The 72,089-nt window shown below is 49.7% G+C and overlaps 1 long non-coding RNA gene across 1 annotated transcript; it reads right to left on the bottom strand.

The window, feature by feature from the left end:
* Positions 1 to 36,803: 36,803 nt before the first annotated feature.
* Positions 36,804 to 49,426, bottom strand: LOC309623269. The gene is made up of 3 exons (XR_014241298.1): positions 49,255 to 49,426; positions 46,166 to 46,311; positions 36,804 to 36,909 (listed from the first exon to the last, which is right to left on the bottom strand). It is a non-coding gene; the product is annotated as an uncharacterized lncRNA (long non-coding RNA).
* Between the last annotated feature and the right edge of the window lie 22,663 nt (positions 49,427 to 72,089).

Consider the following 72,089-nt stretch of genomic DNA (forward strand, 5'->3'; position numbering starts at 1 on the left):
CCCTGTGCTTTCTAACAAGTCCAAAGAGACACAGGTTACCCAGTGGTTCCTTCCCTGAATCAACTCCTCGAAGCAGGGTGTTCTGCAAATAGCAAACTGCCTCAACCAAGGAATGCCTCTGCTAAGCCTCCGGTCCCGTGGCTCTTCAAAAGCCTGCAGTGTTACACGAGGAACTGGGCTTTAGTTGCAGTCGGAACGCAAGCCGACATTCTCCTGGAGGCAGGGTGACTTCAGACAGGGGGTCCCAGATGGAATGCAAAGCCGAGGGTTATTCTCAGTGCAGCTCAGACTAGGGCAATGAGTCACACTTGCACGGTATCTTGGACCTGCTACAAAGGGGATCGTCGACCTGTGGGAGTGTTGAGGAAATCAAGCTGTCCCAAGAAAGATTGCAGTCTGTTGCCCTACACTCGGCATACACAGAGTGCCTCCGAAGGGCTACGGGCCTGGATGTGGCTTAGCAGGCCCATGGGGGCCTGAGGGTACTCAGTGTTCTTGCAGCGAATAGGGTGCCCACACGGGGTTCCTAGATGTCCTGCAAAGCGTACTGACATTAAAACAATGCAGAGCAGCGACTACGGCCTCATGGAAAATGCTGCACGCCTCCGCTTCTGCATGGCAATTCAGAGCCTTACCTCGAGACAACTGCTCACACTGAGTGTTCCGTTAGCGCCACAGCATGGTAGGATGCTGACTTTCTCCTCGAGCAGAGTGACTTCAGGAACGAGGTCCTCGAAGAATCCTAAGCAGAGTGTGTTCTCATGGCAGCTCAGAAGGGGGCCGTGACGAACACTTCCATGACACGCCGCACTGGCTAGAAATGTGGTCCTGAGGCTGCTCCAGTCCTCTGGAAGTGTAGCTCTCCTTAAGGAACGTGCAGGGTTTTGCCCATCACTCGGCATACACAGAGGGCCTCCGAGGGACCGACCTTAGGGCCTCGATGTTGCTCAGCAGGCCCACAGGGGTCTGGAGGCACTCACTGATCTTGGAGGGAAAATGATGCACACCCGAGGGGCCTAGGAGTCCTGAAAAGGGTACTTCCTTTAAAATAAAGCAGAACAGGGGCTTCCCTGGTGGCGCACTGGTTGAGAATCTGTCTGCCAATGCAGGGTACACGGGTTCGAGCCCTGGTCTGGGAGGATCCCACAGGCCGCGGAGCAACTGGGCCCTTGAGCCACAACTACTGAGCCTGCGCCTCTGGAGCCTGTGCTCCGCAACAAGAGAGGCCGCCATAGTGAGCGGCCTACGCACCGTGATGAAGAGTGGCCCCACTTACCGCAACTGGAGAAAGCCCTAGCACAGAAACGTAGACCCAACATAGCAATCAATCAATCAATAAATCAATCTTAAAAAAACAATAAAAATTAAAAAATAAAGCAGAACAGCGACTAAGACCTCATGGTAAGAGCTGCATGCCTACCTTTCTGCGCGGCTACTCAGGGCCTTACCTCGAGGCCAGTACTCACCTTGAGTTTCCCTTTAGCTCTAGAGCGTGGCAGGATGAGCACCACCCCGGCCATCGAAGCACCCGGCTTACCTAGAGAAAACTCATTTTCTTCCCAGAACCATGCCTACAGTGGCTAGTGGCCTGTCAACAGCAGTCAATTTCAAGTAGCTTCAAGGCAGCATGAATGGAGCTTTCAAAATGGGAAAGCAAGGCTAGTTCCATCAGGCCCCATTTCTATGGGCACACGCAGCATACATCCCTGTGCTTTCTAACAAGTCCAAAGAGACACAGGTTACCCAGTGGTTCCTTCCCTGAATCAACTTCTCGAAGCAGGGTGTTCTGCAAATAGTGAACTTCCTCAACCAAGGAACGCGCCAGCTAAGCCTCCGGGCCCATGGCTCTTCAAAAGCCTGCACTGTTACCCGAGGAACTGGGCTTTAGTTTCAGTCGGAACGCAAGCCGACATTCTCCTGGAGGCAGGGTCACTTCAGGCAGGGGGTCCCAGATGGAATGCGAAGCCGAGGGTTATTCTCAGTGCAGCTCAGACTAGGGCAATGTGTCACACTTGCAAGGTATGTTGGACCTGCTACAAAGCGGTTCGTCGACCTGGGGGAGTGTTGAGGAAATCAAGCTGTCCCAAGAAAGAGTGCAGTCTGTTGCCCTACACTCGGCATACACAGAGTGCCTCCGAAGGGCTATGGGCCTGGATGTGTCTTAGGAGGCCCATGGGGGCCTGAGGGTACTCAGTGTTCTTGCAGGGAATAGGGTGCCCACACGGGGTTCCTAGATGTCCTGCAAAGCGTACTGACGTTAAAACAATGCAGAGGAGCGGCTACGGCCTCATGGAAAATGCTGCACGCCTCTGCTTCTGCATGGCACTTCAGGGCCTTACCTTGAGGCATGTGCTCTCGCTGAATGTCCCGTTAGCGACACAGCATGGTAGGATGCTGACTTTCTCCTCGAGCAGAATGACTTCAGGTACGAGGTCCTCGAATAATTCTAAGCGGGGTGTTTTCTCATGGCACCTCAGACGGGGGCCATGACGAACATTTCCATGGCATGTCGCACTGGCTAGATGTGTTGTCCTGAGGCTTTTCCAGTGCTCTGGAAATGTAGCTCCCTTTAAGAAACGTGCAGGGTGTTGCCCATCACTCGGCATACACAGAAGGCCTCCGACGGACCGACCTTTGGGCCTCGATGTGGCTCAGCATGCCCACAGGGGTCTGGAAGTACCCACTGATATTGGAAGGAAAATGATGCACACCCGAGGGGCCTAGGAGTCTTGAAAAGTGTACTTCTTTTAAAATAAAGCAGAACAGGGGCTTCTCTGGTGGCGCACTGGTTGAGAATCTGCCTGCCAATGCAGGGTACACGGGTTCCAGCCCTGGTCTTGGGAGGATCCCACAGGCCGCGGAGCAACTGGGCCCGTGAGCCACAACTACTGAGCCTGCGCCTCTGGAGCCTGTGCTCCGCAACAAGAGAGGCTGCAATAGCGAGAGGCCTACGCACGGCGATGAAGAGTGGCCCCCACTTACCGCAACTGGAGAGAGCCCTAGCACAGAAACGAAGACCCAACATAGCAATCAATCAATCAATCAATAAATCTTAAAAAAACAATAAAAATTTAAAAAAATAAACTAAAATAAAGCAGAACAGCGACTAGGACCTCATGGAAAGGTCTGCACAGCTACCTTTCTGCGCGGCTACTCAGGGACTAACCTCGAGGCCAGTACTCACGTTGAGTTTCCCTTTAGCTCTAGAGCGTGGCAGGATGAGCTCCACCCCGGCCATCGAAGCACCCGGCTTACCTAGAGAAAACTCATTTTCTTCCCACAGCCATGCCTACAGTGGCTAGTGGCCTGTCAACAGCAGTCAATTTCAAGTAGCTTCAAGGCAGCATGAATGGAGCTTTCAAAATGGGAAAGCAAGGCTAGTTCCATCAGGCCCCCATTTCCATGGGCACACGCAGCATACATCCCTGTGCTTTCTAACAAGTCCAAAGAGACACAGGTTACCCAGTGGTTCCTTCCCTGAATCAACTCCTCGAAGCAGGGTGTTCTGCAAATAGCAAACTGCCTCAACCAAGGAATGCCTCTGCTAAGCCTCCGGTCCCGTGGCTCTTCAAAAGCCTGCAGTGTTACACGAGGCACTGGGCTTTAGTTGCAGTCGGAACGCAAGCCGACATTCTCCTGGAGGCAGGGTGACTTCAGACAGGGGGTCCCAGATGGAATGCGAAGCCGAGGGTTATTCTCAGTGCAGCTCAGACTAGGGCCATGAGTCACACTTGCACGGTATCTTGGACCTGCTACAAAGGGGATCGTCGACCTGTGGGAGTGTTGAGGAAATCAAGCTGTCCCAAGAAAGAGTGCACTCTGTTGCCCTACACTCGGCATACACAGAGTGCCTCCGAAGGGCTACGGGCCTGGATGTGGCTTAGCAGGCCCATGGGGGCCTGAGGGTACTCAGTGTTCTTGCAGGGAATAGGGTGCCCACGTGAGGCTGCTAGATGTCCTGCAAAGCGTACTGACGTTAAAATAATGCAGAGCAATGGCTACGGCCTCATGGAAAATGCTGCACGCCTCCGCTTCTGCATGGCAATTCAGAGCCTTACCTCGAGACAACTGCTCACGCTGAGTGTCCCGTTAGCGCCACAGCATGGTAGGATGCTGACTTTCTCCTCGAGCAGAGTGACTTCAGGAACGAGGTCCTCGAAGAATCCTAAGCAGAGTGTGTTCTCATGGCAGCTCAGAAGGGGGCCGTGACGAACACTTCCATGACACGCCGCACTGGCTAGAAATGTGGTCCTGAGGCTGCTCCAGTCCTCTGGAAATGTAGCTCTCCTTAAGGAACGTGCAGGGTTTTGCCCATCACTCGGCATACACAGAGGGCCTCCGAGGGACCGACCTTAGGGCCTCGATGTTGCTCAGCAGGCCCACAGGGGTCTGGAGGCACTCACTGATCTTGGAGGGAAAATGATGCACACCCGAGGGGCCTAGGAGTCCTGAAAAGGGTACTTCCTTTAAAATAAAGCAGAACAGGGGCTTCCCTGGTGGCGCACTGGTTGAGAATCTGTCTGCCAATGCAGGGTACACGGGTTCGAGCCCTGGTCTGGGAGGATCCCACAGGCCGCGGAGCAACTGGGCCCGTGAGCCACAACTACTGAGCCTGCGCCTCTGGAGCCTGTGCTCCGCAACAAGAGAGGCCACCATAGTGAGAGGCCTACGCACCGTGATGAAGAGTGGCCCCACTTACCGCAACTGGAGAAAGCCCTAGCACAGAAACGTAGACCCAACATAGCAATCAATCAATCAATAAATCAATCTTAAAAAAACAATAAAAATTAAAAAATAAAGCAGAACAGCGACTAAGACCTCATGGTAAGAGCTGCATGCCTACCTTTCTGCGCGGCTACTCAGGGCCTTACCTCGAGGCCAGTACTCACCTTGAGTTTCCCTTTAGCTCTAGAGCGTGGCAGGATGAGCACCACCCCGGCCATCGAAGCACCCGGCTTACCTAGAGAAAACTCATTTTCTTCCCAGAGCCATGCCTACAGTGGCTAGTGGCCTGTCAACAGCAGTCAATTTCAAGTAGCTTCAAGGCAGCATGAATGGAGCTTTCAAAATGGGAAAGCAAGGCTAGTTCCATCAGGCCCCATTTCCATGGGCACACGCAGCATACATCCCTGTGCTTTCTAACAAGTCCAAAGAGACACAGGTTACCCAGTGGTTCCTTCCCTGAATCAACTTCTCGAAGCAGGGTGTTCTGCAAATAGTGGACTTCCTCAACCAAGGAACGCGCCAGCTAAGCCTCCGGGCCCATGGCTCTTCAAAAGCCTGCACTGTTACCCGAGGAACTGGGCTTTAGTTTCAGTCGGAACGCAAGCCGACATTCTCCTGGAGGCAGGGTCACTTCAGGCAGGGGGTCCCAGATGGAATGCGAAGCCGAGGGTTATTCTCAGTGCAGCTCAGACTAGGGCAATGAGTCACACTTGCAAGGTATGTTGGACCTGCTACAAAGCGGTTCGTCGACCTGGGGGAGTGTTGAGGAAATCAAGCTGTCCCAAGAAAGAGTGCAGTCTGTTGCCCTACACTCGGCATACACAGAGTGCCTCCGAAGGGCTACGGGCCTGGATGTGGCTTAGCAGGCCCATGGGGGCCTGAGGGTACTCAGTGTTCTTGCAGGGAATAGGGTGCCCACACGGGGTTCCTAGATGTCCTGCAAAGCGTACTGACGTTAAAACAATGCAGAGGAGCGGCTACGGCCTCATGGAAAATGCTGCACGCCTCTGCTTCTGCATGGCACTTCAGGGCCTTACCTTGAGGCACGTGCTCTCGCTGAATGTCCCGTTAGCGACACAGCATGGTAGGATGCTGACTTTCTCCTCGAGCAGAATGACTTCAGGTACGAGGTCCTCGAATAATTCTAAGCAGGGTGTTTTCTCATGGCACCTCAGACGGGGGCCATGACAAACATTTCCATGGCATGTCGCACTGGCTAGATGTGTTGTCCTGAGGCTTTTCCAGTGCTCTGGAAATATAGCTCCCTTTAAGAAACGTGCAGGGTGTTGCCCATCACTCGGCATACACTGAGGGCCTCCGAGGGACCGACCTTTGGGCCTCGATGTGGCTCAGCAGGCCCACAGGGGTCTGGAAGTACTCACTGATATTGGAAGGAAAATGATGCACACCCGAGGGGCCTAGGAGTCTTGAAAAGTGTACTTCTTTTAAAATAAAGCAGAACAGGGGCTTCTCTGGTGGCGCACTGGTTGAGAATCTGCCTGCCAACGCAGGGTACACGGGTTCGAGCCCTGGTCTTGGGAGGATCCCACAGGCCGCGGAGCAACTGGGCCCGTGAGCCACAACTACTGAGCCTGCGCCTCTGGAGCCTGTGCTCCACAACAAGAGAGGCTGCGATAGTGAGAGTCCTACGCACGGCGATGAAGAGTGGCCCACACTTACCGCAACTGGAGAGAGCGTTGGCACAGAAACGAAGACCCAACATAGCAATCAATCAATCAATCAATCAATAAACCTTAAAAAAACAATAAAAAATAAAAAAAATAAACTAAAATAAAGCAGAACATCGACTAAGACCTCATGGAAAGAGCTGCATGCCTACCTTTCTGCGTGGCTACTCAGGGACTTACCTCGAGGCCAGTACTCAGGTTGAGTTTCCTTTAGCTCTAGAGCGTGGCAGGATGAGCTCCACCCCGGCCATCGAAGCACCCGGCTTACCTAGAGAAAACTCATTTTCTTCCCAGAGCCATGCCTACAGTGGCTAGTGGCCTGTCAACAGCAGTCAATTTCAACTAGCTTCAAGGCAGCATGAATGGAGCTTTCAAAATGGGAAAGCAAGGCTAGTTCCATCAGGCCCCATTTCCACGGGCACACGCAGCATACATCCCTGTGCTTTCTAACAAGTCCAAAGAGACACAGGTTACCCAGTGGTTCCTTCCCTGAATCAACTCCTCGAAGCAGGGTGTTCTGCAAATAGCGAACTGCCTCAACCAAGGAACGCCCCAGCTACGACTCCGGGCCCGAGCCTCTTCAAAACCCTGCAGTGTTAAACGAGGAACTGGGGTTTACTTGCACTCGGAACGCAAGACGACATTCTCCTGGAGGCAGGGTGACTTCAGGCAGGGGGTCCCAGATGCAATGCGAAGCCGAGGGTTATGCTCAGTGCAGCTCAGACTAGGGCAATGAGTCACACTTGCACGGTATCTTGGACCTGCTACAAAGGGGATCGTCGACCTGTGGGAGTGTTGAGGAAATCAAGCTGTCCCAAGAAAGAGTGCACTCTGTTGCTCTATACTCGGCATACACAGAGTGCCTCCGAAGGGCTACGGGCCTGGATGTGGCTTAGCAGGCCCATGGGGGCCGGAGGGTACTCAGTGTTCTTGCAGAGAATAGGGTGCCCACGCGGGGCTCCAAGATGTCCTGGAAAGCGTACTGACGTTAAAATAATGCAGAGCAATGGCTACGGCCTCCTGGAAACTGCTGCACGCGTCCGCTTCCGTATGGCAATTCAGGGCCTTACCTCGAGACAACTGCTCACGCTGAGTGTCCCGTTAGCGACACAGCATGGTAGGATGCTGACTTTGTCCTCGAGAAGAGTGACTTCAGGTACGAGGTGCTCGAAGAATTCTAAGCAGAGTGTTTTATCATGGCAGCTCACACGGGGGCCATAACGAACACATCCATGGCACGTCGCGCTGGGTAGAAATGTGGTCCTGAGGCTGTTCCAGTGCTCTGAAAATGTAGCTCTCCTTAAGGAACGAGCAGTGTGTTGCCCATCACTTGGCATACACAGAGGGCCTCCGAGGGACTGACCTTTGGGCCTCGATGTTGCTCAGCAGGCCCACAGGGCTCTGGAGGTACTCACTGATCTTGGAAGGAAAATGATGCACACCCGAGGGGCCTAGGAGTCTTGAAAAGTGTACTTCCTTTAAAATAAAGCAGAACAGGGGCTTCCCTGGTGGCGCACTGGTTGAGAATCTGCCTGCCAATGCAGGGTACACGGGTTCCAGCCCTGGTCTTGGGAGTATCCCACAGGCCGCAGAGCAACTGGGCCCGTGAGCCACAACTACTGAGCCTGCGCCTCTGGAGCCTGTGCTCCGCAACAAGAGAGGCCGCAATAGCGAGAGGCCTACGCACGGCGATGAAGAGTGGCCCCCACTTACCGCAACTGGAGAGAGCCCTAGCACAGAAACGAAGACCCAACATAGCAATCAATCAATCAATCAATAAATCTTAAAAAAACAATAAAAATTTAAAAAAATAAACTAAAATAAAGCAGAACAGCGACTAGGACCTCATGGAAAGGTCTGCACAGCTACCTTTCTGCGCGGCTACTCAGGGACTTACCTCGAGGCCAGTACTCACGTTGAGTTTCCCTTTAGCTCTAGAGCGTGGCAGGATGAGCTCCACCCCGGCCATCGAAGCACCCGGCTTACCTAGAGAAAACTCATTTTCTTCCCACAGCCATGCCTACAGTGGCTAGTGGCCTGTCAAAAGCAGTCAATTTCAAGTAGCTTCAAGGCAGCATGAATGGAGCTTTCAAAATGGGAAAGCAAGGCTAGTTCCATCAGGCCCCCATTTCCATGGGCACATGCAGCATACATCCCTGTGCTTTCTAACAAGTCCAAAGAGACACAGGTTACCCAGTGGTTCCTTCCCTGAATCAACTCCTCGAAGCAGGGTGTTCTGCAAATAGCGAACTGCCTCAACCAAGGAATGCCTCTGCTAAGCCTCCGGTCCCGTGGCTCTTCAAAAGCCTGCAGTGTTACACGAGGAACTGGGCTTTAGTTGCAGTCGGAACGCAAGCCGACATTCTCCTGGAGGCAGGGTGACTTCAGACAGGGGGTCCCAGATGGAATGCGAAGCCGAGGGTTATTCTCAGTGCAGCTCAGACTAGGGCAATGAGTCACACTTGCACGGTATCTTGGACCTGCTACAAAGGGGATCGTCGACCTGTGGGAGTGTTGAGGAAATCAAGCTGTCCCAAGAAAGATTGCAGTCTGTTGCCCTACACTCGGCATACACAGAGTGCCTCCGAAGGGCTACGGGCCTGGATGTGGCTTAGCAGGCCCATGGGGGCCTGAGGGTACTCAGTGTTCTTGCAGCGAATAGGGTGCCCACGCGGGGTTCTAAGATGTCCTGCAAAGCGTACTGACATTAAAACAATGCAGAGCAGCGACTACGGCCTCATGGAAAATGCTGCACGCCTCCGCTTCTGCATGGCAATTCAGAGCCTTACCTCGAGACAACTGCTCACACTGAGTGTTCCGTTAGCGCCACAGCATGGTAGGATGCTGACTTTCTCCTCGAGCAGAGTGACTTCAGGAACGAGGTCCTCGAAGAATCCTAAGCAGAGTGTGTTCTCATGGCAGCTCAGAAGGGGGCCGTGACGAACACTTCCATGACACGTCGCATTGGCTAGAAATGTGGTCCTGAGGCTGCTCCAGTCCTCTGGAAATGTAGCTCTCCTTAAGGAACGTGCAGGGTTTTGCCCATCACTCGGCATACACAGAGGGCCTCCGAGGGACCGACCTTAGGGCCTCGATGTTGCTCAGCAGGCCCACAGGGGTCTGGAGGCACTCACTGATATTGGAGGGAAAATGATGCACACCCGAGGGGCCTAGGAGTCCAGAAAAGGGTACTTCCTTTAAAATAAAGCAGAACAGGGGCTTCCCTGGTGGCGCACTGGTTGAGAATCTGTCTGCCAATGCAGGGTACACGGGTTCGAGCCCTGGTCTGGGAGGATCCCACAGGCCGCGGAGCAACTGGGCCCTTGAGCCACAACTACTGAGCCTGCGCCTCTGGTGCCTGTGCTCCGCAACAAGAGAGACCGCCATAGTGAGAGGCCTACGCACCGTGATGAAGAGTGGCCCCACTTACCGCAACTGGAGAACGCCCTAGCACAGAAACGTAGACCCAACATAGCAATCAATCAATCAATAAATCAATCTTAAAAAAACAATAAAACTTAAAAAATAAAGCAGAACAGCGACTAAGACCTCATGGTAAGAGCTGCATGCCTACCTTTCTGCGCGGCTACTCAGGGCCTTACCTCGAGGCCAGTACTCACCTTGAGTTTCCCTTTAGCTCTAGAGCGTGGCAGGATGAGCACCACCCCGGCCATCGAAGCACCCGGCTTACCTAGAGAAAACTCATTTTCTTCCCAGAACCATGCCTACAGTGGCTAGTGGCCTGTCAACAGCAGTCAATTTCAAGTAGCTTCAAGGCAGCATGAATGGAGCTTTCAAAATGGGAAAGCAAGGCTAGTTCCATCAGGCCCCATTTCTATGGGCACACGCAGCATACATCCCTGTGCTTTCTAACAAGTCCAAAGAGACACAGGTTACCCAGTGGTTCCTTCCCTGAATCAACTTCTCGAAGCAGGGTGTTCTGCAAATAGTGAACTTCCTCAACCAAGGAACGCGCCAGCTAAGCCTCCGGGCCCATGGCTCTTCAAAAGCCTGCACTGTTACCCGAGGAACTGGGCTTTAGTTTCAGTCGGAACGCAAGCCGACATTCTCCTGGAGGCAGGGTCACTTCAGGCAGGGGGTCCCAGATGGAATGCGAAGCCGAGGGTTATTCTCAGTGCAGCTCAGACTAGGGCAATGTGTCACACTTGCAAGGTATGTTGGACCTGCTACAAAGCGGTTCGTCGACCTGGGGGAGTGTTGAGGAAATCAAGCTGTCCCAAGAAAGAGTGCAGTCTGTTGCCCTACACTCGGCATACACAGAGTGCCTCCGAAGGGCTATGGGCCTGGATGTGTCTTAGGAGGCCCATGGGGGCCTGAGGGTACTCAGTGTTCTTGCAGGGAATAGGGTGCCCACACGGGGTTCCTAGATGTCCTGCAAAGCGTACTGACGTTAAAACAATGCAGAGGAGCGGCTACGGCCTCATGGAAAATGCTGCACGCCTCTGCTTCTGCATGGCACTTCAGGGCCTTACCTTGAGGCATGTGCTCTCGCTGAATGTCCCGTTAGCGACACAGCATGGTAGGATGCTGACTTTCTCCTCGAGCAGAATGACTTCAGGTACGAGGTCCTCGAATAATTCTAAGCGGGGTGTTTTCTCATGGCACCTCAGACGGGGGCCATGACGAACATTTCCATGGCATGTCGCACTGGCTAGATGTGTTGTCCTGAGGCTTTTCCAGTGCTCTGGAAATGTAGCTCCCTTTAAGAAACGTGCAGGGTGTTGCCCATCACTCGGCATACACAGAAGGCCTCCGAGGGACCGACCTTTGGGCCTCGATGTGGCTCAGCATGCCCACAGGGGTCTGGAAGTACCCACTGATATTGGAAGGAAAATGATGCACACCCGAGGGGCCTAGGAGTCTTGAAAAGTGTACTTCTTTTAAAATAAAGCAGAACAGGGGCTTCTCTGGTGGCGCACTGGTTGAGAATCTGCCTGCCAATGCAGGGTACACGGGTTCCAGCCCTGGTCTTGGGAGGATCCCACAGGCCGCGGAGCAACTGGGCCCGTGAGCCACAACTACTGAGCCTGCGCCTCTGGAGCCTGTGCTCCGCAACAAGAGAGGCTGCAATAGCGAGAGGCCTACGCACGGCGATGAAGAGTGGCCCCCACTTACCGCAACTGGAGAGAGCCCTAGCACAGAAACAAAGACCCAACATAGCAATCAATCAATCAATCAATAAATCTTAAAAAAACAATAAAAATTTAAAAAAATAAAATAAAATAAAGCAGAACAGCGACTAGGACCTCATGGAAAGGTCTGCACAGCTACCTTTCTGCGCGGCTACTCAGGGACTAACCTCGAGGCCAGTACTCACGTTGAGTTTCCCTTTAGCTCTAGAGCGTGGCAGGATGAGCTCCACCCCGGCCATCGAAGCACCCGGCTTACCTAGAGAAAACTCATTTTCTTCCCACAGCCATGCCTACAGTGGCTAGTGGCCTGTCAACAGCAGTCAATTTCAAGTAGCTTCAAGGCAGCATGAATGGAGCTTTCAAAATGGGAAAGCAAGGCTAGTTCCATCAGGCCCCCATTTCCATGGGCACACGCAGCATACATCCCTGTGCTTTCTAACAAGTCCAAAGAGACACAGGTTACCCAGTGGTTCCTTCCCTGAATCAACTCCTCGAAGCAGGGTGTTCTGCAAATAGCAAACTGCCTCAACCAAGGAATGCCTCTGCTAAGCCTCCGGTCCCGTGGCTCTTCAAAAGCCTGCAGTGTTACACGAGGAACTGGGCTTTAGTTGCAGTCGGAACGCAAGCCGACATTCTCCTGGAGGCAGGGTGACTTCAGACAGGGGGTCCCAGATGGAATGCGAAGCCGAGGGTTATTCTCAGTGCAGCTCAGACTAGGGCAATGAGTCACACTTGCACGGTATCTTGGACCTGCTACAAAGGGGATCGTCGACCTGTGGGAGTGTTGAGGAAATCAAGCTGTCCCAAGAAAGATTGCAGTCTGTTGCCCTACACTCGGCATACACAGAGTGCCTCCGAAGGGCTACGGGCCTGGATGTGGCTTAGCAGGCCCATGGGGGCCGGAGGGTACTCAGTGTTCTTGCAGCGAATAGGGTGCCCACGCGGGGTTCTAAGATGTCCTGCAAAGCGTACTGACATTAAAACAATGCAGAGCAGCGACTACGGCCTCATGGAAAATGCTGCACGCCTCCGCTTCTGCATGGCAATTCAGAGCCTTACCTCGAGACAACTGCTCACACTGAGTGTTCCGTTAGCGCCACAGCATGGTAGGATGCTGACTTTCTCCTCGAGCAGAGTGACTTCAGGAACGAGGTCCTCGAAGAATCCTAAGCAGAGTGTGTTCTCATGGCAGCTCAGAAGGGGGCCGTGACGAACACTTCCATGACACGCCGCACTGGCTAGAAATGTGGTCCTGAGGCTGCTCCAGTCCTCTGGAAATGTAGCTCTCCTTAAGGAACGTGCAGGGTTTTGCCCATCACTCGGCATACACAGAGGGCCTCCGAGGGACCGACCTTAGGGCCTCGATGTTGCTCAGCAGGCCCACAGGGGTCTGGAGGCACTCACTGATCTTGGAGGGAAAATGATGCACACCCGAGGGGCCTAGGAGTCCTGAAAAGGGTACTTCCTTTAAAATAAAGCAGAACAGGGGCTTCCCTGGTGGCGCACTGGTTGAGAATCTGTCTGCCAATGCAGGGTACACGGGTTCGAGCCCTGGTCTGGGAGGATCCCACAGGCCGCGGAGCAACTGGGCCCGTGAGCCACAACTACTGAGCCTGCGCCTCTGGAGCCTGTGCTCCGCAACAAGAGAGGCCACCATAGTGAGAGGCCTACGCACCGTGATGAAGAGTGGCCCCACTTACCGCAACTGGAGAAAGCCCTAGCACAGAAACGTAGACCCAACATAGCAATCAATCAATCAATAAATCAATCTTAAAAAAACAATAAAAATTAAAAAATAAAGCAGAACAGCGACTAAGACCTCATGGTAAGAGCTGCATGCCTACCTTTCTGCGCGGCTACTCAGGGCCTTACCTCGAGGCCAGTACTCACCTTGAGTTTCCCTTTAGCTCTAGAGCGTGGCAGGATGAGCACCACCCCGGCCATCGAAGCACCCGGCTTACCTAGAGAAAACTCATTTTCTTCCCAGAGCCATGCCTACAGTGGCTAGTGGCCTGTCAACAGCAGTCAATTTCAAGTAGCTTCAAGGCAGCATGAATGGAGCTTTCAAAATGGGAAAGCAAGGCTAGTTCCATCAGGCCCCATTTCCATGGGCACACGCAGCATACATCCCTGTGCTTTCTAACAAGTCCAAAGAGACACAGGTTACCCAGTGGTTCCTTCCCTGAATCAACTTCTCGAAGCAGGGTGTTCTGCAAATAGTGGACTTCCTCAACCAAGGAACGCGCCAGCTAAGCCTCCGGGCCCATGGCTCTTCAAAAGCCTGCACTGTTACCCGAGGAACTGGGCTTTAGTTTCAGTCGGAACGCAAGCCGACATTCTCCTGGAGGCAGGGTCACTTCAGGCAGGGGGTCCCAGATGGAATGCGAAGCCGAGGGTTATTCTCAGTGCAGCTCAGACTAGGGCAATGAGTCACACTTGCAAGGTATGTTGGACCTGCTACAAAGCGGTTCGTCGACCTGGGGGAGTGTTGAGGAAATCAAGCTGTCCCAAGAAAGAGTGCAGTCTGTTGCCCTACACTCGGCATACACAGAGTGCCTCCGAAGGGCTACGGGCCTGGATGTGGCTTAGCAGGCCCATGGGGGCCTGAGGGTACTCAGTGTTCTTGCAGGGAATAGGGTGCCCACACGGGGTTCCTAGATGTCCTGCAAAGCGTACTGACGTTAAAACAATGCAGAGGAGCGGCTACGGCCTCATGGAAAATGCTGCACGCCTCTGCTTCTGCATGGCACTTCAGGGCCTTACCTTGAGGCACGTGCTCTCGCTGAATGTCCCGTTAGCGACACAGCATGGTAGGATGCTGACTTTCTCCTCGAGCAGAATGACTTCAGGTACGAGGTCCTCGAATAATTCTAAGCAGGGTGTTTTCTCATGGCACCTCAGACGGGGGCCATGACAAACATTTCCATGGCATGTCGCACTGGCTAGATGTGTTGTCCTGAGGCTTTTCCAGTGCTCTGGAAATGTAGCTCCCTTTAAGAAACGTGCAGGGTGTTGCCCATCACTCGGCATACACTGAGGGCCTCCGAGGGACCGACCTTTGGGCCTCGATGTGGCTCAGCAGGCCCACAGGGGTCTGGAAGTACTCACTGATATTGGAAGGAAAATGATGCACACCCGAGGGGCCTAGGAGTCTTGAAAAGTGTACTTCTTTTAAAATAAAGCAGAACAGGGGCTTCTCTGGTGGCGCACTGGTTGAGAATCTGCCTGCCAACGCAGGGTACACGGGTTCGAGCCCTGGTCTTGGGAGGATCCCACAGGCCGCGGAGCAACTGGGCCCGTGAGCCACAACTACTGAGCCTGCGCCTCTGGAGCCTGTGCTCCACATCAAGAGAGGCCGCGATAGTGAGAGTCCTACGCACGGCGATGAAGAGTGGCCCCCACTTACCGCAACTGGAGAGAGCCCTAGCACAGAAACGAAGACCCAACATAGCAATCAATCAATCAATCAATAAACCTTAAAAATACAATAAAAAATAAAAAAAATAAACTAAAATAAAGCAGAACAGCGACTAAGACCTCATGGAAAGAGCTACATGCCTACCTTTCTGCGTGGCTACTCAGGGACTTACTTCGAGGCCAGTACTCAGGTTGAGTTTCCTTTAGCTCTAGAGCGTGGCAGGGTGAGCTCCACCCCGGCCATCGAAGCACCCGGCTTACCTAGAGAAAACTCATTTTCTTCCCAGAGCCATGCCTACAGTGGCTAGTGGCCTGTCAACAGCAGTCAATTTCAAGTAGCTTCAAGGCAGCATGAATGGAGCTTTCAAAATGGGAAAGCAAGGCTAGTTCCATCAGGCCCCATTTCCACGGGCACACGCAGCATACATCCCTGTGCTTTCTAACAAGTCCAAAGAGACACAGGTTACCCAGTGGTTCCTTCCCTGAATCAACTCCTCGAAGCAGGGTGTTCTGCAAATAGCGAACTGCCTCAACCAAGGAACGCCCCAGCTACGACTCCGGGCCCGAGCCTCTTCAAAAGCCTGCAGTGTTAAACGAGGAACTGGGGTTTACTTGCACTCGGAACGAAAGCCGACATTCTCCTGGAGGCAGGGTGACTTCAGACAGAGGGTCCCAGATGGAACGCAAAGCCGAGGGTTATGCTCAGTGCAGCTCAGACTAGGGCAATGAGTCACACTTGCACGGTATCTTGGACCTGCTACAAAGGGGATCGTCGACCTGTGGGAGTGTTGAGGAAATCAAGCTGTCCCAAGAAAGAGTGCACTCTGTTGCCCTACACTCGGCATACACAGAGTGCCTCCGAAGGGCTACGGGCCTGGATGTGGCTTAGCAGGCCCATGGGGGCCGGAGGGTACTCAGTGTTCTTGCAGAGAATAGGGTGCCCACGCGGGGCTCTAAGATGTCCTGGAAAGCGTACTGACGTTAAAATAATGCAGAGCAATGGCTACGGCCTCCTGGAAACTGCTGCACGCGTCCGCTTCTGTATGGCAATTCAGGGCCTTACCTCGAGACAACTGCTCACGCTGAGTGTCCCGTTAGCGACACAGCATGGTAGAATGCTGACTTTGTCCTCGAGAAGAATGACTTCAGGTACGAGGTGCTCGAAGAATTCTAAGCAGAGTGTTTTATCATGGCAGCTCACACGGGGGCCATAACGAACACATCCATGGCACGTCGCGCTGGGTAGAAATGTGGTCCTGAGGCTGTTCCGGTGCTCTGAAAATGTAGCTCTCCTTAAGGAACGAGCAGTGTGTTGCCCATCACTTGGCATACACAGAGGGCCTCCGAGGGACTGACCTTTGGGCCTCGATGTTGCTCAGCAGGCCCACAGGGCTCTGGAGGTACTCACTGATCTTGGAAGGAAAATGATGCACACCCGAGGGGCCTAGGAGTCTTGAAAAGTGTACTTCCTTTAAAATAAAGCAGAACAGGGGCTTCCCTGGTGGCGCACTGGTTGAGAATCTGCCTGCCAATGCAGGGTACACGGGTTCCAGCCCTGGTCTTGGGAGGATCCCACAGGCCACGGAGCAACTGGGCCCGTGAGCCACAACTACTGAGCCTGCGCCTCTGGAGCCTGTGCTCCGCAACAAGAGAGGCCGCAATAGCGAGAGGCCTACGCACGGCGATGAAGAGTGGCCCCCACTTACCGCAACTGGAGAGAGCCCTAGCACAGAAACGAAGACCCAACATAGCAATCAATCAATCAATCAATAAATCTTAAAAAAACAATAAAAATTTAAAAAAATAAACTAAAATAAAGCAGAACAGCGACTAGGACCTCATGGAAAGGTCTGCACAGCTACCTTTCTGCGCGGCTATTCAGGGACTTACCTCGAGGCCAGTACTCACGTTGAGTTTCCCTTTAGCTCTAGAGCGTGGCAGGATGAGCTCCACCCCGGCCATCGAAGCACCCGGCTTACCTAGAGAAAACTCATTTTCTTCCCAGAACCATGCCTACAGTGGCTAGTGGCCTGTCAACAGCAGTCAATTTCAAGTAGCTTCAAGGCAGCATGAATGGAGCTTTCAAAATGGGAAAGCAAGGCTAGTTCCATCAGGCCCCCATTTCCATGGGCACACGCAGCATACATCCCTGTGCTTTCTAACAAGTCCAAAGAGACACAGGTTACCCAGTGGTTCCTTCCCTGAATCAACTCCTTGAAGCAGGGTGTTCTGCAAATAGCGAACTGCCTCAACCAAGGAATGCCTCTGCTAAGCCTCCGGTCCCGTGGCTCTTCAAAAGCCTGCAGTGTTACACGAGGAACTGGGCTTTAGTTGCAGTCGGAACGCAAGCCGACATTCTCCTGGAGGCAGGGTGACTTCAGACAGGGGGTCCCAGATGGAATGCGAAGCCGAGGGTTATTCTCAGTGCAGCTCAGACTAGGGCAATGAGTCACACTTGCACGGTATCTTGGACCTGCTACAAAGGGGATCGTCGACCTGTGGGAGTGTTGAGGAAATCAAGCTGTCCCAAGAAAGATTGCAGCCTGTTGCCCTACACTCGGCATACACAGAGTGCCTCCGAAGGGCTACAGGCCTGGATGTGGCTTAGCAGGCCCGTGGGGGCCTGAGGGTACTCAGTGTTCTTGCAGCGAATAGGGTGCCCACGCGGGGTTCTAAGATGTCCTGCAAAGCGTACTGACATTAAAACAATGCAGAGCAGCGACTACGGCCTCATGGAAAATGCTGCACGCCTCCGCTTCTGCATGGCAATTCAGAGCCTTACCTCGAGACAACTGCTCACACTGAGTGTTCCGTTAGCGCCACAGCATGGTAGGATGCTGACTTTCTCCTCGAGCAGAGTGACTTCAGGAACGAGGTCCTCGAAGAATCCTAAGCAGAGTGTGTTCTCATGGCAGCTCAGAAGGGGGCCGTGACGAACACTTCCATGACACGTCGCACTGGCTAGAAATGTGGTCCTGAGGCTGCTCCAGTCCTCTGGAAATGTAGCTCTCCTTAAGGAACGTGCAGGGTTTTGCCCATCACTCGGCATACACAGAGGGCCTCCGAGGGACCGACCTTAGGGCCTCGATGTTGCTCAGCAGGCCCACAGGGGTCTGGAGGTACTCACTGATCTTGGAGGGAAAATGATGCACACCCGAGGGGCCTAGGAGTCCTGAAAAGGGTACTTCCTTTAAAATAAAGCAGAACAGGGGCTTCCCTGGTGGCGCACTGGTTGAGAATCTGTCTGCCAATGCAGGGTACACGGGTTCGAGCCCTGGTCTGGGAGGATCCCACAGGCCGCGGAGCAACTGGGCCCTTGAGCCACAACTACTGAGCCTGCGCCTCTGGAGCCTGTGCTCCGCAACAAGAGAGGCCGCCATAGTGAGAGGCCTACGCACCGTGATGAAGAGTGGCCCCACTTACCGCAACTGGAGAACGCCCTAGCACAGAAACGTAGACCCAACATAGCAATCAATCAATCAATAAATCAATCTTAAAAAAACAATAAAACTTAAAAAATAAAGCAGAACAGCGACTAAGACCTCATGGTAAGAGCTGCATGCCTACCTTTCTGCGCGGCTACTCAGGGACTTACCTCGAGGCCAGTACTCACCTTGAGTATCCCTTTAGCTCTAGAGCGTGGCAGGATGAGCTCCACCCCGGCCATCGAAGCACCCGGCTTACCTAGAGAAAACTCATTTTCTTCCCAGAGCCATGCCTACAGTGGCTAGTGGCCTGTCAACAGCAGTCAATTTCAAGTAGCTTCAAGGCAGCATGAATGGAGCTTTCAAAATGGGAAAGCAAGGCTAGTTCCATCAGGCCCCATTTCCATGGGCACACGCAGCATACATCCCTGTGCTTTCTAACAAGTCCAAAGAGACACAGGTTACCCAGTGGTTCCTTCCCTGAATCAACTTCTCGAAGCAGGGTGTTCTGCAAATAGTGAACTTCCTCAACCAAGGAATGCGCCAGCTAAGCCTCCGGGCCCATGGCTCTTCAAAAGCCTGCAGTGTTACCCGAGGAACTGGGCTTTAGTTTCAGTCGGAACGCAAGCCGACATTCTCCTGGACGCAGGGTCACTTCAGGCAGGGGGTCCGAGATGGAATGCGAAGCCGAGGGTTATTCTCAGTGCAGCTCAGACTAGGGCAATGAGTCACACTTGCAAGGTATGTTGGACCTGCTACAAAGCGGTTCGTAGACCTGGGGGAGTGTTGAGGAAATCAAGCTGTCCCAAGAAAGAGTGCAGTCTGTTGCCCTACACTCGGCATACACAGAGTGCCTCCGAAGGGCTACGGGCCTGGATGTGGCTTAGCAGGCCCATGGGGGCCTGAGGGTACTCAGTGTTCTTGCAGGGAATAGGGTGCCCACACGGGGTTCCTAGATGTCCTGCAAAGCGTACTGACGTTAAAACAATGCAGAGGAGCGGCTACGGCCTCATGGAAAATGCTGCACGCCTCTGCTTCTGCATGGCACTTCAGGGCCTTACCTTGAGGCACGTGCTCTCGCTGAATGTCCCGTTAGCGACACAGCATGGTAGGATGCTGACTTTCTCCTCGAGCAGAATGACTTCAGGTACGAGGTCCTCGAATAATTCTAAGCGGGGTGTTTTCTCATGGCACCTCAGACGGGGGCCATGACGAACATTTCCATGGCATGTCACACTGGCTAGATGTGTTGTCCTGAGGCTTTTCCAGTGCTCTGGAAATGTAGCTCCCTTTAAGAAACGTGCAGGGTGTTGCCCATCACTCGGCATACACAGAAGGCCTCCGAGGGACCGACCTTTGGGCCTCGATGTGGCTCAGCAGGCCCACAGGGGTCTGGAGGTACTCACTGATATTGGAAGGAAAATGATGCACACCCGAGGGGCCTAGGAGTCTTGAAAAGTGTACTTCTTTTAAAATAAAGCAGAACAGGGGCTTCTCTGGTGGCGCACTGCTTGAGAATCTGCCTGCCAACGCAGGGTACACGGGTTCAAGCCCTGGTCTTGGGAGGATCCCACAGGCCGTGGAGCAACTGGGCCCGTGAGCCACAACTATTGAGCCTGCGCCTCTGGAGCCTGTGCTCCACAACAAGAGAGGCCGCGATAGTGAGAGTCCTACGCACGGCGATGAAGAGTGGCCCACACTTACCGCAACTGGAGAGAGCCCTAGCACAGAAACGAAGACCCAACATAGCAATCAATCAATCAATCAATAAACCTTAAAAAAACAATAAAAAATAAAAAAAATAAACTAGAATAAAGCAGAACAGCGACTAAGACCTCATGGAAAGAGCTGCATGCCTACCTTTCTGCGTGGCTACTCAGGGACTTACCTCGAGGCCAGTACTCAGGTTGAGTTTCCTTTAGCTCTAGAGCGTGGCAGGATGAGCTCCACCCCGGCCATCGAAGCACCCGGCTTACCTAGAGAAAACTCATTTTCTTCCCAGAGCCATGCCTACAGTGGCTAGTGGCCTGTCAACAGCAGTCAATTTCAAGTAGCTTCAAGGCAGCATGAATGGAGCTTTCAAAATGGGAAAGCAAGGCTAGTTCCATCAGGCCCCATTTCCACGGGCACACGCAGCATACATCCCTGTGCTTTCTAACAAGTCCAAAGAGACACAGGTTACCCAGTGGTTCCTTCCCTGAATCAACTCCTCGAAGCAGGGTGTTCTGCAAATAGCGAACTGCCTCAACCAAGGAATGCCCCAGCTACGACTCCGGGCCCGAGCCTCTTCAAAAGCCTGCAGTGTTAAACGAGGAACTGGGGTTTACTTGCACTCGGAACGCAAGACGACATTCTCCTGGAGGCAGGGTGACTTCAGGCAGGGGGTCCCAGATGGAATGCGAAGCCGAGGGTTATGCTCAGTGCAGCTCAGACTAGGGCAATGAGTCACACTTGCACGGTATCTTGGACCTGCCACAAAGGGGATCGTCGACCTGTGGGAGTGTTGAGGAAATCAAGCTGTCCCAAGAAAGATTGCAGCCTGTTGCCCTACACTCGGCATACACAGAGTGCCTCCGAAGGGCTACAGGCCTGGATGTGGCTTAGCAGGCCCATGGGGGCCTGAGGGTACTCAGTGTTCTTGCAGCGAATAGGGTGCCCACGCGGGGTTCTAAGATGTCCTGCAAAGCGTACTGACATTAAAACAATGCAGAGCAGCGACTACGGCCTCATGGAAAATGCTGCACGCCTCCGCTTCTGCATGGCAATTCAGAGCCTTACCTCGAGACAACTGCTCACACTGAGTGTTCCGTTAGCGCCACAGCATGGTAGGATGCTGACTTTCTCCTCGAGCAGAGTGACTTCAGGAACGAGGTCCTCGAAGAATCCTAAGCAGAGTGTGTTCTCATGGCAGCTCAGAAGGGGGCCGTGACGAACACTTCCATGACACGTCGCACTGGCTAGAAATGTGGTCCTGAGGCTGCTCCAGTCCTCTGGAAATGTAGCTCTCCTTAAGGAACGTGCAGGGTTTTGCCCATCACTCGGCATACACAGAGGGCCTCCGAGGGACCGACCTTAGGGCCTCGATGTTGCTCAGCAGGCCCACAGGGGTCTGGAGGCACTCACTGATCTTGGAGGGAAAATGATGCACACCCGAGGGGCCTAGGAGTCCTGAAAAGGGTACTTCCTTTAAAATAAAGCAGAACAGGGGCTTCCCTGGTGGCGCACTGGTTGAGAATCTGTCTGCCAATGCAGGGTACACGGGTTCGAGCCCTGGTCTGGGAGGATCCCACAGGCCGCGGAGCAACTGGGCCCTTGAGCCACAACTACTGAGCCTGCGCCTCTGGAGCCTGTGCTCCGCAACAAGAGAGGCCGCCATAGTGAGAGGCCTACGCACCGTGATGAAGAGTGGCCCCACTTACCGCAACTGGAGAACGCCCTAGCACAGAAACGTAGACCCAACATAGCAATCAATCAATCAATAAATCAATCTTAAAAAAACAATAAAACTTAAAAAATAAAGCAGAACAGCGACTAAGACCTCATGGTAAGAGCTGCATGCCTACCTTTCTGCGCGGCTACTCAGGGACTTACCTCGAGGCCAGTACTCACCTTGAGTATCCCTTTAGCTCTAGAGCGTGGCAGGATGAGCTCCACCCCGGCCATCGAAGCACCCGGCTTACCTAGAGAAAACTCATTTTCTTCCCAGAGCCATGCCTACAGTGGCTAGTGGCCTGTCAACAGCAGTCAATTTCAAGTAGCTTCAAGGCAGCATGAATGGAGCTTTCAAAATGGGAAAGCAAGGCTAGTTCCATCAGGCCCCATTTCCATGGGCACACGCAGCATACATCCCTGTGCTTTCTAACAAGTCCAAAGAGACACAGGTTACCCAGTGGTTCCTTCCCTGAATCAACTTCTCGAAGCAGGGTGTTCTGCAAATAGTGAACTTCCTCAACCAAGGAATGCGCCAGCTAAGCCTCCGGGCCCATGGCTCTTCAAAAGCCTGCAGTGTTACCCGAGGAACTGGGCTTTAGTTTCAGTCGGAACGCAAGCCGACATTCTCCTGGACGCAGGGTCACTTCAGGCAGGGGGTCCGAGATGGAATGCGAAGCCGAGGGTTATTCTCAGTGCAGCTCAGACTAGGGCAATGAGTCACACTTGCAAGGTATGTTGGACCTGCTACAAAGCGGTTCGTAGACCTGGGGGAGTGTTGAGGAAATCAAGCTGTCCCAAGAAAGAGTGCAGTCTGTTGCCCTACACTCGGCATACACAGAGTGCCTCCGAAGGGCTACGGGCCTGGATGTGGCTTAGCAGGCCCATGGGGGCCTGAGGGTACTCAGTGTTCTTGCAGGGAATAGGGTGCCCACACGGGGTTCCTAGATGTCCTGCAAAGCGTACTGACGTTAAAACAATGCAGAGGAGCGGCTACGGCCTCATGGAAAATGCTGCACGCCTCTGCTTCTGCATGGCACTTCAGGGCCTTACCTTGAGGCACGTGCTCTCGCTGAATGTCCCGTTAGCGACACAGCATGGTAGGATGCTGACTTTCTCCTCGAGCAGAATGACTTCAGGTACGAGGTCCTCGAATAATTCTAAGCGGGGTGTTTTCTCATGGCACCTCAGACGGGGGCCATGACGAACATTTCCATGGCATGTCACACTGGCTAGATGTGTTGTCCTGAGGCTTTTCCAGTGCTCTGGAAATGTAGCTCCCTTTAAGAAACGTGCAGGGTGTTGCCCATCACTCGGCATACACAGAAGGCCTCCGAGGGACCGACCTTTGGGCCTCGATGTGGCTCAGCAGGCCCACAGGGGTCTGGAGGTACTCACTGATATTGGAAGGAAAATGATGCACACCCGAGGGGCCTAGGAGTCTTGAAAAGTGTACTTCTTTTAAAATAAAGCAGAACAGGGGCTTCTCTGGTGGCGCACTGCTTGAGAATCTGCCTGCCAACGCAGGGTACACGGGTTCGAGCCCTGGTCTTGGGAGGATCCCACAGGCCGTGGAGCAACTGGGCCCGTGAGCCACAACTATTGAGCCTGCGCCTCTGGAGCCTGTGCTCCACAACAAGAGAGGCCGCGATAGTGAGAGTCCTACGCACGGCGATGAAGAGTGGCCCACACTTACCGCAACTGGAGAGAGCCCTAGCACAGAAACGAAGACCCAACATAGCAATCAATCAATCAATCAATAAACCTTAAAAAAACAATAAAAAATAAAAAAAATAAACTAGAATAAAGCAGAACAGCGACTAAGACCTCATGGAAAGAGCTGCATGCCTACCTTTCTGCGTGGCTACTCAGGGACTTACCTCGAGGCCAGTACTCAGGTTGAGTTTCCTTTAGCTCTAGAGCGTGGCAGGATGAGCTCCACCCCGGCCATCGAAGCACCCGGCTTACCTAGAGAAAACTCATTTTCTTCCCAGAGCCATGCCTACAGTGGCTAGTGGCCTGTCAACAGCAGTCAATTTCAAGTAGCTTCAAGGCAGCATGAATGGAGCTTTCAAAATGGGAAAGCAAGGCTAGTTCCATCAGGCCCCATTTCCACGGGCACACGCAGCATACATCCCTGTGCTTTCTAACAAGTCCAAAGAGACACAGGTTACCCAGTGGTTCCTTCCCTGAATCAACTCCTCGAAGCAGGGTGTTCTGCAAATAGCGAACTGCCTCAACCAAGGAATGCCCCAGCTACGACTCCGGGCCCGAGCCTCTTCAAAAGCCTGCAGTGTTAAACGAGGAACTGGGGTTTACTTGCACTCGGAACGCAAGCCGACATTCTCCTGGAGGCAGGGTGACTTCAGACAGGGGGTCCCAGATGGAATGCGAAGCCGAGGGTTATGCTCAGTGCAGCTCAGACTAGGGCAATGAGTCACACTTGCACGGTATCTTGGACCTGCTACAAAGGGGATCGTCGACCTGTGGGAGTGTTGAGGAAATCAAGCTGTCCCAAGAAAGAGTGCACTCTGTTGCCCTACACTCGGCATACACAGAGTGCCTCCGAAGGGCTACAGGCCTGGATGTGGCTTAGCAGGCCCATGGGGGCCTGAGGGTACTCAGTGTTCTTGCAGAGAATAGGGTGCCCACGCGGGGCTCCAAGATGTCCTGGAAAGCGTACTGACGTTAAAATAATGCAGAGCAATGGCTACGGCCTCCTGGAAACTGCTGCACGCGTCCGCTTCCGTATGGCAATTCAGGGCCTTACCTCGAGACAACTGCTCACGCTGAGTGTCCCGTTAGCGACACAGCATGGTAGGATGCTGACTTTGTCCTCGAGAAGAGTGACTTCAGGTACGAGGTGCTCGAAGAATTCTAAGCAGAGTGTTTTATCATGGCAGCTCACACGGGGGCCATAACGAACACATCCATGGCACGTCGCGCTGGGTAGAAATGTGGTCCTGAGGCTGTTCCAGTGCTCTGAAAATGTAGCTCTCCTTACGGAACGAGCAGTGTGTTGCCCATCACTTGGCATACACAGAGGGCCTCCGAGGGACTGACCTTTGGGCCTCGATGTTGCTCAGCAGGCCCACAGGGCTCTGGAGGTACTCACTGATCTTGGAAGGAAAATGATGCACACCCGAGGGGCCTAGGAGTCCTGAAAAGGGTACTTACTTTAAAATAAAGCAGAACAGGGGTTTCCCTGGTGGCGCACTGGTTGAGAATCTGCCTGCCAATGCAGGGTACACGGGTTCAAGCCCTGGTCTGGGAGGATCCCACAGGCCGCGGAGCAACTGGGCCCGTGAGCCACAACTACTGACCCTGCACCTCTGGAGCCTGTGCTCTGCAACAAGAGAGGCCGCGATAGTGAGAGGCCTACGCACCATGATGAAGAGTGGCCCCCACTTACCGCAACTGGAGAAAGCCCTAGCACAAAAACGAAGACCCAACATAGCAATCAATCAATCAATCAATAAATCTTAAAAAAACAATAAAAAATAAAAAAATAAACTAAAATAAAGCAGAACAGCGACTAAGACCTCATGGAAAGTGCTGCATGCCTCCGTTTCTGCGCGGCTACTCAGGGACTTACCTCGAGGCCAGTACTCACCTTGAGTTTCCCTTTAGCTCTAGAGCGTGGCAGGATGAGCACCACCCCGGCCATCGAAGCACCCGGCTTACCTAGAGAAAACTCATTTTCTTCCCAGAGCCATGCCTACAGTGGCTAGTGGCCTGTCAACAACAGTCAATTTCGAGTAGCTTCAAGGCAGCATGAATGGAGCTTTCAAGATGGGAAAGCAAGGCTAGTTCCATCAGGCACCCATTTCCACGGGCACACACAGCATACTTCCATGTGGTGTCTAACAAGTCCAAAAAGACACAGGTTACCCAGTGGTTCCTTCCCTGAATCAACTCCTCGAAGCAGGGTGTTCTGCAAATAGCGAACTGCCTCAACCAAGGAACGCCCCAGCTAAGCCTCCGGGCCCATGGCTCTTCAAAATCCTGCAGTGTTACCCGAGGAACTGGGCTTTAGTTGCAGTCGAAACACAAGCCGACATTCTCCTGGAGGCAGGGTGACTTCATGCAGGGGGTCCCAGATGGAATGCGAAGCCAAGGGTTATTCTCAGTGCAGCTCAGACTAGGGCAATGAGTCACACTTGCAAGGTATGCTGGACCTGCTAGAAAGGTGTTCGTCGACCTGTGGGAATGTTGAGGAAATCAAGCTGTCCCAAGAAAGAGTGCAGTCTGTTGCCCTACACTCGGCATACACAGAGTGGCTCCGAAGGGCTACGGGCCTGGATGTGGCTTAGCAGGCCCATGGGGGCCGGAGTGTATTCAGTGTTCTTGCAGAGAATAGGGTGCCCACGTGAGGCTCCAAGATGTCCTGGAAAGCGTACTGACGTTAAAATAATGCAGAGCAATGGCTACGGCCTCCTGGAAACTGCTGCACGCCTCCGTTTCTGCATGGCAATTCAGGGCCTTACCTCGAGACAACTGCTCACACTGAGTGTCCCGTTAGCGAAACAGCATGGTAGGTTGCTGACTTTGTCCTCGAGCAGAATGACTTCAGGTACGAGGTCCTCGAAGAATCCTAAGCAGAGTGTTTTATCATGGCAGCTCACACGGGGGCCATAACGAACACATCCATGGCACGTCGCGCTGGGTAGAAATGTGGTCCTGAGGCTGTTCCAGTGCTCGGAAAATGTAGCTCTCCTTAAGGAACGAGCAGGGTGTTGCCCATCACTCGGCATACACAGAGGGCCTCCGAGGGACTGACCTTTGGGCCTCGATGTTGCTCAGCAGGCCCACAGGGCTCTGGAGGTACTCACTGATCTTGGAAGGAAAATGATGCACACCCGAGGGGCCTAGGAGTCTTGAAAAGTGTACTTCCTTTAAAATAAAGCAGAACAGGGGCTTCCCTGGTGGCGCACTGGTTGAGAATCTGCCTGCCAATGCATCGGAAACGGATTCGAGCCCTGGTCTGGGAGGATCCCACATGCCGCGGAGCAACTGGGCCCGTGAGACACAACTACTAAGCCTGCGCGTCTGGAGCCTGTGCTCTGCAACTAGAGAGGCCACGATAGTGAGAGGCCCGCGCACCGCGATGACGAGTGGCCCCCACTTGCCGTAACTGGAGACAGCCCTAGCAAAGAAACAAAGAGCCCACATAGCAATCAATCAATCAATCAATAAAACTTAAGAAGATAATAAAAAATTAAAAAATAAAATAACATAAACCAGAAAAGTGACTAAGACCTCATGGAAAGAGCTGCGTGCCTCCCTTTCTGCACGGCTACTCAGGGCCTTACCTCGAGGCCAGTACTCACGGTGAATTTCCCTTTACCTCTAGAGCGTGGCAGGATGAGCTCCACCCCGGTCATGGAAGCACCCGGCTTAGCAAGAGAATATTCATTTTCTTCCCAGAGCCATGCCTACAGTGGCTAGTGGCCTGTCTACAGCAGTCAGTTTCAAGTAGCTTCAAGGCAGCATGAATGGAGCTTTCAAAATGGGAAAGCAAGGCTAGTTCCATCAGACCCCCATTTCCATGTGAACACGCAGAATACATACCTGTGCGTTCTAACAAGTTCAAAGAGATACAGTTTACCCAGTGGTTCCTTCCCTGAATCAACTCCTCAAAGCAGGGTGTTCTACATCTAGCGAATAGCCTCAACCAAGGAACACCTCAGCTAGGTCTCTGGGTCCGTGGCTCTTCAAAAGCCTGCAGTGTTACACGAGAAACTGGGCTTTAGCTGCAGACGGAACGCAAGCCGACTTTCTCCTGGAGGTAGGGTGACTTCAGGCAGGAGTTCCTACATGGAATGCGAAGCCGAGGGTTTTTCTCAGTGCGGCTCAGACCAGGGCAATGAGTCAGACTTGCACGGCATGATGGACATGCTACAACGGTATTCGTGGACCTGTGGGAGTGCTGGGGAAATCAAGCTGTCCCAAGGAAGAGTGTAGTGTGTTGCCCTAAACTCGGCATACACCGAGTGGCTCTGAAGGGCTACGGGACTGGATGTGGCTCAGCAGACCCATAGGGTCCTGGGGGTACTCAGTGTTCTTGCAGGGAATAGGGTGCCCACGCGAGGCTCCTAGATGTCCTGCAAAGCGTACTGACATTAAAATAATGCAGAGCAGGGGCTTCCCTTGTGGTGCAGTGTTTGGGAATTTACCTGCCGATGCAGGGGACGTGGGTTCGAGCCCTGGTCCACCAAGAACTCACAGGCTGCAGAGCAACTAAGCCCGTGCGCCACAACGACTGAGCCTGCGCTGTAGAGCCCGGGTGCCACAACTACTGAGCCCGCATGCCACAACTACTGAAGTCCACGTGCCTAGAGCCCGTGCTCCACAACACGAGAAGCCAACGCAATGAGAAGTCCGCGCACCCAAACGAAGAATAGACCCCGCTCGCTGCAACTAGAGAAAGATCACATGCAGCAACGAAGACCCAACACAGTCCCCCCAAAAAATTAATTAATTAATTAATTAATGAAATAAAATAATGAAGCGCAGCGGCTACGGCCTCCTGAAAACTGCTGCATGCCTCCGCTTCTGCACGGCAATTCAGGATCTTACCTCGAGGCAAGTGCTCACGCTAAGTGTCCCGTTAGCGCCACAACATGGTAGGATGCTGACTTTCTCCTCGAGCAGAGTGACTTCAGTTACGAGGTCCTTGAAGAATTCCAAGCAGAGTGTTTTCTCATGGCAGCTCAGACGGGGACCGTGGCGATCACTTCCATGGCACGTCGCACTGGCTAGAAATGTGCTCCTGAGGCTGTTCCAGTGCTCTGGAAATGTAGCTCTCCTTAAGGAACGTGCAGTGTGTTGCCCATCACTCGGCATACACACAGGGCTTCCTAGGGACCGACCTTTGGGCCTCGATGTTGCTCAGCAGGCCCACAGTGTTCTGGAAGTACTCAGTGAACTTCGAGGGAAAATGATGCACACCTGAGGGGCATAGGACTCCTGAAAAGGGTACTTCCTTTAAAATAAAGCAAAACAGGGGCTTCCCTGGTGGTGCACTGGTTGAGAATCTGCCTGCCAATGCATGGGAAACGGATTCAAGCCCTGGTCTGGGAGGATCCCACATGCCGCAGAGCAACCGGGCCCGTGTCCCACAACTACTGAGCCTCCGCGTCTGGAGCCGGTGCTCCTCAACAAAAGAGGCCACGATAGTGAGAGGCCCGCACACCGAAATGAAAAATGGCCCCCACTTGCCGCAACCGGAGAGAGACCTAACAGAGAAACGAAGACCCAACATAGCAATCAATCAATCAATAAATAAATTTAAAAACAAATTAAATATAAAAAAATAAAATAAAATAAAGTAGAACAGCGACTAAGACCTCATGGAAACAGCTGCATGCCTCCCTTTCCGCACGGCTACTCAGGGCCTTGCCTCGAGGCCAGTACTCACGGTGAGGTTCCCTTTACCTCTAGAGCGTGGCGGGATGAGCTCCACCCCGGTCATGGAAGCACCCGGCTTAGCAAGAGAATCTTCATTTTCTTCCCAGAGCCATGCCTACAGTGGCTAGTGGCCTGTCAACAGCAGGCAAATTCAAGTAGCTTCAAGGCAGCATGAATGGAACTTTCAAAATGAAAAAGCAAGGCTAGTTGTCTCAGACACCCATTTCCATGAGCCCACGCAGCATACATCCCTGTGCTTTCTAACAAGTTCAAAGAGACACAGGTTACCCAGTGGTTCCTTCCCTAAATCAACTCCTCGAAGCAGGGTGTGCTGCATCTAGCAAACTGCCTCAACCAAGGAACGCCCCACCTAGGCCTCCGGGCCCATGGCTCTTCAAAAGCCTGCAGTGTTACACGAGGAACTGGGCTTTAGTTGCAGTCGGAACGCAAGCCGGCTTTCTCCTGGAGGCAGGGGGACTTCAGGCAGGAGGTCCTAGATGGAATGTGAAGCCCAGGGTTTTTCTCAGTGCAGCTCAGACTAGGGCAATGAGTCAGATTGCACGGCACGTTGGACCTGCTAGAACGGTGTTCGTGGACCTGTGGGAGTGTTGGGGAAATCAAACTGTCCCAAGAAAGAGTGCAGTGTGTTGCCCTGCAGTTGGCATACACAGACTGGATCTGAAGGGCTACGGGCCTCGATGTGGCTTAGCAGGCCCATGGGGGCCTGCTGGTACTCGGTGTTCTTCCACGGTATAGGCTTCCCACGCCAGGCTCCTATATGTCCTGCAAAGCGTACTGACGTTAAAAAAATGCAGACCAGGGGCTTCCCTTGTGGTGCAATGTTTGGGAATCCACCTGCCGATTCAGGGGACATGGGTTCGAGCCTTGGTCCACCAACATCTCACATGCTGCATAGCAACTAATCCCGTGCACCACAACGACTGAGCCTGCGTACTAGAGCCCGGGAGCCACAACTACTGAGCCCGCATGCCACACCTACTGTAGTCCGTGTGCCTAGAGCTTGTGCTCCACAACAGGAGAAGCCACCGCAATGGGAAGTCCGCACACCCGAACGAAGAGTAGACCCCGCTCGCTGCAACTAGAGAAAGCTCACATGCAGCAACGAAGATCCAACAGTGTCAATAAAATAATTAATTAATTAATTAGGTTATTTCCTGACACTATCCCTACATGTTAACCTGACCCTTTCCCTAGCTCACTTTCTGCCTCTTATGCTAACTAAAGCCTTTATGCTGTGCCTAACTCAGGCCCTGAATTTAGTCCAAGGCCGTGATACTGTCTCTAACTAAGTTCTAGATGCTCATCCTAAGTCAGTGCCTGATACTGTCCCTAACTATGGCCCTACCCCTATTCCTAACTCAGGACCTGACACTGTACCTAACAGAAGAACCTGACACTAATCCTAACTACGATCCTAACACTGTCCCTAACAAATGCTCTGATGCTAGTTCTACCCAAGGCCCTGACACTGTTCCTAACTAAGGCCCTGACACTACACCTAACTGAGGCTCTGACACGATTCCTAACATAGACTCTGATGCTGTTCCTAACTAAGGCCCTGACACTGTTCCTTACTAAGGCTCTGACACTACTCCTAACTCAGGCCGTGATACAATACATAACAAAGGCTATGATGCTAGTTCTAACTACGGCCCTGACACTGTCATAACTAAGGCCTTGACCCTACACCTAACTCAGGCCCTGACACTGTCCCTAACTAAGGCCCTGACATTACTCCTAACTCAGGCCCTGACACGATACCCAACAAGGACTCTGATACTAGTCCTAACTCAGGCCCTGACACTGTCCCTAACTAAGGCCCTGACACTCCACCTAGCTCAGGCACTGACACTGTCTCTAACAAAGGCCCTGCGGCCATCAATATCTAAAGTGCTAACACTGTCCTGAGCTTATATCCTGACCCATCTCTTACTAAGATCCTGAAACTGTCCCTAAGTGAGCCTTGACGCTGTCCCTAAGTGAGGCCCTGAGGCTGTCCATAACAGAGACCCTGATAATGTCTTTAACAAACACCCTGATGCTGATCCTACAGAGGCCCTTATGCTCCTCCTAAGCCTTGCCCTGACACTGTTCTTACCTAAGGCCATGACGCTCGTCCTAAATAAGGCCCTGATGCTCTCAATAGCTTAGGCCTTTAAACTATCCCTCGCTCCTTTCCTGACCTTATCCCTAGCCCGTAACCTGACTCGGTCCGTAGCTAATGTCCTGCCTCTTATGCTACCTGAAGCAATAATGCTGTCCCTAACTAAGAACCTGACTAGTCCTAACTAAGGCCCTGACATGGTCTGTAACTAAGGCCCGGAAGCTGTCCCTAATGTAGGCCCTGCTGCCGGCAATAACTAAAGTGCTGACACTATACTGAGCTAATATACTGATCCATCTCTAACCAAGGTCCTGACACTATCCCTAAGTCAGCCCTGATGCTGTCCCTAAATAAAGCCCTGAGGCTGTTCCTAACACAGGCCCTGAAGCTATCCCTAACTGAGGCCCTAACACTATTCCTAACTCAGGCCCTGACACTGTACCTAAGAGAAGGCACTGACACTACTCCTAACTAAGGCCCTGACACTGTCCCTAACAAAGGCTCTGATGCTAGTCCTAACCAAGGCCCTGACACTGTCCCTAACTAAGGCCCTGACACTACTCCTAACCCAGGCCCTGACAGGATACCTAACAAAGGCTCTGATGCTAGTCTTAACTAAGGCCCTGACACTGTCCCTAACTAAGGTCCTGACACTAATCCTAACTCAGGCCCTGACACTGTCCCTAACAAAGGCTCTGATGCTAGTCCTAACCAAGGCCCTGACACTGTCTCAAACTAAGGCCCTGACACTAATCCTAACTCAGGCTCTCATACGATTCCTAACAAACGCTCTGATGCTAGCCCTAACCAAGGCCCTGACACCGTCCCTAACTAAGGCCCTGACATTACTCCTAACTAAGGCCCTGACACTGTCCCTAACTAAGACCCTGACACTACACCTAATTCAGGCCCTGACACTGTTACAAACAGAGGCACTGATGCTACTCCTAACTCAGTCCCTGACACTGGCCCTAACTCAGGCCCTGACACTGGCCCTAACTCAGGCCCTGACACTGGCCCTAACTAAGGCCCTGACACTACACCTAACTCAGTCCCTGACACTATACCTAACAATGGCTCTGATGCTAGTCCTAACTCAGGCCCTGACACTGTCTCTAACTAAGGCCCTGCGGCCGTCAATATCTAAAGTCCTGGCATTATCCTGAGCTAATATCCTGACCCACATGTCTTACCAAGGTCCTGAAACTGTCCCAAAGTAAGCCTTGACGCTGTCCCTAAGTGAAGCCCTGAGGCTGTCCCTAACAAAGGCCCTGAGAATGTCTTTACCGAAGACCCAAATGCTGATCCTACAGAGGCCTTTATGCTGCTCCTAAATCATGCCCTGACACTGTCCCTAACTCAGGCCCTATAGATAGGCCACACTTAGGCCCTGTTGCTGTACCTTAGTTAGGCTCTGATGCTATCCCTACATCTAGCCTTGACACTCGTCCTGATTAAGGCCCTGACGCTGGTTCTAACTATGTCCCTGATGCTCTCAATAACTAAGGTATTCACGCAATCCCTAGCTCATTTCCTGACACTATCCCTGGCCTGGAAGCTGACTCTGTCCCGAGCGAATGTCCTGCCTCTTATCCTCCCTGAAGCCCTAATGCTCTCCCTAACTAAGGCCCTGACACTGTCCCTAACTAACGCCCTGACACTACTCCTAACTCAGACCCTGACACTGTCCCTAACTAAGGCCCTGACACTACTCCTCAGTCCCTCACACTGTACCTAGCAAAGGCTCTGATACTAGTCCTAACTAAGCTCCTGACACTGTCCCTAACTAAGGCCATGCTGCTGTCAATATCTAAAGTCCTGACACTATCCTGAGCTAATTTCTGGACCCATCTCTTACCAAGTTCCTGAAATTGTCCCTAAATAAGCCCGGACGCTCTCCCTAAGTGAAGCCCTGAGGTTGTCTCTAACAGAAGCCCTAATAATGTCTTTAACAAAGACCCTGATGCTGATCCTAACGAGGCCATTATGCTCCTCCTAAGTCCTGCCCTGACACAGTCCCTAACTCAGGTGCTAACTGAGAGAGTCCTCAGGTATTCCCTGTCGCTGTACCTTAGTCAGTCTCTGAAGCTGTCCCTACATCAAGCCCTGACACTGGTCCTGAATAAGGCCATGACGCTGTTCCTATATAAGGCCCTGATGCTCTCAATAACTAAGGTCTTCACACTATCCCTAGCCCGTAACTTGGCTCTGTCCCTAGCTAGTGTCCTGCCTCTTATCCTAATTAAGAACCTAATGCGGATCCTACGAAGGCCCTGATGCTACTCGTAAGTCATGCCGATACTGTCCCTAGCTAAGTCCCTGACGCTCGGCCTCACTCAGGCCCTGCCGCTCTCCCTAAGTCAGGCTCTGACATTGTCCCTACCCGAAGCCCTGACGTTGGTCCTAAATAAGGCCCTGATACTGTCAGTAAGGTCTTGACACTATCCCTAGGTCATTTCCTGACACTATCCCTAGACCTTAACTTCATCCTGTCCCTAGCTAATGTCCTGCCTCCCATCCTAACTGAAGCCCTATTGTTCTGCCTAACTAAGGCCCTGACTAGTCCTAACTAAGGCCCTGACACTGTCTCTAACTAAGGCCCGGAAGCTGTCCCTAATATAGACCCTGCGGCCAGCAATAACTAAAGGCCTGACACTATCCTGAGCTAACATCCTGACCCATCTCTAACCAAGGTCCTGACACTGTCCCTATGTAAGCCCTGATTCTGTCCCTAAGTGAAGCCCTGAGTCTGTCCCTAACTCAGGCCCAGACGCTGTACCTAACTCAGACCCTCAAAATGTCTTTGAGACCCTGATGCTCTTCCTAAGTCATGCCCTGACACTGTCCCTAGCTAAGGCCCTGACGCTAGGTCTTACTCAGGCTCCATCGCTCTCCCTAGGTCAGGCTCTGACGCTGTCCCTACCTGAAGCCCTGACACTAGCCCTAAGTAAGGCCCTGATACTCTCTGTAAGTAAGGTCTTGACACTATCCCTAGCTCATTTCCTGACACTATTCCTAGACCTTAACCTAACCCTGTCCCTAGCTAATGTCTTGCCTCTTATGCTAGCTAAAGCCCTGATGCTCTCTCTAACTAAGGCCCTGAAATTAGTCCCAAGGCCCTGACACTGTCCCTAACTACGGCCTGGATGCTTGTCCTAACTCAGGCCCTCACACTGTCCCTAACTAAGGCCCTGACACTACTCCTAACTCAGGCCCTGACATTGTACCTAACAAAGGCTCGACGTTAGTCGTAACTAACGCCCTGACACTGTCCCTAACTAAGGCCGTGCTGCTGTCGATAACTAAAGTTCTGACTCTATCCTGAGCTAATATCCTGACCTATCTCTTACCAATGTACTGACACTGTCCCTAAGTAAGCCCTGACACTGTCCCTAAGTGAGGCCCTGAGGCTGTCCCTAACTAAGGCCCTGACGCCCAGCCTAACTCAGGCCCTCATGCTAGGCCTAACCCTGGCCCTGACATTGTCCCTAACAAAGGCCCTGACCCTAGTCTTACCTTAGGCCCTGATGTTTGGTCTAACTCAGGTTCTGACGCTGTCCCTAACTAAGGCCCTGAAGCTGTCCCTAACGTCAGCCTTGCTGCCGTCAATAACTAATGTGCTGACACTATCCTGAGCTGGTATCTTGATCCATCTCTTACCATGGCCCTGACACTGTCCCTACTAAAGTCCTGATGCCGTCCCAAAGTGTGGTCCTGAGGCTGTCCCTTTGAAGCCCTGTTGCTGTACCTAACTCAGGCCCTGATAATGTCTTTAACTAAGGCCCTGATGCTGATCCTAGCTAAGACCCCGACGCTAGGCCTCACTCAATCCCTGACGTTGTCCCTAACTCAGGCCCTGACACTTTGCCTAACTCAGGTCCTGACACTTGGCCTAACTCAGGCCCTGACCCTTTGCCTAACTCAGGTCCTGGCAATAACTTTAACTAAGACCGTGATGCTGATCCTAACTACAGTCCTGATGCTGGTCCTATGTCATGCCCTGACACTCTCCCCAACTCAGGATCTGATGCTGTCTGTTATATCTTGGTCTCTCCCTCCCTAATTCCCCGAGGCTTTCCATAACTATAGACCTGACACTGTTTCTAACTAACTGCCTGACTCTGGACCTAACTGATACTGAATAATCAGCCTCTCTGCACTGGTTCTGAATCAAATCTTGAGAACAGTGTTTTGGAAAAATAGAAAAGATTAGTTTTATCACTCTGCCAGTCAATGGAGGACACAGCAGGCTCATGCCCTCAACAGCTGTGTGTCCCAATGCGGGAGGATTTGGTGTTTTAGAGAGATGGTTCAAGGGTGTGGTTGCCCATAAGGATCACTGTGTATGCAGGGCCTGCACTCCTTTAATCTGGTCTCAGATAAGTTTCTTGATGAGCTCCTCTGGAATGAAGAATGCTAACATCTTCCACTTGTTGGGGGTTTTAGTTCTTTAAGGAGCTCAAAGATATTGTTATGTGTATCCCTTGAGGCAGAACCAGGACCCTGCCACAAGGCTGCACTATTGTTTCTTGACTCTTCCTCCCTGTCTCTGCATCCCCTCACTTCCCTGATTAGCAACTGTTCGAATTTGCCCTTTGGAACTCAGGGAAGGTCCTGGAGTCTCTAGTCTATTCCCTACAAACAAGTTAGGAGGCACACAGAAAGGCTTCTGTGCCCAGGAGACCACAGAGTCCCTCTCAGTTTCACTGTTCCTCTTCTGGATACTCCTCAATCTTGAGGAGAACAGATTTTTGACAAGACAAGGAATAATCATTTCAGACTGAGACATTAATCATAAACTTGGCACAGGAACTTGGTTTTAAGGGGACTCGGTTTTAGTCCCCACTTCACTTTTGTCTTTCCCCACATCCTTCAAGGAACAGGGTGATGATCACTCTGGCTACTTCTCGCTTAAATGGGGCGCAGTCCTGCCTAAATCTAGGGGAATGGATACCAAGTTAGAAATATTTGAGTTCCAAGTCCTGTACCTGAGACTCGTATGATTAAGATCTCAGTCCCTTGGTCCCCCATTTTGGTGCAACCAATCCAGTTAAAATAGGAGGGGTAACAACTAAAATTTTAATAGTAAAAATAGATCTCATTCCTTTAGGAATTCAGGAGAAGAAGTCTGAAACCTGGTCTGGAACTGGCACTTCAGAGAGACTTCGCAGCCAGTTGTCTAATTCTACCTAAGTAGGTTTTAACTTCTGATGTAGTATTGATGTATCCATAACAGGAGCTATTGACCACTACACATATGTCTCATCTGTCTATTAGTATCTGATCTAACGTCACTGTTTGAAATTTAATCGTTAAGACAGGAGTCCTTGAAAACGTACGGTTGCAGCTACCAGCAGACATTGTTTTGAGAATCGCTACTGGCATCCTGAGTCTGATATAGCTCAGAAATTCAATTTCAACAATACAGGAACACGGGGACTTATCTGGTGGTTCAGTGGTTAAGACTTCGCCTTCCAGTGCAGGGGGTGCCAGTTTGATCCCTGGGTGGGGAGCTAAGATCCCACATGCCTCGTGGCCTAAAAACCAAAACATGAAACAGAAACAATATTGTAACAAATTCAATAGACTTAAAAAATGGTCCACATCAAAAAAAAAAATCTTAAAAAACAAAAAAACAATACAGGAATGTATCTAAAATCACATCTACAATGGTCACTTAGCTTTACCTTGGATGTCTGAAGCATAGTTACTCCTTTTTGACTGTCAAATGCATTCCCCTCCTCAATGCCAAAGCAGATGTACATGCATGTCCAAAAGGCTAAAAAACAGGCCATTTGGTCAGTAAAATTTAAGTTAAACCACATAGAAGCCAGAGTGACTTCCTCACACCTCAATACGTGAAGAGGTTTTTTCCCTTTTGATTACAAGTCTTTCAACAGAGAGCATTCATGATCAAAATATCAATCCCTCAATGCCAGAGTGATTCAGCTGTTTGGCCCAGGTGTAAATCATGTCCCTCAGCGCTAGGCCTCCTTTATATCTGCCTAGTTAATCCACATTGGGGGAATACTGATCAGGTATCGTGAACATGCTCAGAGGTATGTTAATGAGAAAACGCTTTATATAGGCCATACATGTTATTATTCATACCCAATTGTCACACAAGCATTGTACATGTGCTTTTAGCAGTAGACCTAAAGCAAACAGTGATACATCATGAGTAATTACATTCTGATAACTTCACTAGGTAATTTTCCTCTCCTCTTAAACATCAGGGCAAAATGAAGCCAACACAGTAACTCTCATAAATACACACTTCAGTACAGAGGTGTCATTTACCCAATTGCTCCAAGTCCTAAGTAGCTTCAGGTGAAGGACTTCCCTGTGTCTGGGAAACACAGATCAAAGCCAGTAACAAAAAAACAAAAACATTATAACCATATTCACCAGTTCACTCAGTAACCAATCTTTTTGTTAACTTTTTATGAAGCCATCCGATTCTCCATTAAGATTTTTCATTTCTTACCCAGTTTGGCATTATGATATGAAATTTATCAGAGACCTGTGCTTGCCAAAAGGTCCTTCACATAGATCTTCTTGAAGATGGAGCAGTTTTGCCAAGTGTTAGAGCACAACAGTAACTATCTATAAATCACATAAAGACTTAAAAGGTCATGGTTAAACATTTGATCACAATGTAAATGACAAAAGAAACCATTATTGCTGTGACATACAACATTTAAAAATAACTAGAATTATGACTGATCAAATTTTACCAGACATACTAGATTTTTAGGAATTCCATGTAATTTAACATACTAATCAAACATTTCTCTCTGAGATGGCTTAAGGGCCTTCTAAAGCATCTCCAAGTTAGCTGGAGATCAAAAGAACTGTTAGAATTGGCCAAACAACACTTATTCACTGAACCAAAGTAAAGAGATTTCAAACAAAAATACAGATCACAGACACAGGCAAAGAAACTCACAAGCTGTCCACAATCAAAAGCAGCATTCCAAGAAAACTTTGGAGGGAGAAACCAAATCCAGGCTTGCCCTAACCCACTTCCAACAAAATCCATCTTAGAAAATCCCGGTCATGCACAACTCTTTCCTCAGTGTTCCCTTTTCACAAATGTTCATCACTTCTGTATCCATCTTATGTTGCCCCTTATTTTTTTCCACATTCAGACACAACCAGCTCTAGTACAAAGTGACTTTCTTTTCTCTTTGTACCATCAGCCTGTTACCTAGCTGCTCACTTTCTTTATTACGTAGTTTCATAAATGCTTGAACATATAGAACTTATTCTGTCTTTCTCTTCCTGTGACAAAATAACTAGCTAAAGGATAGTATAGTCATTTAGGCTACCATTCAAAGACCACCTTTCCGCATTTTTCAAGAATGTATCCAAACACTGGCCAGATAAAATTACAATAGAATTTCATTCTTTTCTTAGTCTTAGGTTTACAACTATAGGTTGACCAGTCTGCCGGGATTTTGCCCATTGGCTATCAGATGGAACTGAAGAAGAAGCACTTCTTATGTTTGAACCATAGAACACTCAAATGCAGACTAAGAACAAAACAAAATCCTAACCACCAACGGAAGCCTCAAACCAAAGGAACCAGAAACCAAACAGAAACCAAAAACCAGACAGCACAAGACTCAAATCAGCTTCCAAGTCTCAACTTACCCTGTGACCTCTGTCCAAGTGGTGCAACTTCCAAATGAGATTTCCTGGAATGAAAAGTCACCCAAATGGGAACCAAGGTTCCCCCAAATGTACAGGGCTAAAAGGACCTCAGAGTGCCTGCCAGGGGAGTTACCACATGCTGGCTGAGGTGCTGCAACATCCCAAATGCTATTTTTCTGGTTCCCCAAAATAATCCCTTGGAGTAGGACATTCGGGGCAGTCCAGCAGGAGGAAGAGAGGAATGTCCTCAGGCAAAGATGGCCTCGGCAGCTGCTAGGGTGGTCCCTCTTCCACCATCGACTCCTGCCCCAGAGTTTTAACTGCTGGGATGACTGGGGCTTGGCCTTTCCAGGCAAGGGTCCCAGGCGGTCTGGCCTCTAAAGGAATTCTCCAACCCTACACTCTCTTGAAAGAGGCTGGCGTGGAGAAAATCTCAGTGTCCAATCAAGTCAGGGGACCCACAGGGGCCATCCCCAAGTCAGCCCCACACTGGGTACTAAATTTGATGTCGAAAACTCGACCTCTGTGCACCAGTGCCAAATCGAATCTCAGAGAGAGAGGTTTGGAGGAAGTAGAAAAGAAGAGCTTTACTGCTTTGGCAGCCAAAGGGGGACACAGAAAACTCGTGCCCTCAAAAACCGTGCGTCCCAATGCAGGAGAATCTGGTGAGGAGTTTTACAGAAATGGTTTAAGGACACACTTGATCCTAAGGAGTAGTGTGTGCACAGGGCCTTAACTCACTTTAATCTGGCCTCAGATGGTCTCTTGATGAGCTTCTCTGGAATGAAGAACACGAAAATCTTCTGTTTTGTGGGGGCTTTAGTTTGGTAAAGCGCCCAAAGATACTCTTACGTGTATCCCTTGAGGCAGAACCAGGATCCTGCCGCGAGGCTGCACTGCTGTTTCTTGGCTCTTCCTCCCTTGTCTCTGCATCCCCTCCCTTCCCTGATTAGCAACTATTCGAATCTGCCCTTTGGAACTCAGGGAGGGTCCTGGAGTCTCAAGCCTAACTAAGGCCCTGACACTACTCCTAACTCAGTCCCTGACACTGTACCTAACAAAGGCTCTGATGCAAATCCTAACTCAGGCCCTGACACTATCTCTAACTAAGGCCCTGCTGCCGTCAATATTTAAGGCCTGACATTATCCTGAGCTAATATCCTGACCCTGATCTTACCAAGGTCCTGAAACTGTCCCAAACTAAGCCCCTGACACTGTCCCTAAGTGAGACCCTGAGGCTGTCCCTAACAGAGGCCCTGATGATGTCTTTAACGAAGACCCTAAGGCTGATCCTACAGAGGCCCTTATGCTGCTCCTAGGTCATGCCCTGACACTGTCACTCACTCAGGCCCTAAAGATAGGCCTCACTTAGGCCCTGTTGCCTTACCTTAGTTAGGCTCTGACGCTGTCCCTACATAAAACCTTGACACTGGTCCTGATGAAGGCCCTGACGCTGGTCCTAACTAAGGCCCTGATGCTCTCAATAACTAAGGTCTTCACGCCATCCCTAGCTCATTTCCTGACACTACCACTGGCCTGGAACCTGACTCTGTCCCGAGCTAATGTCCTGCCCCTTATCCTCACTGAAGCCCTAATGCTCTCCCTAACTAAGGCCCAGACTAGTCCTAACTAAGGCCCTGACACTGTCTCTAACTAAGGCCCGGAATCTGTCCCTAATATAGGCCCTGCTGCCGGCAATAACTAAAATCCGGACACTATCCTGAGCTAACATCCTGATCCATTTCTAACCAAGGTCCTGACACTGTCCCTAAGAAAGCCCTGTTGCTGTCCCTAAGTGAAGACCTGAGGCTGTGCCTAACTCAGACCCTGAAGCTATGCCTAACTGAGGCCTTGACACTGTGCCTAACTCAGGCCCTGAAGCTATGCCTAACTGAGGCCTTGACACTGTGCCTAACTCAGGTCCTGAAGCTATGCCTAACTGAGGCCTTGACACTGTGCCTAACTCAGGCCCTGATCAAGTCTGTAACTAAGACCCTAATGCTGATGCAACAAAGGTCCTGATGCTGCTCCTACGTCATGCCCTGACAGTGTCCCCAGCTAAGGGCCTGATGCTAGGCCTCACTCAGGCCCTGTCCCTCTCCCAGAGTCAGGCACTGACGCTGTCCCTACCTGAAGCCCTGACTCTGGTCCTAAATAAGGCCCTGATACTGTAACTAAGCTCTTGACACTATCCCTAGGTCATTTCCTGACACGATCCCTAAACTTTACCCTAACCCTGTCCCTAGCAAATGTCCTGCCTCTTATGCTAACTAAAGCCCTTATGCTGTGACTACCTCAGGCCCTGAATTTAGTCCCAAGGCCATGACACTGTCCCTAACTAAGGCCCTAACACTATTCCTAACTCATGCCCTGACACTGTACCTAACAGAGGCCCAGATGCTAGTACTAAGGCCTTGACACTGTCCCTAACGAAGGCCCTGCTGCCATCAATATCTAATGTCCTGACACCATCCTGAGTTAATTTCTGGATCCATCTCTTACCAAGGTCCTGAAACTGTCCCTAAGGAAGCCCTGATGCTGTCCCTAAGTGAGGCCCTGAGACTGTCCCTAACAGAGGCCCTGATAATATCTTTAACAAAGCCCCTGAGGCTGATCCTACCAAGGCCCTTATGTTGCTCCTAAGTCATGCGGTGATACTATCCCTAGCTAAGGCCCTGACGCTAGGCCTCACTCAAGCCCTGTCGCTCTCCCTAAGTCAGGCTCTGACGCTATCCCTACCTGAAGCCCTGACACTGGTCCTAAATTAGGCCCTGATGCCCTAAGTAACTAAGGTCTTGACACTATCCCTAGGTCATGTCCTGACACGATCCCTAGACCTTAACCTAACCTTGTCTTTAACTAATGTCGAGCTTCTTATGCTAAATAAATCCCTGATGCTGTTCCTAACTAAGACCCTGAAATTAGTCCCGAGGCCGTAACCCTGGCCCTAACTGAGGACTGGAGGCTCGTCCTAACTCAGGCCCTGACACTGTCCCTAAGGCCCTGACACTACACCTAACTCAGTCCTTGACACTGTACCTTACAAAGGCTCTGATGCTACTCCTAACTCAGTCCCTGACACTGTATCTAACAAAGGCTCTGATGCTAGTCCTAAGTCAGGCTGAGACACTGTCTCTAAGGCCCTGCTGCCATCAATATCTAAAGTCCTGACATTATCCTGAGCTAATATCCTGACCCATGTCTTACCAAGGTCCTGAAACTGTCCCAAAGTAAGCCCTGACGCTGTCCCTAAGTGAGGCCCTGAGACTGTCCCTAAAAGAGGGCCTGAGAATGTCTTTCACGAAGACCCGAATGCTGATCCTACAGAGGCACTTATGCTGCTCCTAAGTCATGCCCTGACACTGTCCCTAGGTAAGGTCCTGACGCTAGGCCTCACTCAGGCCCTGTCGCTCTCCCTACGTCAGGCTCTGACGCTATCCCTACCTGAAGCCCTGACACTGGTCCTAAATTAGGCCCTGATGCTCTAAGTAACTAAGGTCTTGACACTATCCCTAGGTCATTTCCTGACACTATCCCTAGACCTTAACCTAACCTTGTCTTTAGGTAATATCGAGCCTCCTATGCTAACTAAATCCCTGATGCTGTCCCTAACTAAGGCCCTGACACTACACCTCAGACTCTGACACTGTCCCTAAGGCCCTGACACTACTCCTCACTCAGTTCCTGACACTGTACCTAACAAAGGCTCTGATGTTAGTCCTAACTCAGGCCCTGGCACTGTCTCTAACTAAGGCCCTGCTGCCGTCAATATCTAAAGTCCTGACATTATCCTGAGCTAATATCCTGACCCATGTCTTACCAAGGTCCTGAAACTGTCCCAAAGTAAGCCCTGATGCTGTCCCTAAGTGAGGCCCTGAGGCTGTCCCTAACAGAGGCCCTGATGTCTTTAACGAAGACCCTAATGCTGATCCTACAGAGGCCCTTATACTGCTCCTAAGTCATGCCCTGACACTGTCCCTAACTCAGGCCCTAAAGATAGGCCTCACTTAGGCCCTGTTGCTGTACCTTATTTAGGCTCTGATGCTGTCTGTACGTGATGCCCTGACACTGGTCCTGATGAAGGCCCTGACGCTGGTCCTAACTAAGGCCCTGATGCGTTCAATAACTAAGGCCTTCACGCTATCCCTAGCTCATTTCCTGACACTTTCCCTGGCCTTGAACCTGACTGTGTCTGGAGCTAATGTCCTGCTTCTTATCCTAACTGAAACCCTAATGCTCTCGATAACTAAGGCCCTGACTAGTCCTAACTAAGGCCCTGACACTGTCCCTAACTAAGGCCCGGAATCTATCTCTAATATAGGCCCTGCTGCCGGCAATAACTAAACCCCTGACACTATCTTGAGCTAATATCCTGACCCATCTCTAACCAAGGTCCTGACACTGTCCCTAAGAAAGCCCTGTCTCTGTCCCGAAGTGAAGACCTGAGGCTGTGCCTAACTCAGGCCCTGAAGCTATGCCTAACTGAGGCCTTGACGCTGTGACTAACTCAGGCCCTGATCATGTCTTTAATACCCTAATGCTTATCCAGCCAAGGCCCTGATGCTGCTACTAAGTCATGACCTGACAGGGTTCCCAGCTAAGGCCCTGACGCTAGGCCTCACTCAGTACCTGTCGCTCTCCCTAAGTCAGCCTCTGATGCTGGCCCTACCTGAAGCCCTGACACTGGTTCTAAATAAGGCCCTGATACTCTCAGTAACTAAGGTCTTGACACTATCCCTAGCTCATTTCCTGACACTATCCCTAGACCTTAACCTAACCCTGTCCCTAGCTAATGTCTTGCCTCTTATGCTAACTAAATCCCTGATGCTGTTCCTAACTAAGGCCCTGAAATTAGTCCCAAGGCCATGAACCTGTCCCTAACTGAGGCCTGGAGGCTGTCCTTAACAAAGGCCCTCAACTTATCTTTAACTGAGGCCCTGACACTCTCCCTCACTAAGGATTGAGGCTGTCTCTATCTAAGGCCCTGAGTCTGTCTTTAACTAATGGCCTCATTCTTTCCCTAACAAAGGCCCTGACACAGTCCCTAACTAAGGCCCTGACACGGTCCCTAATAACATGAGCTGTCCCTCATTAATGCCCTGATGCGACCCATAAATGATGTACTGAAGACGGCACTAAGGTCCAGACAATGTCACTAATGACCCAAAATGTCTCTTACTACGGCCCTCAAATTACCTCTAACTGAGGCCCTAAAGATGTCCATAACTAAGTCCCTGACACTATCTCTAACTAAGACCCTCAAGTTATCTTTAACTGAGGCCATGACAGGGTCCCTAACAAAGAACTTGACACTGTCTCTAACTAAGGCCCTGAGTCTGTCTTTACCTAACGGCCTCACTCTTTCCCCAACTACTCCCTGACGCTGCCCCTAACCAAGGCCCTGACGGTGTGCCTAATTGCCTGAGCTGTCTTTCACTAATACCCTGACCCTGACCATAACTAACGCCCTGATGATGTCCCTAACGAACAGCCTGAGGTGTCTCTTACTAAGGTCCTCAAGCTTTCTCTGAGGCCCTGACACTCTCCCTAATTAAGGCCTTGACACTGTCTTTAAGTAATGGCCTGATGCAGTTCCTACCTGAGATGCTGATGCTCTCACTAAGACCCTGAAGTCTCTACCTGAGAAGCTGACACTGTCTGTAACTGATTTCCTGACTTTTTCCTTGACTAACATCCTAATTTTGCCCCTAAATAACACCCTGACACTGGTCCTAACTACGGCCCTGATGCTGAACCTATCTAAGGCCCTGACGATGTCCCTAATGGACTTAGATGTCCCTCACTGTGGTCCTAATCCTGTCCATTACTAAGGTCCTGAATATGTCCCTAGGTAAGTCTCTGACGCTGTCCCTAACTAAGGCCCTGATGCTGTCTCTACCTCGGAATCTGACATTCTAGTGTCCTGACTCTCCCTAACTGACATCCTGACGTCAGGATGACGTCAGGATAAGTGAGGCTCCGACACTCCTCTTAACTCAGGACTTGCCGCTGTCCCTACCTAAAACCCTGACACTGTCTGTAACTAATGACCTGACTCTTTCCCTAACTAACACCCTAGTTTGGGCCCTAACGCCCTGACACTGGTTCTAATTATGGCCATGATGCTGGCTCGAAGGCCCTGAAGATATCCCTAAGTAACAGCCTGAACTGTGTCTAACTAAGGCTCTCACGTTATCTCTAACTGAAGCACTGACACTGTCCCTAACTTAGGCCCTGACGCTGTCCCTTATAGTCTAGGCTGTCACTAAATAATGCCCTGATCCTGTCCATAACTAAGGCCCTGAATATGTCCCTAAGTACATCTCTGACGATGTCCCTAACAGCCTGAACTCTCTTCAAGTTATCTCTGATGCTCTGACACTGGACCTTCCTAAGGCCTCACCCCGGGGTTGTCCCAGGCTGCTGGGCAGTTTTCTCTTGTCCGCATCTCTAGCCAGCTGCCTGCCATTGGCCACTCTAAGATTCTGTGATGCAGTGGTCCCACGTGGGATGTGCCTGTGTAGGCTCACCTGCGGGAGGAGAGTCATGGCCACTCCGCCCTCCAGGGGACTGCGGCTCAGGGTAGGATTCTCTCAGCCAGTGTCTGGACACAGGGTTCTGTGTCCTTGTTTGTTGTAACTCCCTTGGAGTTACCTCTAACATTTTTTTTTTAATTTATTTATTTATTTATTTATTTATTTTTGGCTGTGTTGGGTCTTCGTTTCTGTGCGAGGGCTTTCTCTAGTTGTGGCAAGCGGGGGCCACTCTTCATCGCAGTGCGCGGGCCTCTCACTATCGCGGCCTCTCTTGTTGCGGAGCACAGGCTCCAGGCGCTCAGGCTCAGCAGTTGTGGCTCACGGGCCCAGTTGCTCCGTGGCATATGGGATCTTCCCAGACCAGGGCTCGAACCCGTGTCCCCTGCATTGGCAGGCGGATTCTCAACCACTGCGCCACCAGGGAAGCCCACCTCTAACATTTTTTAAATGGATCTCCCCCTCAGCATATTTATGATTTAAATTATTTACCACATTAAAATACAGGAATGACATTATTAGAATGAGCAGGAAGATATCAGATGCCCCCCCCCAAATGATCTATTACTTGGAGGATTTAAAATTCTAATGAGAAAACACTCACTCTCCTCATCCTCTTGGGCGTCAGCACAAGGCGGGAATCAGCTGCATTCTTTATTTATCCCTCTGATTTTCCAGAACCTTTCCTTCAAGGAGAAATCTCTGGGCTCTGCGGGAACTGTGAGTGGTGACCATCAGGTAAATCTGAGACTGAAAAGCAAGGGGAAAAGAGAGAGGGGAGGAGATGAGGATTGGTGATGGGGAGAAGCAGGATGCTGAGAGTCTGGGTTAGTCTCCAATGAAGCTAAGGACCACCAGGATCTGGCCCCACCGGCCTTGTCACCTGGTGTGGGGATTGGGGACAGCCAAACCACCATGGCCACTCTCAGAGAAATAAAGAAGGTGGGAGGGCACCCCTGAGAGCCAGGTTGGAAATGGTCATGCTGTGAAATAATAAGATGCCCTTTTCAGAAAAGTGAAGATGGTTCTCTTGGTTCTCAAAGACTTGCAAATACTCTGTGTCCTTCTGGAGGCATGCTGAAGCTGTCAGCCTTTGAGGGCAGTAATGGGAGTGCATCTGGGCTCAAGACCATCCACCGCTCACTCCTTGAGGGTGCAGAGGATGACCAGTGTCCACCCCTCGGGTGCTGTGGGGCCTGAGAGCCCCTGATCACCGAGGACGGGAGGGGCTGCACAGACACTCCACTGGACCACAGGGGGCTTGGCTGGTGGGCTACAGTCCTTTATCAGATACATGGTTTGCAAACATCTTGTGCCATTTTGGATGGTGGATTATCTTATTCCTTGTTCCTTTTACACACAACTGTTTTTCATTTTGAGGAAGTCCAATTCATCTATTTTGTCTTTTGTTGCTTGTGCTTTTGGTAGCAGATCTCAGAAATCATGACTAAATCCAAGGTCATGAAGATTTACTCTCATGTTTTCTTCTACGAATTGTATAATTTTGGTTCTTGCATCTAGGCCTTTGGTCCATTTTGCGTTGATTTTTGTATACGGGGTGAGGGGAGGTAAGGGTCCAAGTTTATTCTTCTGCATGTGGGTATCCAGTCGTTCCAGAACCTGTGCTAACTGTTTGGAGAAAATACGCGCAAATGACGCAACCAACAAGGGCCTCATTCTAAAATATACAAACAGCTCATACAACTCAAAAAAGAAAAAAAAATCAGAAAATAGGCAGAAGGTCTAAATAGACACTTCTGCAAAGACATACAGATGGCCAATAGGCACATGAAAAGATGCTCCACGTCGCTAATTATTAGAGAATGCAAATCAAAACTACAGTGAGTTATCACCTCATAGTGGTCAGAATGGCCATCATTAAAGTGTCTAGAAATAAATGCTCGAGGGGGTGTGGAGAAAAGGGAACCCTCCTACACTACTGGTGGGAATGTAAATTGATGCAGCCACTATGGAAAACAGTATGGAGGTTCCTCAAAAACTAAAACTAGAATTACCATATGAACCAGCAATCCCACTCCTGGGCACATATCCAGACAAAACTATAATTTGAAAAGATACATGCACCCCAGCATTCACAGCAGCACTATTCACAATAGCCAAGACATGGAAGCAACCTGAGTGTCCCTCAGCAGATGAATGGATATAGAAGATGTGGTACATATATACAATGGAATATTACTCAGCCACAAAACAGAATGAAATAATGCCATCTGCAGCTACATGGATGGACCTAGAGATTATCATACAAAGTGAAGTAAGTCAGACAGAGAACGACAAATACCATATGATATCACTTATATGTGGATTATAAAATGAGACCCAAATGAACCTATCTACAGAACAAAAACAGACTCTCAAATATAGAAAACAGGCTTGTGGTTGTCAAGGGGAAGACAGGGGAGAGGGATGGATTGGGAGTTTGGGATTAGTAGGTGCAAATTATTATATATAGGATGGATAAACAAGGTCTTACTGTCCAGCACAGGGAACTGTATTCAATACCCTGTAATAAACCATAATGGAAAAGAATATGAAAAATATGTATATATGTATGTATGTATATATGAATCACTTTGCTGTACAGTAGAAATTAACACAACATTGTAGGTCAACTATACTTTAGTATCAATTAGTTTGAAGGCACTTTTATAAATCAGGCCTTATTTCTCTTGTCCTTTCATCCTGGGACAAATGTATAACAGAAACTAACCTGGATTACTCCGGGATGAACTCATATCATACAGAACTTTAATTGTTGAACAAACCATGAATATCAGTTACACCATGGGATGCCCTGATCCAATATGAAGTTTGTATACCTTGTATCAAGCCTGCAGAATCCACTAAATTTGGAAATTCAAACTGAAATGAAGCCACCTATCCCATGACTTCTCCACAACTAGTTATACAACATCAACTGGAAACCATATACAATCAAATGAATGCAGACAGAAACAACTATAGCCTTCCTTTTTTTTCCTTTTAGATAAAGACGGTATTTAAGGTGATGTCTTGGGCTGTTTCAGGGTGTTACTCAATTTCCTGGGTATCTGCCATGCACACAGGAGGTACACACGTTAGTTAACTTGTTTGTGCAACTATATGAAGGTAGTTAACACCACAAACCTGTATACGTAAAGTGAATTAAATGCTAAAGTCATGTTTTGCATTTTTAATGACAAAGAAAAAAAAAGTGCAGCGCTGATATTTGTTACAAAAATGAACATTAAAAACATTCTTAGTGAAAAAAGCCATACAGAAAAGGCCACCTAGATCCCATACTCATCTTGTCTGCTTCAAATCCATCAAGGCTGTCCAAATGAGGGGGAAACTCAGTAATGGTTCCAGAAAAAGAAAACTGGATCAGGATGGAAAAAGACATTTTCATACAGGTGGGACAGCAGGTGAAAGTTGAAGTGGGGCTGACTATTAAATTATAATGTGGACATCAGGATTTCCTCATTTAGGGGTTATGTGCTGGTTCCTTGGGCAAAACACACTGAGCATTTTGTGTGAAGTGGCAAATGTGTGTACTTTTTGCCATTATTGCAACTTTTCTGTACATTTTAGATTACTGGAAAGTAAATTACTTTTCTAGACAACCATGTCAGTATCATGCCAGAAAATCAGATAAGACAGACATCAAATTTTGTTATAGAGGCCAAGACTCACCCAGACCAAGTTCAACCAAAGTTGTGATACTTATTTCCCTTGTAGGAGTCCGCGTGGTATTAAGAGGCACCGTGGGAAGAGTATATTAGTAGCTACCATGTCTTGGGTCCTGTGGATTACCTGGGGTGCAGTAGACACTGAGATTTTAGTATTGCAATTTTTCACATTACTTCAAAAAAGATGTTAAAAAATAAATTCAGTAAAGTTGAAAAATATGGAATCAATATACACAAATCAGTTTTGTTTCTATACACTAATAATGAACCACCAACAAGAAAAATTAAGAAAACATCCCACTTACAATTCCATCAAAAAGAACAAACTATGTAGCAGTAAATTTAACCAAGGACATGAAAGACCTACACTCAGAAAACTATAAAGCATTGATAAAGAAACTGAACACACAATAGAAAACAATATTCCATGCTCATGCATCAGAAAAATTACTACTATTAAAATGTTTATTCTACCCAAAACCATCAACAAACAGTGCCAGGAAAACTAGACACCAGACTCCAAAGAACGACACTGGTCACTATCTACATGGCACATGAAACTAACTAAAAGCGCACAGTATTCCACATTAAACCCTTTCTCTCCTGAGGCCCCTGAAGATGCACCCCACCCACCCAGCAGTCAGCTGCACAGGAAGATTCTCCACACTTGCTCATTTTTTCCTCTTGTGGAGTCTCCTCACCAGTGGCTCCTGAGAAAACCCAGCTGTTGTCAGTGTGGACAATGCCTCATGGTCCAGAAACCTAAGCCCTGACAGGAGACAAAGCTACTGTCTGCTTGTCACGGAGCAAAGTCTGTGGGCAGGGTGCACCTGTGCCCCCAGGGTGGGTTCGACGCCCCCTGTGGGACGTCAGAGAAGTGCTGGGAGCGCCGCACTCACAAACCCAGAGGCCTCATCCGGAAGGCAGTTCTGCTGTATATACTAAGCTTGGAAATCCAAACTGAAATGGAGCCAAGTATCTCACTGTATCTTCTCAAAAGATGGTTAAGGAGCAATTAATTACAAACCATATATAATGAAATGAATGTAGACACAAACTTTACAACTTAAACCAAAATTCACTCAAAATTGCCCATAGACAAATTTAAATTACCAAACTACAAAAGTCCTAGAAAAAAAAGAGATAATCTACATGACTTTGGGTCTGGTGACCTTATTCAGAAAACCGGAAGACAAACCACAAACTGCAAGAAACTACTTCCAAAACACATATCTGATAAAGGATTTGTACTCAAATTATGCCAACAACGCCATTAAAATTTGGTAAAGATTGAAACACACACCTGGCCCAAGAAGCTAAACAGGCAGTAAATAAGCATACAAGAATATACTCAAGATGCTGGTGGAATGCACGTACAACCAACTTTGGAAGACAGTTTGGCAGTATTTTCCAAATCTAAAAAGTCTCACCTTAGGATCCAAGAGGTGTACCTCTTGTATTTAGACAACTGCTTTGAAAAACTGTGTTCAAACCAAAACTAGCATCAAGTAATGCACAGCAGCTCTATTCATAATGGCTAAAAACTTAAAGATATCAGGATGTCCTTCTGTAGATGAATTCATAAGCAAATTAGGGCACATACATGTCAAGGGGAGCAGAATACACCACCCCAAAATATGCCCATTTGACAAAAGGATTATTTTGGACTGATTAATTTAAGAAACAGCAGACCCAGGAGAATCTTTCAAAACCAACTAGAAAATGCCCTTTTAGGAGGTAAATTTACATTTATTAAGGATCTCTCCATTTGTAAGGGTATGTCCCTCTCTGGACCAAGAATTGAATGATGACTAAATATCAAGAAAAGCTTGTTGGGACTTCCCTGCTGGTCCAGTGGTTAAGACTCCATGCTCCCAATGCAGGGGACCAGGGTTCAATCCCTGGTCAGGGAACTAGATCCCGCATGCTGCAATTAAGAGCCCGCATGCCGCAACTAAAGATTCCACAGGCCGCAACTGAGACCCGGCACAGCCAAATAAATAAATGTTAAAAAAAAAAAAAAAAGCTTGTCAATGAAATAGGCCTGGATGTAAATCTGTGTAACAACCATACCCTTGTTTACTGGGCTTTGACTAATAACATCCCTTAAATGGCTTCCTCCATTCCCTAACATCTTTCTTTTGTTCTCAGCAGAAGATAGCATTTAAGGTAATGGCTTGGGCCATTTCAGGGAGTGACTCAGTTTTCCTGGGTATCTTTCAAGTATACAGGAGGTACGCATGGTATATATTAAACTTCTGATTGTTTTCTCCAGTTTGTCTCTTTTTCATTACAAGGGAGATCTCAATAAAGAACATAGAAGTGTAGAGGGAAAACTATTTTTCCTCTCATATACATGCAATGCAATAGTATTCAGAGATATAAAGGAATGGACCATCAACCCGTGCAAAAAAAAAAAAAAAAAAATAGATGCATCTAACACTTGCATTGCTAAGTGAAAGAATCCAGTCTGAAGTGCTACACACTGTATGACCTCATTTATATGACATTCTAGAAAAGGCAAAACTGACAATGGTAAACAGTTTACGGAATATGTGGTTGAAATAGTCCATATGATACTTTAGTGGTGAATACCTGTCACTATGCATTTGTCTACACCCACAGATTTTTACAACCCAACAAGTAATTTACAATCTATTCGAACTTAGCTACTTAGGATATGGGAGTGTCAAAGACTGGAATACAGAACGTAACAAAGAATCTAACTGATTCAGAAATGTATGAAAAAACTCACTGTTGGTAGTGGGACAAATGGGCTGACCTAAGTTAACTTTGGAAATGTACAGAATCTGTAGGCCAAAGACAAAATGTGCCATACATACACAGTGGACTCTGTGTTCTTTCCATGAGGGGTAGTAGCTAACAGTACCGAAACTACTATATCAGTAATCAAATGGAACAAGCACTGAATTTAATAAATGACAAATGGTGGAAGCCAGGTTTCTTACCACTGGAGTGGGATGTTACAGTCAAACAAAGGGAGAAGGTAACAATATCCATGTCATAACAGATCCGCTTGCAGATATCAGTATAAACTATCTTTAGCCTACACACAGTTCCACATGGAAATCTTTATAATTATGTGTATATGCATAGGCTGGGATACATGCACATATTTCCATGTACTGTCAGCTGAGCATATTTAGCTCCCACGTGTAAGTTTTTAATACCATTCTCTAATAAAAGGAACAAGGGCTCTTTGAAGAAAGGGCTGATGCTAGGACTGAGACAGTAAATATATGAAGCAGGATAATCTTAAAATATCAGAAAGTAAAGAAGTACCAAAAATTTTTAAAACCCACAAAAGAAAAATTATGTAAAATGAAAACAGGAGCAAATGGAAAAAGCTCTCACCAGCCAAAGCAAGAATTAAGTAAGCAGTCTAATAATGTAGTGCTGGATTATAACCAAAAGTTTACAGTAATTATTCACGTGTCCAAACTGGTAAAAATAAATTACATAGTTTTTGATGAATGCTGTTAAATAGAAATCTCCTATGCAGAAAGCTTCTAAGCAATGTATATAGCCACTCAGCTGTCCATCAAGGATGTGAAGCTAACCCCTCTCTCCTCAAGTGTGGGTTCTGCATTATGACTTCCTCCTAAATAAGACACACAGGATGGACATGGGGAAAAAATTAACCTCACTGTGGGAAAACTTGACACACACTACTTCAGCTAGGTGACCAAAGTTAAGAATATAAGTGAGAAGTTTCCTTAAGAGCCTGTCCTCTTGATATATAGTGAAGAGGAAGCACGTCACCTCTGTGGTCTGCTTTTTCAAAGCCAAGTCTAACCATGACAAAACCACCAAGCAAATCCCAGTGCCCGGCAGTCTACAAAATACCTGACCAGTCCTCCTCCACACTGTCAAGGTCATGGAAACAAGGAGAGTCTGAGCAACTGTCAAAGCCCAGAAGAGACTAAACAGACATGATGACCCCATGTCCTTTGAGATCCTGGAACAAGGAAAGGTATAACAAAGGGAACATGAATAGGGACTTCACTTAATAATAAAGTACCAATATTTGTTCATTATTTGTCATGATTCTGTAGAAAATTAGACAGGAAAGATTAAAAGTCAAATAAGAGAAACCTACTGTAACAAACTGGAAATCTAGAGGAAAAGGGGGATTTCTGTGTAAAAACACATTACCAAAATGAACCCTAAATTAAGGAAAATACAAAAAGACCAATTAATCACTGAGGAACCTCTTCCCCATACTGGTTATCCTACCACTGTTCCAGGGTTTCCCTCTCCCGGGACAGGGAAGGAACAGGGGCAGAGCTGTTTGCCAGCTCCCCTAGTATCTGACCCCACCCAGTGTCTTCATCTCCCCCAGCCACGCCTACCCAGTGAGGACACCTGAGGAAGGACCAGGGATTATTGATTCAGATGTATCAACCAGGACTTTTTCTTTTCCCAGCGACTGGACACACTTACTGAAGTAAAATAAATTAGTATTTATTGTAAGGGTAGAAATAAGTTAATACTTGCAAGTGGCAAGTTGAAGAATGGGTTTGGACCTGGCAGGTCCAGTGGCTCACACTGTCTCAGTGTGACCTTGCTTCTCTCCAAAACTTTGTCCTGCTCAGTGCCTTTGGGGGACCCCATTCACAGGCACAGGCTCTCTCACTGCCCTTGGGCCAACAGCAATTCTAGGCTGACAACCACTCACCATCCACTTTCCGAGAAAGAGTTTCTCCTTTTCTTGGATTCCAAGAAAGTCATGGTTTTAAATGCCTTTGATCTGGCTTGGGTTGCATTTTCATCCTTGGCCCATCACCAGAAAATGGAAAATGGGACTGGCTAGATGTGGGCTGTAAACCCATCTTTGAGCTGGGTGCAACATGGGCTTATCCTTCTGCAACTGTTTGGACTGGAAGCAGGTGAGATGTAATTCCCAAAGGAAAACTGAGGCACTTGGGCCTGAGAACAGATGCTGGCTGGCAGAAAGCAACAGATCCTAAGTCAATGACCGCTCCCTGCACAGCACAGAATCTGACACAAAAGGAAGAAAGGGGTTCACTCAGGTTCAGGGGCTGCAGCTACTCATCCAGTGCTCTTACTGTCCTCCCAAGACTGCAAGAAGTTCTTTCACTTACTGAAAAGTCAGGATCGTTGGTGGTGGTAAACTCAAGTCTCTTTCCTTGGGCATCATGTCCTCACATCTCAGAGGCTGGCCCAGAACAGCCCATGTGCCCTCAGAAGACACACAGACCTCATTCCTGCCCCTGAGAGGGGGGAGCCCTTGAGTTATGCCATCTCCCTGGCCATATTAATTGCCCATCCCTGAAAAACAATACTGCTCCTTTTCCAGTTTCTTCTCTCTCCTTTACTAAGAGGAAGAAACCAAATGCTAGGGTGGTAAGGAAACCTCTTGTGCAATGAAGTAATGCGAGGCTCAAGAATTACTCCAAGCCATGGAACCCATAATTGGCAGGCTTTCCAGAGGCCACATGGATGCATATGGCTCTCCAAGACAATGCAGTGTCACTGTGAACCTTCCATTGGGAGGTCCAGTTGCCTCCATATCTTTGATTCTTCATGAATATGAATGTCAAAAGTTTCTAATGACTGAAAGGACAAAGGATTGCAGGGCCATGGTCTGCTGTATGGTTGTTGTGTCAGGGACACACTCCGATGTTTAGAGGATTATTACTTCTCTTGGCAGCCTATGAGGCTGTGAGCAGGAGGCCTTTTTCTCAACCACATGCGTGTTGGTAGTTGAAACTTCTCAAAGGAATGTCTACACTGACCAGGTAGCTCTTGAATTGCCCAGCATCCTGGTCAGCTCCGTAACTGTACATGAGGGCCTGACAATGCCCAGGCTGGACTGAGCTAGAGGACCACAGATGCCTACCTGGATTGTCAGAGGTCAAGGGCTGTCCTGCCCGAGACTTGATCGTCTATTCATGCCCACTCAGATGGGACAAAGGATGCCTCCAGTGCCAGGAGGGCCCCACCAGCCCTTAAGAAGGCAGCATCTGGGGGCTGGCAGGTCACTGCACCCAGTCCTGTATAAATCCACACATGCCCACTGAGTGCCCTCCTGTCTGGGCTGTGCTGGAACCTGGGGCTGCCCAGGCAGAGTAGGGCCAGCATCACCCTTCCCAGGTGGGAGGGCAGAAGGAAACCCTGCATGACCTCTGACACCCTCCCCAATCCTTGACAGAGGCTGAGTTGGATGAGAAACAGTCCAAGACAAGAACAGACAGTTCATTCTTCTCTCAGAGCCCAGGACTGGGGGAAGGGAGGCCAGAAAAACAGCTACTGACCTCAGCTCCCTGACTCCTGTTGGACCCTGGGCAAGTCCTATCCATTCTGGAGGCTTCAGAGAGAAGGAGAGAGGAAGGCAATGAGGGTCAACTGTGCTTAAACCTAACTCTAACCTTTACCCTAAGAACCCTAACCTCTAACCTTAACCCCCTAACAACCCTAGCCCCAGACCCTCGCCCCTGACCCTTTAACCACAACCCTCTACCATAACTCTCCAACCATGACTCTCCAACAATGACCCATAACCCTAAACCGTGACCCCTGAACCCTCACACTGACTCAACCCCAGGCCTAAAGCCTGGCCTAGTGGGTACCGAGGGATGACTGTATGAACTCTCAAATAAACCAAGGAATTAAATCTTCCTGACCATGCATTTAGCAATGGTTTCTTAGAGTTGACAGTAAAGCATAAGAAATGAAAGAAAAAAATAGATAAATCGGATTTCCTCAAAATTACAAACCTTTGTGCATCAAAAGAGGTTATCCAGAAAGTAAAAAGACAGCCCACAGAATGGAAGACAATACTGGCACATTATATATCTGATAAGACTCTTTACCTAGGATATACCCAGGGCTTTTACAACTCATCAACAAAAAGACCAACAATAAAATTTTTGAAACAGACAAATGGCTTGCATGGACTGCTCTCCAGGCAGGACATACAAATGGTCAACAAGGACATGAAAAGATGTCAAACATCAGTAGTCATGATGAAAATGCAAATTAAAGCCACAGTGTGATGCCCCTCCACACACACTAGAATAAAAATAAATTTTAAAATAAATTTTAAAATATATAAATAAAAATAACAAATGTTGGCAACAATGTAGAGAAACTGAAACCCTTAAAAGTTACTTGTGGAGATGTACAATGGTGCAGTCTATGTGTACAAAACTTTAGCATTTACTCAAAAATATAAAATATAATTACCATGTGGTTCAACAACTCCACTCCTAGATATATACCCAAAAAATGGAAAACAGGTGTTCAAACAAAAACTTGTACACCAATTATTCATAGCAGCACTGTTCACAATAGCTCAAGGTAGAAAAGATTTAAATGTCCACCAGCAGGTAAATGGATAAGCAAAATAAGGTAGATCCATAAGCTGCATTATTCTGTCATATAAAGGAGTAAAGTAAAATGATACAGTCGCTGTGGAAAACTCTATGGTGGCTCCCCAAAAACATGGAAAATGTATGAGCCCTTGATTCCGCTCCAGGGTGTACACCCAAAATATTAGAAAGCAAGGACTGGAACACATATCTGTACCCCATATTCATAGCAACATTATTCACAATAGCCAAAAGGTGGAAGCAACACAACACATCCGTCAACAGATGAATGGATAAGTACAGTGTAGTATATACACAATGGGATATGATTCAACCTTTAAAACTAAGGTAATTCTCACACATGCTACAATGTGGATGAACCTTGACGTCATTATGCTAAGTGAAACAAGCCAGACACAAAAAGGACAAACGTTCTATGATTCCACTAGTATGAGGTATCCAGGTAAGTCAAATTCAAAGACAAAGTAGAATAAGGTTGCCAGGGGTTGAGGTGAGTTAGTGTTTAATGGCTACGGTTTCACATGGGGAAAATAAAGTTCTGGAGATGGATGGTGAGGATATTTTTACAACAATGTGAATGTAGTTAATGCCATAGAACTGTATACTTAAAAATGGTTTAAATGGGGCTTCCCTTGTGGCACAGTGGTTAAGAATCCGCCTGCCAATGCAGGGGACATGGGTTCAAGCGCTGGTCCTGGAAGATCCTGCATGCCGCAGAGCAACTAAGCCCACGAGCCACAGCTACTGAGACCTTGTGCCACAAATACTGAAGCCCATGCACCTAGAGCCCGTGCTCCACAACAAGAGAAGCCACTGCAATGAGAAGTCTGCACACGGCAACAAAGAGTAGCCCCCTCTCGCCGCAACTAGAGAAACCCTGCACACAGCAACAAAGACCCGACACAGCCCAAAAATAAAAAATAAAATAAATTTTTTAAAAAAGCTTTAAAAAAATGGTTTAAATGGTAAATGTTATGTGTTTTTAATCACGATGGAAAAAATGAATGAAATAATGATCAATGTTACAATGTGGATAAACACTGAAAACATCCTAAGTGAAAGAAGCCATACAGAAAAACCACCCAGATCATGCTCATCTTGTACACTTTAAATCCAGCAAGGTTTTTAAAGTGAGGAAAAGCCCCAGTGATGGTTCCAGGAAAAGAAAACTGTATTCGAATGGGAAAATACATTTCCACAAAGCTGGGGCAGCTGGTGAAAGTTGAAGCAGGTCTGTGGATAGGATTATAATGTGGAAACCATAATTATTCCTCATTTTGGGCTTATGTGCTGGTTCCCTGGGAGAGTGGCCCTCCCACTCTCACAGGGTAAAACAAACTGGAGTATTTTGTGAATGTGGAAAACCTGATACTGCTATTTAAAGTTTTTTATACACTTGAAATTTACTAGAAAATAAAGTACTTACCAAAACAACCATGTCATACCACGCCAGAAATACAGACATCAAACTCTGTTACAGAGGCCAAGCCCTACCCAGATCCAGCTCACCCGCAGTGGGGATGCTAATCACCCTCGTAGGAGTCCACATACTATGAGAGGCACCGTGGGAAGATTATATTGGGAGCCACTATGTCCTGGGTGCTGTGGATGACCTGGATGTAGTTGAAACAGTGGGATTTCTGAATTGTAGTTTTCCACATTCAACCACCAAAAAACTGTTACAACTAAAAAATGAATTCAGTAAAGCTGCAGGATACAAAAAAAGAAAAATCAATGCACAAAAATCATTTGTGATTCTACACACTGATAATGAACCATCAGAAAAAGAATTCTAAAAAAACATCCCACTTACAACTGCATCCAAAAAGATAACCAGGAGTAAATTTAACCAAGGACGTGAAGGACCTGCACACTGAAAACTGGAAGACACTGATAAAGGAAACTGAACAGACAAAAATAAATGGAAAGATACCCCGTGCTCATGGGTAAAAAGAATATTGTGAAAATATGCATTCTAAGGTGGGACTTCCCTGGCCGTCCAGGGGTTGGGACTCTCCGCTCCCACTGCAGGGGGCACAGGTTCGATCCCTGGCTGGGGAACTAAGATCCCGCATCCTGCATGCCACATGGTGTGGCCCAAAATTTTTTTTAATTTAAAAAAAATATGCATCCCAGCCAAATTAATGTACACATTCAATGCAATCCCTACCAAAAGTGCAATGACATTTTCTGTAGAAACAGAACAAACAATCTTAAGATGTGTGTGGAACCACAAAGGACCCAGAAGAGCTAAAGCGACCCTGAGGAAGGAGAACGGGCTGGAGGCATCTCGCTCCCTGACTTCACACTTCATTACGAAGCTACAGTCCCAAAAAAGTGTGGAATTGGCACAAAAACAGGCACACAGACCAGAGGAACAGAGCAGAGAGCCCAGGAATCAACCTACAGGTATGTGATCAGTTAATTCACAAGAAAGGAGCCAAGAACATACACCAGGGAAAGGACAGTCCCCTCAATAAACGGTGCTGGGAAAACCAGACGCCACACGCCAAAGAACAACACTGCACTCTGTCTACACCACACACAAAAGGGGCCAAAAACCCAGTTTTCCACATCAAGCCCCTCCTCTCCTGGCTCCTCTGAAGACAGACACCCTCAGCGGTCAGCTACGTACAGGAAGCTTCTGCCCACTTTTCCTCACCTTCTCCCTCAGCGGCATCACCTCCTGGCAGGTCCTGAGGAGACCAGGCTCCTGTCAGCATGAACTGGACCCCACAGTGTCCCAAAGCTGAAGCCCCAGGGGGTCCTGAGGAGACTCGGCTTCCGTTAGTGTGGACTCGACCCCGGGTTGTCCCGAAGCCCGGCTGTCAGCGTGGACACAACCCGCGTGTCCCAGAAGCCAAAGCCCCAGCGGGTCCTGTGGAGACAGGGCTCCTCTCAGTGTGAACGTGAACAGCATGATCTGAACAGACATCCCACCAAAAAAGATATACAGATAGTAAAAGTCATACAGAAACAAGCTCAACATCCTATACCATTAGGGAATTACAAATTAAAATCATGAGATATCACAGCACACCTATTAGCACTGCTAAGCTCCAAAAATATGACAATACCAATGGCTAGAGGGTGAGGAACAAAAGGAGCTCTCCCTCATAGCTGGGGGGAGGCATGTGCAGCCACTTTGTAAGACAATTTGGCAGTTTTTTCCACAGCTAAACAAGTCTCACGTTGGGATCCAACAATCATGCTTCCAGCATTTAGGCAACTGCTTTGAAAATCTATGTCCAAATGCAAACGAGGATGCAATTATGCACAACAGCACTTTCATAATGGCTAAAAACTTGAAGAAATCAGGATATCCTTCAAAAGATGAATGCATAAGCAAATTGGGGTATATCCATGTCAAGGCGAGTAGAATATGCCACCCCAAAATATATCTCTCTGGCATAAGGATTATTGGTCTGCTTTAAAAAAAAAAAAAAAAAAAGGGCCTCCCTGGCGGCTCAGTGGTTAAGAATCTGCCTGCCAATGCAGGGAACACGGGTTCGAGCCCTGGTCTGGGAAGATCCCACATGCCGCGGAGCAACTAAGCCCGTGCGCCACAACTACTGAGCCTGCGCTCTAGAGCCCGCGAGCCACAACTACTGAGCCCGTGTGCCACAACTACTGAAGCCTGCACACCTAGAGCCTGTGCTCCATGACAAGAAATGCCACCACGATGAGAAGCCTGCGCACTGCAATGAAGAGTAGCCCCTGCTCGCCACAACCAGAGAAAAGCCTGCATGCAGCAATGAAGAGCCAATGCAGCCAAAAATAAAATAATAAATTTATTCAAAAAAAAATCTCAGAAAACTGAGATTGCCGTTTTATGAAGGACATTTACAATAGAGAAGTCTCCATTTATAAGGGCATGTCCCTCTTTGCACCAAAAATAGAAGGATAATTAAATCTTAAGTAACTCTTTTCACTGGAGAAGTCCTGACTAAATGTGCAAACACTCATACCCTTGTTTACTGTGCTTTGCAGGATAACCTGCCAAAACTGGCCTTCCCCCCTTCCCCAGCATCTTTCTTCTGTTTTTAGCTGAAGACGGTATTTAAGGGGATGGTTTTGGTCATTTCAAGGAGTGACTCAGTTTTCCTTGCTATCCCCCCTGTATTCAGAAGGTATACATGTAATTAAACTTCTGCTTTTCTCCTGGTAATCTGTCTTTTATTTCAGGGGCAGGGGGGCCTCAACCAAGAACCTAGAAAAGTAGAGGGAAATTGTCTTTCCGCCCATACACGTGCAGTGGAATACTACTCAGCAGGAAGGAATGCACCATCAGCCCATGGAAGGACATGGATAAATCCTCAGTATGTACTGCTACGTGAAAGCATCCAGGCTGAGGAGGCTGCACACAGTATGACCCCATTGGTGACACTCTGGGAAAGGCAAAGCTACACAGATGATAAGCAGATCATGGGGTGGGGGTTTGAAGCGTTCCATGTGACACTCTAGGATGGATACCTGTCACTGTGCATTTGTCTAAGCCCACAGACGTGTGTAGCCCAAGGGGCCAATCATAATCTATTCAAATTTAGTTATTTGGGATGTAGGAGTGTTGCAGGATGGAATACATAATGTGACAGAGTCTAACTGTATTAGAAATATATGGAAACAACTCACTGTAGGGGATGGGGTAAAAGGTGCTGACCTAAGTTACCTTTGGAAATGAATGGAATCTGTAGACTAAAGGCAAACTGGACCGTACATATACAGTGGGCTTTATTTTACGAAGTTCTTTCCAGGGTGTAGTAGCTAACAATTCTGAAACCTCTGCACATGTAACCTGGAAAGGAGCAATGCATACATAAACGGCAGATGGTGGGAGCCAGGCTTCTTGCTGTGGGAGTGGGAAGTTACAGATAAGCAAGGGGAGAGCCTCTGCCCTCATAATCCTGCACCTGGGCTTCCTGGGCGGATGTTGACTGGCCGGGGGAAACACACAGATCTTCACGCTGGGAAGACCCTGCAGACACAGGAACTTCACGCCCCATCTTTCCACCCATACCTGCTGGAAAAACTCAGCCCTCCATCATCAGTCAATTGCAACGTTTAAGACATTCTCGCCCCCAGGCAGATAAAGGAACATGAGGGTCTTGCTTACCCCTAAGCTGTCCCAGAATCCAGGCCCTTGGGGTGGAGCCAGGTTGGGGGTTCCTGGGCCTCTGACCAGCAGGAGAGAGGAAGGAGGAAGGCCAGTCCTGAGGACAGAGGTTCCCTCAAGTCTGTGAGCCCAGGAGCCCCGATGGGATTCATTCCCAGTGCGGACATGGGCGGGGTCTGCAGTGGTTCTGTGCTCCCCCTGGACCCCTTTGATGAAGCCATGGCAGCACTGGGCTCAGACGTCTCCTGGCAGTGTCTCAAACTCTGACACAGCGGTTTTACAAAGGAACAAGAGAATGGAGCTGAGCCCCTGAGGGCCACTCCTTTCTGGCTCTGAGTTGCTTCCAACAGGACCGCAGTCACCTGCACGTAGTCTGCTGTGACCTACCTGCCCCCACTGGCCTTTCCTCTCCCTCCCTGCGATGATTCCCATGACATTTCCAGCCTGGACCCCTCTCGCAGGCCAGACGCCTCTGTCCAGTCACTGCACCCCCATCTCACCTTGGGGGCTAACAGGGCCCTCAGGGGACCGGGATCCTGCAGCTCCCCACACCCAGGAGCAGCCCCACCTTCCCAGGTTGCTGAGCCCAGGCACGGGGTGTAACTGAGCAGGACCCTAAGGGGCCTTCCCAGGACAGAGCCCTCCCCCACATCCTCTTGTGGAGCTCCTCTCTGAAGTACCTGGATAACAGTATCTGACGCACGCTTCCTGAGTTGTTTCACAGATGCTAAAACCACCACCAAATGGAAGAAATTAACTACCTGATGATCTTGAACAGGTAGGCCCGGAACTTCTGGTGCCTAAGAATTTAGAGTGTTAACCGCCTGTTACCTCACCATCAACCAGAGAACTGTGCACCAGCTGATCACATACCCTGCGACCCCCCTCCTTCAACTGGCCTTTAACATTGCTGTGCTGAAATCCTTCAGGGGGTTTGGGGATTTAGAGCACAAGCCGCCTGTTCTCCTTGTATTGGCACTTTTACAATTAAAGCTGCACTTCCCTTCACCACACCCAGTGTCAGTAGACTGGCTTTACTGCACTCGGGCAAGCGGACCCAAGTTTTGTTCGGTAACACTGGGGTCTCCCAGGCTCCCACTCTCCTTGTGCCCCACTGACTGTCATCTGCTCCTCCAGAGTCTTGTTGCAGCAAAAATAGAAATGAAGTTTTCCCTCCCCTGAGAACAAGGAAAACAAAGGGAACAACGAACAGGCTAGAGGAGAAACATAACCTGGCCTGAAAGAGTTCATCTCTCCTCGTTTTACTTTGTCACTAATTTGTAGTAACTAGATTTGTACTTTACAAAGCGAACCTCACTCCCTGACACTACGTAATTTACCTCTGGCACCCATCACCCCTAACTCTGTGTGAGTTACATCCCCTGCCTCTCACTCCCTAACCTTATTATGTCCAGCACTTACGTTCTATATGCCCCTCATAACAAATCACCCCCTATAGTCTTTGCATTTCAGAAACAAGGTCACCGGCCGATAAACCAGAGGCAAACGGATGCAATTACCAGACTGCTGGACCCCAATTACCGGGCGGCCTGATGCCAACTATGACTGTTTTGAAATAATGCAAAGAAAAGGAGGAATGCAAGACCTTCACTACTTTGATCCTCATCCTATACCCCGGACTGCGAGAGCCCCACGTATAAAACCTTCCCTGATTCTCAAGGAGGACGGGCCCAGTTCTTGAGGTGCTAGCCGGCTGTGTCTTCCCTTCTGCCTGGCAGAAGAATAATGCCATCCCTCTCTTCCTCCAAAATCCCTGTCTCTGTATTTCTGTTCAGCCTCGGTGCACGGAGAAGCCGAGATTTTGACAACAGTCTGTGGCCAGTTCCCACACTAATTCACCTCTACGCCCACAGTCCTGGCCCAAGCCCGATCGTGTGCCTGGTTCCTCCACCAGGCCCTGACAAAACTCCCTGCCCGCACGGTGCACCTCACATCCCACCCCAACGTGGTCTTTCTGAAGCATAAACGAGACTGTGACTCTCCCCCACCTGTAATCCCCCAAAAGTTTCCCCACTTTCGCTAGGGTATCCGCTGGGAGAGACATCTGCCAAGGCCCTGAGAGTCCCTGGCACCCCCACTAGGCTGCTGGCTCCTGGGTTCCCTGACAATGAGCACCTCAGCAGGCCAGGAGACACGGCAGGAAACCCCAGAACCGCTCACCTCAGGAGGGGACTGGCACGGCCACGGCCTGATCAGAGAGAGCAGAGAAGGGCTCCCCAGCTGGGACACAGACTCTGCACGAGTGGCCTCTCCCTGGGCCACTACATCACCTCGTGTGACTTGAGGGAAGGAAGGACCGAGGCACACTTGGCTCCTAAGGAGGATGGGATAGGCTCAGCCATGCCCCCCCAAATTCACATGCTGAATCCCTAACCCCCAGGACCCCAGGATGTGGCTGTATTTGGAGACGGGATTTTTAAAGAGGCGATCAAGGTAAAAATGAGGTCACTAGGGTGGATCCTAATCCAATAGAATTGATGTCCTACAAGAAGAGATTAGGACACAGATAGGCACAGGGGGAGACCACGTGAGGACCTGGGGAGAAGACGGCTATCTAAGCACCAAGGAGAGAGGCCTCAGGAGAAGCCAGCCTGCACACACCTTGATCTCAGACAGCATCCAGGACTGGGAGATAGGTCTGCTAGTCAAGCGGCCCAGTCTGTGGTATTTGTTACGGCGGTCCTGAGCAGACTCACACGCAGGGTAACTCAGGGCTCAGACTGGACAGAGCCCACTCTCCATCCCCCTGTATGGGAGTTACAGGATCCTCAGGAACTGAGGAGGGGGTCCCTGAGGAGAGGCACAAGATAGAAGATACTAGGCATTAACACGACTGCATTCACGTTAAACGTGCCTGAAGTCCATTCACACGAGATGGTCTTGTCCTGTATGTACATCGGCACCTTCAGTCTGAACTGAGACCTTTGGCTTCACCACCTCCACTGAGAGCATTAGCTTCACCTGCTGTGGACCGTCTCCTATAGGATTTCCAGAACCACAATGCATCGAAGCTTCACAGGACCCAGAGTCTGTGCGCTACCGTCCAGGTGACCCTCACAGCAGGGCCGCGCAGCTGCCCACCAGATCCCATTTCCCTTTTTCCTGTTCACAGCTACCTTGCACCTCCCAGCCTTCCCACCCCTTACAGCTGGGGCACAGTGTCTCGTGTTACCAAGGGGGAGAGGTGGAGGTGGTGAGGGCCTTGGCCAGACTGCATCCTAGGACGGAGGGCATGATGCCCACCTGGTCACCCCACCCTGCTGGTTGGAGCCCTCACCTGGAAGCAGGGAGGAGAAACAAGGTGGACAGAGCCTGGGCCCTGCCACCCACCTGCCCTGGACTCTCACATGAAAGGGACAGAGACATCTTGAGCTTCAGCCCATTTTGGGGGCGACACTTTGTTCCAGTAACAAACCTTTGCCCTAAAAGCCAAGGTGCTTTACAAACCCCTCCCCAGCTGTCACAGAAAGTCAGACTTAACTTCATCACACTTTTCTCAAACCCCAGCTCATGCTGAGACCACCACTCAGCCTTAGAGTCAGCATTGGGCCCCCAGAAACCCTAAATCAGTGGCTGGACACAACGTTGAGGGGTCAAGTAGGAAGCCCATCCCTAAAGGTGCGGGTTGCACACGGCCTCCCGAGGTTCTTACACCTGTCCATGTTGGGGGTATTTCAATCCTGACTGAGGACATTTAATGTCACCATTCATGTTGCTAATTAAGAACCCACTAGTTAGATGAAAACCCTATCAAGATACTTGCTACACTGATGAAAAATTCTGAAGTTGGTCGGAGGCGGGGCATTTTCTCACATGCTGCCAGCAGCCCCCCACAAGGACCATCCTCATTGGAAAGCTGCTTGGACCATGCGGAAGCGTCTCTTTGTGAACGTTAGCTGACCTCCAAGCCAGCTGCTCCTGAACTTTACCCACCCTTCCCAGGAAAGCCGCCTGAATATGTGCAAGGACCTCACAGGCTGGAGGAAAGGGCTTGCAGCCACCCCAGCGACAGCACACGTGCTACGTGGGCTCCTGCACGTCACACAGGACGGTCCTGGCCCCGGCTGCTCTTCTGGAAGCTTTCCATTCCCCTACCCGAGTTACCCCTCCTGTCCTGGCCCCCACTGCCCTTTTCTCGCTTCCTCACCTCTGCCCGGGAAGAACTTCCAGCAGAGGCCCACTCAGACCGGGCCACCCTCAAGGCTGTGGGCCCTCACTCCCTCCCACCAGCCCAGCCCCAAGATTGCTGACGGGGCAGAGAATATGGCGTCAGGCACAGCTGCAGGGGCTCTTGCTGCCTGGAGGGGTGTTTATATTGACCTCAGCCCAGGCACACCTGGGGAGGGCTGGCCGGCCGGGTCAGGCTGCCCAGGTCAGCCAATCCTCGCCCCTCAGGGGCTCATAATTGCAGAAAACGGGCCTTGTTGTGCCGGCCAGGCCCAAGGAACAGGTGTGGGGTCCTGAGGGTCAGGATTGACATGGGGCTACAACTCTGGCTGATTTTCTAATCATTTTAACTGGCTCACGAGTAGGAAACAACTTCAAGACGACCCTCTCCTAATGAGAGGAACCCAGGAGTCAGGGAGAGGAGGGGTGGTGGGTGGAGACAGAGGCCTGGTGCCGGGCTGCAGTGGAAGCCCCCGGAAGACCAGGCGGAGGGAGGCCGCACAGAGTGAAGCCCAGGGTCACAGACCTGTCGGAGCTGCTGTTTGTTAGTTCAGGTCCTGCTCTGAGGTGCTCAGGGTCAGCTCTGACCAACAGGTGGGCTGGGGTGCTCTGCAACGAGGGCTACGTGCACGGTTCCTGTGTGCCCAGCCCTGCCGGGTGCCTGCCCAGGTGAGCTCCATACCCTGGGAGGGGCCTGACCACGAGAGCCCGGGGGCTGCTGGGTGCCTGCCCAGGTGAGCTCCATACCCTGGGAGAGGCCTGCCCACGAGAGCCCTGGGGGCTGCTGGGTGCCTGCCCAGGTGAGCTCCATATCCTGGGAGGGGCCTGCCCATGAGAGCCCCAGGGGCTGCTGGGTGCCTGCCCAGGTGAGCTCCATACCCTGGGAGGGGTCTGCCCACGAGAGCCCCGGGGGCTGGGAGGAGCATGTGAATGAGCGTCCTCTCTATGCACCCAGCACAGAGTTGCTTAGCCACTTCCCTGTGGGCGGTGCTGGCGTGAGATGAGAACCAGGAGCTACTGCGGGCCCCCTGAACCCCCATCTAGGCCCAGCCACAGTGACGAGGTCAGTAGGCGGTTGCTGGCTGCTTGCTGCGTGAGGGAGGCCCCACCAGTACCCCTTGTTTCTTCTACCTGACACCACGGAGGCCTCCCCAGGACAGAGCAGACAGCCTGCACAGGATGAGTGGGAGCTCCTGGTGACCCTGCAGGGGACGTGAGAGGGACAGACCAGGCAGGAGGGGAGTGGGCACCCAGGCAGAGCCGTGGGGCTTGGGGCCCAAGGGGGCATTTCTGGGTCTCAGCTGGGAGTGGACGGGCAGGTGGTGAGTATCACCCAGGAAAGCTGCTCTTGTGACGTGAGGCTGAACACGCTTCAGGGTGATATAAACTTCCCGGGTGACCCCAAAAACAGGATTGTGAGATGAATCCCAGGAAAGGAAGGTTTTGTAACAGGAATCTTGCTGAAGGGAAGGCTTGCAAAGTGAATCCGCCTAAGAGGAGGCCCTGTGAGGCAGTCCCCGCAGAGGGGGGACATGGAACCTGCTGGGAGCACTCATTCACCCTGGGCAGGCGATGGGCACAGACCCCACTTCCTGCTCCCACATCTGTGCTTCTGCGTAGGTTACTTGGCTTCTTGGAGTCTCAACTTCCCAGTCTGTTCATCAGGTGACAGTAGCATGGATTGACTAGTAATTTGCTCAGAACAGGGTAGAAAGGGGTCCCATGGAAATTCCACGGAACAGCATCAGTATGGGAATCACAGGCCCTGTTTCCCGCAGGTCTGTCTTCAGGATCAGGAGAGCAAATCTGAGCAGACTTGCAGCAGAGCCCAGGGATGGGCTCAGTTTGGTGGGTCCTCCTGTTTCCTGAACCTCAGAGAAGGGAGGCTCCAGTGGGTAGTGGCATGTTTACCCCACACCTGGGAGCATCTGGACCTCAAGTCCCAGCAGCCGCTGAGCCCTATCAGCCCAGCATCTGGGGCCCCAGGAGGCAGGCGGGAAGCCTGGAGGGCTCAGGCAGGAAGCACTGGTGTGGTCATCACCCGTGTGGAAGCTTCCGAGCCAGTGTCCAGTGGGAGCTCTTGCCCTGCCCATGAGTTTCAAATCCACAGCACAGATCAGTTTCTAGCAGCTGTTTGTTCTCTAGACACAAAGAAAAGTCCTCAGACCCAGTATGTCCATGGCCTGTGAAAAGACACATCTGGTCTGGCACCAGGAGCTGCCTCTGGGTCCCTCCTGATTGGACGCCCAGCAGCCAGTATCACCACGTCATGACCGTCAGGTGGTGTCGGGCGTGGGGGGACGAGAGCACACAGTCCAGGCCCACAGGGGACCATGCTGTCCACGGAACCAGTGTTGTGGCTATAGGTGTGCCCTCCACCACCCCACGGGCAGAGACCACCATCCCCTTACACATTGTTACCAAATCAAGTCATATGAACCCTACTCGGGCCCTAGCCTGGCTGAGGATCACTGCCTCGACAGGCAACGTTTCCTTTTTCCATTCTGGTTCAAATAGGCGAATAACGAAACCAAAGCTGAGACCAACAGAGCACAGGCTTTCTTCAGTGGCCAAAGAATGGAGAAGAGGGAACTAAGTTCACAAGTAAATTTCTCGCCCACCTGGAGAGAGTGATTTAATTTTAAAGAGTAAAGACACAATCAGCTCAGTAATTGGCCACGGGGGCTTGAGGGGCCAAGGCTAACCTGAGCTGGAGGAACGTGGGTGCCTGCCTGGACGCTCAGAGGCCAAGGGCTGCTCTGAGACCTGCCTGGACACCCGTGCAGATGGAACAAAGGATCCCTCCAGTCCCAAGAGGGCCCCACCAGCCCTCAAGAACGCAACACCAGACTTCCCTGGTGGCGCAGTGGTTAAGAATCCACCTGCCAATGCAGGGGACACGGGTTTGAGCCCTGGCCCGGGAAGATCCCACATGCTGTGGAGCAACTAAGCCCGTGCGCCACAACTACTGAGCCTGCGCTCTAGAACCCGCGAGCCACAACTGCTGAAGCCCACGCGCTTACAGCCTGTGCTCTGCAACAAGAGAAGCCACTGCAACGAGAAGCCCCCACTCGCCGCAACTAGAGAAAGCCTCCGTGCAGCAATGAAGACCCAACACAGCCAAAAATAAATAAATTAATTAATTTTTTTGTTTTTTAAAAAGGCAGCACCTGGGGGCTGGCAGACTGATGCACCGAGTCTTACATCACGTCTACTTAGTATCCTGCATGTCAGGGCCATGCTGGACCTGGGGCTGCCCAGACAGAGTGGGGCCTGCATCACCCTTCCCAGGAGGGAGGGTGGTGGGAAACCCTGCATGACCTCTGAGGCCCTAAGAACCCTTAACTAAGGCTGAGCTCAATTTGAAACAGTGGGTGACCAGAGCAGACATTTCATTCATCTATCAATCAGAATCCAGCACTGGAGGAGCAGAAAACAATGGCCTCGCTCAACCTTGATGCTAATCCTGACATGGACCCTAACCCTGAACTCTGATCCTGACCCTAAGCCCTGACCTAACCTTAGCCTAACCCGTACCCTAACCCTGTACCTTACCCTAACCCATGCTCTACCCGCATCCTACCTGTACCCCAATTCTCACCCATACCCTAACACCCACTCTAACACAGAACCCTAACACCCTGAGACCAAAACCATAAACCTTAACCAATAAGCAAAACCATAACCATAACCAAACCATAAAATATATTCATTAACCTTACCCATAAATAATTCACTAACCATAAAACTTAAACCATAACAGCAACCATAAACCATACACAGCCCCAACCCTCACACCAGCCCCAGCCCTAATGCTAACCCTCCAAACCACTTACACCAAGCCAAGTCTAGTCAGATTATACAAATACATCTTGGAAAAGAAAACTGGGGAATTCTCTGGTGGCCCAGTGGTTAGGACCCTGTGCTTTCAGTGCCAAGGGCTCGGGTTCGATCCCTGACTGGGGAACTAAGATCCCACAAGCCATGGGATGTGGCCAAAATAAATAAATAAATAAAATGAAATAAAACCACTATTTTAAAAAAGATTTTAAAAATAAAGAAAAAAAAAGAAAACTACCCCAGTATAACTTATAAATATGAATGTAAAAATCTATCACAAAACAATAGCAACATGAAACCAACAGAACTTTAAATGGATAATGCCATAAGCAAGTATCTCTACACCAGAAATTTCAGGTTGCTCAACATATTAAAAGTAAGCAATGTATTAAACCACAAAAATGGTGTGAAGTAAAAACCCATAATCACGTCAATTAATGCAAAAAATCTACAATGAAAATCCAGTGTTATTTCATGATAAACACTCAAGAAAGCAGGAATAAAAGGAAATCTGTTCAATATGGAAAAGAGTAGTACAAAAAGCCACAGCAAACACCATGCTCAATGTTAAAGACTGAACGATTTACTCCTGAAATCAGGAACAAGGCCAGGAAGCTGGCCTTCGTCACCGTTACTCAATAGCGTACTGGAAGTTCTACCCAGAATCTTGAGGAAGGAAATAAAAGGCATCCGTGGGTGAATGGAAAAATTAAAACTGTGTCTCTTCACAGAACATAGGTCACATCATCTTATATATAAAACTACCTATAATCAGCAAAGAAATTATTTGAGCTAATCAACTAATTAAGCAAAGTTATAGAACAAAGTATCAATTCATGAAAATCTATCTTATATGCATACGCTGGCAAAAAATAATCTGAAAAAGAATTTACGAAAACAATTCCATTTTTAATAATGTCAACATCAATATTTAGGAGTATATTTAATCAAGGTACAAGACTTGTTTTTATGTCTGTGAAGTGGTATGTTTGAAATTACTGGAAAGTCAATTACTTTTCAAAACATCATGTATGTCAATAGCATGCCAGAAAAGCAGAGAAAACATCAAACTTCCATATAGAAGCCAAGCCTTACCCAGATCCAGTTCACCCAAAGTCCACATGTCATTTAGAGGCACTGTGGGAAGGTTATATTAGGAGCCGCTGTCCTCCGTGTTGTGGACGACCTGGATATGGTAGAAACAGTGGGATTTTTGAATTCCAATTTTCCACTTCATTCCACAAAAAAACTATTAGAACTAATAAATTAATTCAGTAAAGTTGCAAAATCAATACACAGAAATCAGCTGCATTTCTAAACACTAATAATGAACCATCAGAAAGAGAAAGAAAGCAGCCCTATTTACAAATGCATCAAAAAGAACAAAATACCCACTGGGAATAAAGCCAACCAAGGAGGTGAAAGACCTGCACACTGAAAACTTTAAGACATTGATGAAGACATTGAAAAGCACGCCAGTAAATGGAAAGATATCCTGTTCTCATGGAATGGAACAATTAATATTGTTAAAATATCCATTCTACCCAAAGCAATGGACACAGTGAATGCAATCCCTCCCAAAATTCCATGGTATTTTCCCCCCAAATAGAGCAAATCCTCCTAATAGCTGTGGGGAACCACAAAGGACCCCAAATAGCCAAAGAAACCCTGAAAAAAGAGAACGGGCTCGGGGCATCTCCCTCCCTGACGTCACACTCTGCTGAGAAGCCACAGTCACCAAAACAGTGCGGAACTGGCTCAAAACGGGCACAGGGACCAGAGGAACAGGACAGAGAGCCCAGAATTCAACCCACACGGACGGGGTCGGTGAATTTATGACACAGGGACCAAGGACACACCAAGGAGCACGACACTCCCCACGATAAATGGTGCTGGGAAAACTGGACGCCCCATAGCTCACGCTGGCTACCCTGCACACAAACCTGACCAAACACCCAGCTTTCCACGCCAAGCCCTCCCTCGCTCACACGAAGACGGACCCCCTCAACTCTCAGCCGCCCACAGGAAGCTTCTCCCCACTTTTCCTCACCGTCTCTTCACCTTTTCCTCAGGCATCACCTGGGTCCTCAGGAAACCTAGTTCCCTAGGCAGCGTGGACGCAGCTCCACTTGGTCCCGAAGCCGAAACCCCAGCGAGTCCTAAGGAGACGGAGACCGAGCTCCTCTCAGCAGAGACGCTGAGCCGGGCGTCCTACCCGAAGGCCCCCGCCCCCGCGCCTGAGGAGGCTCAACTCCTCTCAGCTGTGCTCCGAATCGAGTTCGCAGGGAAGGAGCATGCGCTGTGGGTCAGAGAGGCGAACTC

This window comes from Balaenoptera borealis (genome assembly GCF_965194805.1).
Source record: "Balaenoptera borealis genome assembly, chromosome: 2".
NCBI lineage: Eukaryota > Metazoa > Chordata > Mammalia > Artiodactyla > Balaenopteridae > Balaenoptera > Balaenoptera borealis.